The sequence below is a fragment of the Diadema antillarum genome, unplaced genomic scaffold, assembly GCF_040938485.1.
Source record: "Diadema antillarum isolate AM-2024a unplaced genomic scaffold, OU_Dant_1.0 scf00000132, whole genome shotgun sequence".
In the NCBI taxonomy this organism is placed as follows: Eukaryota; Metazoa; Echinodermata; class Echinoidea; order Diadematoida; family Diadematidae; genus Diadema; species Diadema antillarum.
In genome coordinates, this window is record NW_027271021.1 from 819,244 (window position 1) to 877,272 (window position 58,029).

A 58,029-nucleotide genomic window follows, 5' to 3' on the forward strand; every position below is an offset into this window, starting at 1 on the left:
TCACACAATAGTTATTGTCCTGGCACCTGAATGTACTCATTAAGATGCACACAATCATGTGTCGGTGACAATGATTACATCAAAGGAAGACTGCTGTGAACAGTCCAGGTATAGTAGGTCCATGTTTACAAAGACTTTCGCATTTGTAATACACTGATAGATGTATTTTGTAGTATAAAGACCGTAAATAAAATGTAACCAATTTAAACACACTTTAAAATATTGCTGTTGATTATCAGCTGAAATCTTTGATTCTATACGTTTATATACTTTAAAAAGATGCACAGGTGAAAAATTAATCAGGCAATAATCAGTCTCGGAAAGGTTTTGATAATGTCATGGCAATGTATATGTATGTGTTTATGCTGATGTAGATTTAATAAACTTAAAGATAATAAAAAGTTTTGGTATCTCAAAAGTTTCCCTGAATTTCCTTGTCTTGGTTTGTGTTTCACGTTAAAGTACGTTGTCTGTGAGAATTACTCGCCCCAAAGTGCTCTCATGTCTTAGTAATCATGCAATAATGGTTTCGTACCAGAGCCGTCGACGTACAGCGTCGATAGATATTGTACGAAACCACTGACTGCGACCAGCAGCGTGCAGCCCATTGTACGCATAGCGTAATGGGGCTTCGCATTGTAGCATTCAGGATCATGACAGAATTAGTATCGCGGGTAAATGTCAACTTGAAATCCAAAAATTTCTTCGATTTGAAGACTAACTAATTAAGTTGAAGTATTGAAAACAGGCTTCGAACAACGTTTGGTTCTGCCAATATTCCCTTTCTTTTCGAATTGATGACTGAATGTGACTCGGTCGAGAGGACCTTGGGAGAGCTGCATACACTCACTACTACGGCCAACGCATGCGCACACAAACATCTTATCCGTTGATGGCTTTGAAATTTGTGCGCATGTGGTGTGTTCGCATGCACTGGCTGTAGTATTCAGTGTATGTAGCTCTCCCAAGGTCCTCTCGGCCGAGTCACATTCAGTCATCAATTCGAACAGAAAGGGACTATAGGCAGAACCAAATGTTGCCCGAAGCCTGTTTTCAATACTTCACCTTAATTGGTAAGTCTTCAAATTGAAGAATTTTTGGGATTTTAAGTTAACATTTATACGCTATGCGTATGGGACTGCTGGTCCCTATGCGTATGGAGCTGCTGGTCGCAGTTAATTGCATGATACTACATGAGAGCACTTTGGGGCGAGTAAGTCTCACAGTGTTAGTAAATATGAAAGGTATTTTAACCTGAAAAACAAACTAAGACAAGGAAATTCAAGGAAACTTTTGAGGTACCAAAACTTTTTATTATCTTTAAAAGACGATTTAATCGCAATGGGGCTATCAAAATGATTTCAGCTATCATAACACAGACTACTGCAACTTGAAAGTAACAGACTGAATACGTTTTCAAAATGTTTCTGTTTATTTTGATAACAGTCTGGAATATGACATTTTGACGCAAAAGTAATGTTTAGTATGCAAAATACGTAATAAAATGACTTAATCATGGCATTCAAACGCAAAGAGAAACAAAAGAAGTAATCAGCATTTTTTTCCTAGGTCTGCACTATATACATATTATATCAGGAACCGGAGAGAAACAGTTGCACAAACATACATTACAAATGGTATGTATATGAATATATATAATTTCATTAAGTATTTTGAATAACCAAATCATGGCGCTCAGAGTAAAAAGTCAGGTCTTGTTTCCTCTTAAAATATTCTTGGTGATGTGGCTTTATTATTGGTTAGTGTAAAAAAATAAACATGCGTGCGGCTGATTGCCATCATTGCTATAACCATCTCCTCCTCGATGACATAATATAACACAACGATCTTGTAAAGATAATACCACTAAAGATATTGCTGTGTATAATACGGAAAAACCAACAACATGTGAATGAGTACAACAATGATATCCTGTGTTTCTACTTTACGTTATAGCACGAAGAATGTCTTTTGCCTAGTTTGCACAGCGTTGCATGTCCAGAAAAATTATGGCATTCTCATCATATTGGGTCTAATGTACAGTATGTACTCAAAAGTATGATTTGTAAATGCAAGATGGGAGGGGCAGTTCGTTTTGCCAAGGTAACAATACCTTTAAGGGAACATAAATTGTGTTGAAGAACTTGTTGATACCTATCAAAGCAATAAAGTTATCAACCAATTAGAATGAACGTTGGCATCTCTTCCGCTTTCGTGTACTAAGGCAATACAAAATAAAAATGTCATTCAAAACAATGTCGAACCTTTCTCGGATTTGCTTTTCCATAAGGATTAAAGCAGTTGATATAGCAAATGTAATTAATACGGTGGGAACACAGGACTGATCCTTATAGGACAAACCGACCTATACAACGGCGAGTTAGTTAGTTTTTCATATTATGTATTGGATATGATTGACATTGACATAGAGTTGTTATTCTTATTCCCCATCAAAACAATGATGGTTTCGCAGTTTATTTCTCCATAGTCATTATAGACAAGATTACAGAACAAACAATGATCATACAACAGTGGTCGAGAGGTGATTGCAAATACCCTCTAGACTGCATAGGAAAGGCACAAACATGTCAATAAAGAAAAGCAATATACATGTAGTACACATTATTTTACAGTTCACTAGAAGGCCTCACGGAAATGATATATCACCTCTGTTACTTTGAATGTGCACTTGCAAATGATATGACTAATTTGTAAAAACTTTAAAAAAAATTAAATTTCATAACCCTCTAATTAGTCAAGTCCCATGTGATAAGATCTCTGTCCTTCTGTTTATCTGTTTTATATACTGGGTTAAGACATTGGGGTCTATTAGTCGGCACAGGTGTGAAATACGAACATTATGCTTGCAAAATCTCGAAGCAAACATTTGTGCAAGTTATCCGTTTGCATTATAGATGATGACTGGCGGGGGAGGGAACATACCGAATGTTCCACCCGAAGGGTTTGAAATGCTGTTGAGGGAGGTTAAAAGTCCCGAGACGAAGTCAAGGGACTTAAAGCCTCCCGAAATAGCATTTCAAACCCTGAGGGTGGAACGTCTGTTACAAGTCATCATCTGTTATATATATTATTATATGGCTTAGTCAAATACTTCAAATACGTCAACGTCAACCACCAGCAAAACGCACTCGATCGCTCGCTCGCGTGTTGCATGCCCCATGCAGCATGCCCCATGCAGAGCCAAATTCACTGTGCGCGCGCGGTCATAGGCCTTCTGTACTTTGTTACGTGAAAATGTTTTCCCATGGAAGAACATTACAAACATGTTCGCCCATGAGCGAACATAACGAATGTATCTCCATCACGTGACTGTGTTTAGCCAATCACTAACCGGTATTTGGCTAACCCATTTAATATAACATGATATATAGATCATACATAAAATAGTAAGACGACACAGTATTCAAGACCAGCAATCGAGTAGTACTCTCAAACAAATGTGTGCAATGGTAACAATTTAACTAAAAAGCACATCGAGAAAAAAAAAAACATCATTAGCAGTGTAGTACGACATATATCGCATTGTTAATATTTCTTAAATCGACAAGTCTCACCTTTTTATGTACAAAAGATAACAGCATGCTAAACATCTTAACTGAACGACGTTGTATTCCCGACTGATTTTATTCATGAAGAATTGACCACTTAAAGACAAAACGAAATCTTAGCTTTTCGAGCAGTCACCACCGGGTATTCTCAAATTTAATATCAAGTATCCTCCCAAGACACTTGTAGCAAGGGGAAATAAAGCCGATCAGTAACAGACTCATCTCTGCTGATATACCTAGCAAATTTAACTTAAAGTATATCTTAAATTGCCTATAACATAACCATAATCTAAAGCACGTAAAACATTTTTTATGCCATGATTTACAGGGCTGCCCAACCTGCAAAGTTTGACAACCTCAGAAATGAAAAACAAAACAAAACAAAACGCATAACCTTGTAGTATATGCATATTCTCAATCTTCTCAAATCTCAATTCAATAAGAAGGAAAAAGTAAGTTAAATGGACTAGTAGCACGGCTCTTGAATTTCACTGAATTCCGATGGTAGAATGCTTAATAGCAGGTAACTGCAATTATCAAAAGTGAAGGACACCTTTCGTAAACATTAGTAAAGCTCGACAACATTTCATCTAGACTCATTATCGTGCTGTCTCGGAACAGCATTCAAAGAAAAGCGGTCTATTCTTAAATTTGCTGGCCATGACAAGTTAGAACGATACAATTATTTTAGCACTGTTAAGAGTTGGCTGGAAAGATCACACCACATAGTTATAAGGGGTTCTTTATAAGAAAGGAACTCTCTCTCTCTCTCTCTCTCTCTCTCTCTCTCTCTCTCTGTGTGTATGTGTGTGTGTGTGTGTGTGTGTGTGTGTGTGTGTGTGTGTGTGTGAATGGGTGTGTGTACATCATTGTACATCGTCACTCGATGTACGTGTACCACGCACGTTCACCCAACCGGGATTGCTTACTGTAGAATACGCCCTCTATAAGCTTCAGACACTGTGATCACAAGGAGTCTTCCTTCAATTCCTTTTGCTCACTTTCATGAGGATTTGGCTTTCCGCTGGGTTGAGGATCATGAGACCTGCTGGCTTCACTTCTTCCACCGTCTGCAGTGATTTGAATGAGAACCGCCGCAGGAGATTGGCCAGGGTGACCTTTATTTCCATCATGGCAAATCTCTGTCCTGTATATGATGATCAAACAGAGTGTTGATGTCGTGTGATATTCCGACATCTTGAACACGACTGAAACAGTAATGGTTGAATGCAAGTTGCACGATATACAATAAATGTAGGCTATGTCGGCAGAACGCGCATATAGTGTACACATTAATATCCTCGGCATTCAGGAAATCCAGCATAGACTTCATCTTATGGCGTGTTGTTTTAGCCTTAAATTCCAGCAAAAAATGAGACGCATCTTTAGGGATCAGAATATGATCCGAACATACACCTCATGTACCTATTCGAACCGTGACGTTAATTCCATATCAAAACTGTTATTCAATCCTGTAGATCACTTTCGTTCAATTTGAAAGCGTTTGCAGGTAAAAGATCAAATTAATTTATCATTGAAGGCTCGCTTCCGATATTCTACATATTCTTGATGATATTTTTTTTTTCACACGAACTGCGCGAACTATACTGTAATCTTAAAAAAAAAAAAGTTTTGTGTATCAGACAACGAAAATCAAAGAAAGCAAAGATTACTTGGAATTGTGCGAAATGTATAGCTACCAATGCAGTTTCTTGGTCCAGCTGAAAATGGGACGTAGGCGTAGGGATGTCGCTTCAAAGTGTGGTCCGCAAGAAACCGATCAGGGTCAAACTGATCGGGATCAGGAAATTGTCCGGGGTCGCGATGGAGGGCGTAGATGCCCAAAACAATATTCGTTTCCTTCGGTACGAGCTTCCCATCTGTAAGTGGGAGTGAGATGTCAATATCCACAACAGCTACTGTTTTGCGAGTAAGATGAGTGAAACGATAAAGATCACAAAAATCTAAGGAGCACACTCTCCCTCCTCGAAGAACGATTTCGTTGAAAAATCGGATGAGAAAAAAAAAATTGGACCGATTTTTTTTTTTTTTTGTAAATTGCCATTAATATTTAGGGGACCCTACGTCATCTCTGTCGTAACAACAACGCTATTTTTCCGAGAAAAATAGTGGAAAAATAAAGGCAAAGCAAATCACCAAATCTCTTTCCACTCACCAAGTATAATGTCACTATCAAGGCTCCTGCCAATGGATGGTACCGCCGGTAGGATTCGAAGAGCTTCCTTCACCACGCAGGTCAAATACGAGAACTTGGCCAGGTCATCTGTCGTCACGTGACGGTCTGTGTCCCCTATAGAAACACAGCATGTGCATGCCATTTTGGTCATTGATACACACGCACATAAACGCACACTTACACTACACATACTAATGCACACTGATGTAATACGTACTTCATATTTTTGAGCACAGGAAATACATTGCTCGTACATTCTCATCGCTTGAAATATGCACCTGCATATGGGTTTCATTGGCCGACTGTTAAAAAAGTCCACTTAGGTGTTTTTGTTTTGTATTGATGTGTTTGGGGGTTTTTTGTGTGTGTGTGCCGCGCACGATATCATACTCATTTAAAACTCATGTTGTGCATTGAAACAGATGCCAGGCCTGCCAGTGCTGTGTATACAATACGCTGAAACCAATGGACTTACCAACTGGGAACCGGTGAAGAAGATTACGCTTTTGACTAAAGTAAGGTCACCTTAATCATGAATATAAATATTTTCATCTTACCCAAAGCCTAAATCGTACCTAGAACTGAAGCAATCTCCTCCTGAAGACGCACCTGAACATCTTGGTGAAGACCCAATAGGTAAAGGCTCCAAGAGATAGCTGAGGCTGTCGTATCGTGGCCCTGTGTTACATAATGGAATATCCGTCAATCATCTATTCAGATGTGATTTGTGGGTATCTGGTAAAGTATGATGTGAGTACTTGTATTAGTAACATTCATATCAAATTCACCTCCATTTGTGTGTGTGTGTGTGTGTGTGTGTCCCTGTTTCATGCTTATAACCAAAATTATTTTCCGTCTTATTTCTGCATCAGCTCTTTTATCATCATGCCACTATGTCATCATCATAAGTTATATTACTTACTTAAATAGAAAAGCTGTGAAGAATTTGAAACAAAAATATATTTTTCTTTCCATCAGATCATAGACTCGGGTGATTTCGTTCATCTTATTCAAGTTTTAAGTACAAGTAACTCCTTCGGCCGTGAAGGAGAATGTGGTTGTAAAAGTAAATGGGGGACACATTTTTAGGAATGGTTAAAAAAAAATTACAGTATGAGAGATCTGCATGGAGCACATGCTGCCGATCACACATCAGGGGGCATTATTTTATTCAAGCATTTTCTCATATATTTTTTCTGACAAACTGTTTTAAGCTAATGAAATCCTTCTGTCTGGTTTTCTGAGAGGAAATTTGGCCAAAGAAAAAAAAAACTGTCAAAAGACTTGATTAAATGCCGCCGAGGTCTACCTAATGGCCTAAACTCATGCTCAACGGGATGAAGGCAGGGGCAAATATTAATGGTCCTGTCAACCTCGTCATTGCCGATATTGTAGAAAAAGTCGATTTGATAACTGGGGATTTAATGATCACTGAAACACACGTGAGAAAACTCTTCTTCACTTCACACCTCGAACATGAAGGTATCCACTTCTTCCTGGATGTCCGCCAGAGTGAAGCTGGGGTCCTCTCTGTGCATCTGGATGAGGAGATCCAAGAAAGCCACTCTCTTTCGTTTCCCTGCAATAGCGCCATCGTCACTGCTGCTGATGTCGACAAGCTTTTTTGGTTCATGCAGTCTTTGTTGAATCATCTAAGGGTACAAAGAAAAAGTTTACAATGATAACTACACACACACACACACACACACACACAAACACAAACACAAACATACACACTCACGCATGTATGAGAGGGAGATTGTGCTTGTGTGTTTGCATACAGCATGGACGTACATAATTGTGTAAGTCGGCAAATATGAAGTATGTGTATAATGATACACTAAATTATGTAAAGGGTTTACTTATTTTTTGTTTAGTCATTCACATGTAGCGAGAGCTGCTTTTGAAAGTGTAAAATGTTTGACGATAGTGAGATGACACGGATTACTAGTGTCATCTTATTATCTACATTTCTAGCAAAATACACTGTTAGACATACAACATTGTGGGATTCGTTACCCATTTAACTAACCGTATAGTACATTAGTGTGAGAAGGGGTCCCGACCCTATACCCAGAACAAGTGTAGCTCCGTCATTATTTATTCATGTGCGAGAAGATGAAACGTTCAACAGACTTATAGTTGGTTCAACGTGGTTTATTGTCAAGCTTTCGGTCTTCCCTTTAGACCTTTATCAGGGCCATACAGAAGTAATACATAAGATAACTCTCTGATATACGTATAGCAACATGGCTGCACCCGGTAGCAGCATAAGTCTAAGTATTATAATAGCGTCAGTCCATGAGGGCTAATGGGTTCGTAGTTGCTGTGTAGCAAAAAACGTAATAATGTAAAAATCAATCATGTAGCAAGTAGTTTTATTGGTCACATTTCATAAGGTATAATAATAATAGTAATAATATATATATGTATATATATATATATACATATATATATATATATATATATATATATATATATACATATATGTAATATATATTAAAAACTTGAATACTCACCGATTTGGTAAAGCCGTGAAGAACTTCAAGGTATTTCTTCTGTTGAGAACCAACTTTGGTCCGGCTGAATATTTCGTCCATCCACAGATGTGGGTGTTTACGTCTGAAGACGATCAAGGCAGCAATGCTGGATTCATAGATAGTTTATGCATGATTGTAAATGGAGAGATAGATAGGCAAAAAAAAACAATGAATGAGTAAATACAAGGTAAATTTCAAAAATCTAATTATTCAGCCGTTAACATGCCCCATGGATCCAGTTACAATAATATGATCAGTATTTAAGCATCATCGAATGCCTCCTTTTACCATTCTTTTTCAAAAAAAAAATGTAAATACATTTTCGAAAAGAATGTATATAACTGTAGCATTTTGTTGGAACATAAATTGTGTACACTTCTATCCTTGACACTAACAGATACTTGATGATTTGAAGAAATCTGACATTATTTGAAGAATTCTGATATCATTAGTCCATATCTTGAAACTTTAAAAAGACATTGTTCGCTTACATTGTAACCATATATACCGGTTGTACGAATGATACAGGAGGTGTTTAATTACCCTTTCAATGCACGCACGTATTCGCTATCACCTTCACCTTGGGCATTGGTGTGTTTCCCCATAGCGGTGTCTGTGTGAGGAAGAACAGACATTTTATAGTCTCTCTCTCTCTCTCTCTCCTTATCTTTTGTTGAAAACACAAGAATGCTTGATATTGTGCACAACAAGGTATTAGGGTAACACCCATGATAAAATTAACAATTCTTCGAGATATTCAACATGGCCGCAAAAATGGCCAACAAATCTTGAATATTTTTAAAACCCTTAAGAAAACATGTGTAAGTGTTGCATCAGCCATATTTGGATTGAGCACTCTCGAAATACAGTAGGGCAAAACTATCTTTTTATTTTATAATGAAACGCTTATATTAGAATTTAAAGTTTTGGCGACTATTTTAGATAGGCCTATCGGCAAAGCAGAGGGAAAGGGTTACTTCTCCCAGATTCGGATTCAGCAACCTAGAAAAAGGGTGAAAATCAACAATTCATTTTCAACTTTTTTCATGTAAACGGAAACACTTATGTCAAAGTTTCGTTTTTTTCTTCTCTCTCTCTCTCTCTCTCTCCCTCTCTCTCTATGTAATTTTGGATATCATACAAAGCGTATATAGGAGCGAAAGGGTTGCATCAACACAGATTCGGATTCAACTCCCTAGAAATATGATAAAAACCATTTTTTGACACTTTTTTCCGTACAGTAGGAAATTATGTGAATTTCGATTTTTTTTTTGCGGCCATCTTTCATCTCAAAAAGTCCTCAAGGATGCAAGTGTTGCATCATACAGATTCGGTTTCATTACACTCGATAAAGGTTCAAACCATCTCTCTCTCTCTCTCTCTCTCTCTCTCTCTCTCTATCTATCTATGTATCTATGTATGTATGTATGTATGTATCTATCTATCTATCTATCTATCTATGTATCTATCTATCTATCTATCTATCTTTCTCCATCTTTCAGTCTTCAAGGTCCCATATCGTACAAGCTTTGATTTTTAGTGTGACCCTCCATTTCCATCCCCATCCTTATTCAATTTGCACTATGCATAGTTATGTATCAATTTTTCAATTTTTTTTTATTTATGTCTTCTTCATTTTGTTACTCATTGTCACAAGTATTTCACTAATTTATGTTTTTTTGGCAATTAATACAAATATGTTCTGCTTATTCATTGTATATAATTTTCGCTGTCTATTAGATGGAAATGAAAATAAATTTGCATTTGAATATTCAACCATTTATCAGGTGTCTCTCTCTTTCTGTATACATCCTTCTATTCCAAGAGTATCATGTTGGACCCCCTTGTTTTATTATATTAATGATATGTATCATCGGTTGAAAACGTCCTGTTTGGTAATGTATAGCCCATGATTCGTGTCACGGATGTATGTTTTATGAACATGGGCGAAATTGTTGTTACAGGGTTAGGCCAAAAATCCGACTTTGGTGCCCGCTCTAAAATTAGTTTAAGCGGTGGTTTACATTCTGCCAATACTCTTTATTATTAAAAAAAACACAAACAACACACACACACACACAAAAAAAAACGTTCTTGTACGCATTGAACGCGATACGCGTTACACTTGCAAGTCGGATATAAAGGTATTCTTTGAACATTGTACGGAAACGCAGAAAGTCTGTGGTCGAATATTTGTAGATAAAAATGCATACATTTTAAATCAAGGATTTCTCGAACAGTTTTTTAAAGGTATTCGTGTGAGATAGAACACGATTCTATCAGCGCGATTTGGAATAAAAAAAAAGAAGGTCAGGTATACGAATTAAAGCGAAGAATCCCCACACTAATAACTGGGGAAATGAAGTTGGGTACATTGTCTGCACAATCACGTTAGGTTTTCACAGTTAGTCAGTTTTGTGGCTGGTAAATTATGCGGAACTGAAGCCACTTGATAATCAATGAAGTATAGGCTATCAACTAAAACGCTTCACGAGACAGTTTGTCTCCTGATTATAGTCACAAGGACCTGATAATTTGTCTGTTTTGTCATTTTTTTTCTTTTTGCTTATGGAATCAGACATCGATAGTCATCTCCAAACTTTTGGAAGACAGGACTAGCAAAAGAAGACGGCTTGGAGAAGCACCTGAATTCGTGGGCACATATTTATCATTATCAGGCGCCTATTTATTGCAGTATTCTGTAATGCGATGGGAGAAGTCTCGTGTATCTTCTCTAGACTTATGTTACCCTTCGTATCCATTCAGGTTGGTAAATTGATTTCATCATCCATCCAGTGCTTGGTAGCTTTCATGTGACATGTAAATTTCCTATCTCTTTCGTGTGATAAATGTATTTCCCCTGTTTCATTCGATGTCATTCCAAACGTGATATGAAATTATCACATGGACAGTTTGAAGTTAACGGGGGAGCAATTTTTGAAGTATCTGCTGTGAAGAAACAGGATATATAAAAGCAGTTTATGGATATTGGAAAGTACAGGTATCTATAAGGCTAGTTTTGTTTTGTTTTGTTTTTTGTTCATTGATGTTGTTTTGTTGTTGTTTTTGTGTTGTTGTTGTTGTTGCTGTTGTTATTGTTTTGTTCTGTTTTTTTTTTGGGGGGGGGGGTTGAGCGGAAGGTGTTGTTTCATTCTGCAGCCTGGAAATTACCGCATATGATGTCGAGAGTGCAGTGTGTCACAAGCGGTAAAATATTGACGGGGACATGTTGGTCTTTCACAGCGTCCAACTTCTTTGTCAAGATTTTGCTCTGCTCGTTGAAGACATCCATGAAGTTTTGGAGGATGGAGAAGTGGAAGGTTGGCGTCAGCATCTTGCGGCGTTGGAACCACTTCTTACCGTCACTGAGGATTGAAATTTCAAATAACGAATGTTCGAAATGACTACGGACTAAAAACTATCATTGTTATCACTATCATTATCATTATTATTATTATTATTATTATTATCATCATCATCATCATCATTAGCATATTATTATTATCATTAACATTATCATCATCATCATTATTAAACATTTATTTGGCATTACAACGCTAGAAATAAACAGAAAATCATATTACATGATATAAAGAATGTCGTGATTCTAGGTGCATCCCGCTGGTTGCCAGGGGATATGATGTATTGGTAAAGATGAGTGTGACTCCTCCACAAACACCATTCGGAAATACAAGTTAACACCATGGGCATTGTTTCGTGAAAGTTGTCAGCCCTGGCAAGTTGTCACTTTTTGACAGTCACCATGGTAACAGTCGGACACCAGAACGTCTCAGCCAATCAAAACTAAGGATTTTACTGAAGTTGTCAGAGACTGACTTGTCAGGGCTAATAACTTTCATGATACGGTGCCCAGGTTGTCAATTCATAATGTTTATGTTCATGATGATTTAGGGCCTACTATGGTTATTGTAGCTAATCAGTGACAATATAGGCTCACGATCTTAAAAATCCATTCAATAAAGACAAAAATACCCTATGCCAATATGCTTGCACTACACACACAAACACACACACAAACACAAGTGAACGTAAAAAGGTCATTTCTTGGCGGGAATGATAGTTAAGCACTGAAAGAAATTGGCAAACTGTATAAACGAAGAGTACTGTGGCTTCTAATCTTTAGACAGAATTTTCCCAGTTTGTGTCCTCAAAGTTTATATCCATCATGTACAAAATATTCTACCTACTAAAAATTGACTGAGGCGTATCAAAGAAACTGGCAAAAATTAGCAAAAATTCCGCCACCGCCCCTCCCTTCTCCTCTTGAGTGCAACCTCGCTCTTATATTGAATATCAACTCATTGTCACTACTATACCTGAGCAAGAGTCCAAGACCTAGCCATGGTTCACTGAAGGAATAGTCGAATGCTTTCCTGATGTTCCGACTGTTGTTTAGTAGAGCCTGTTGTCACGAAAACCTCTGAGATTAGTTTGATATATATTGACATAATATTGTTCAGGTAGTGCCAGATAGCTGCTCGCAATAAAAAAAAACCCGAATATAATCACACACTGAAGGTAAAGGTTAAAATTCAGGTTGTTAAACGTGTTGTAAACATCCATGTGTTTGCTTACTAGTATTACTACCGATCATCTACATTACGTGAAATATCATACACACACACGACACACACACACACACGCACACACACATACACAGACACACACATACATTTGTTTACACGTACATTGGTGGATACGCAGGTCAGTGCAATATCAGCTCTTACCTCCCCTTCCCTTTCCTGTTTGCACATAATTGTCTTTACATCTGCGCTATAGAATGTGTGTAATAGATAAAATTTTACACAATTCATGATTTTACACAATTCATCAATTCATGACACTTGAGCAGTGTGTTTTGTGCTGTAGCCCACTGTTGTCTTATTACCAAGGCAGTCGTTGTAACCGGATAATTGTCATTTATTTTACCCTTATCAAATTATGTTCAACGACTCGCCTAATGCTGTGAAATAATGTAATATTTGTTTTTTCTACACAATTTCACGGATTGTGCATTGGTATGTACGTAAATGGCTTGACATGAATCTTGTTGCATTCAACTGCAGGTTATATTAAACCCAATATGAATGATTTTAATACATTACCTCCAACTTTATTGCTGTTGTTGTTTTTTTCTCCAACAGCAACCAAAAAGTAATGACATTGGGTACATTGTACCAGTAATATGTAATTCAGAACCTGTATCATAATGATACTTTTTTTCCTTGTTTACAATAGAAAAGGGTTGACAAGAGGAAAAAAGAAAATGTCATCTCTGCTCGTCATTCTGTTCACATGTATAGGAGGGAGGGGTGACCACAAATTGTCTCTATTGGAATCGGTTAAAGAAATGTATAATTCCGTTCTCGTGTTAATGGTATTCCTGCTTCTGTTCTCAGAGGTTGAGACAGTTGCGTTTACCTTGTTTGATATAGTAAGTTTTGATCTATGCACATTATGTTCAACGTCATTTATTCCTTCTGTTTTTTATAGAAGGCATATCTATGTTGAAATGCCAAACGCAAGCTCCACAAAGATTTTTAATTTCTTTTATATGTGTGCCAAGCGTGCACTTTTAAATGCCTATGATAATAGCACAAAATGTATCGACACAATTCTTATTTGTGACCACATGAACTTGTCCCTTCTTCTTCTGGTATGCAGATACTCCAGTAGCCAAATTCACACCCCCTGTCATTATTCCACACCCAGTGAACACAAGCTGTTAACATGTTTCAAGTGTTTCTTATTTTCTGGTTGTAACCGTACAACCGACATTTTTGCTGTCAATGTCTGTACGTACGTAGCTACTCAAATGTGTCACATTTCTTCAAAGGGGAAAATAGTCATTCCAGTGTCTCTCCCTGCTTTTTATACAGTTTTCTTGCTGCTTGTACTGACAAACACAGGTATTTTTCTTTGTAAATCGTCCCGTGAAATCCCTACCTCAAGACAAAAATCGTACTCGCACTTCAAGCTTGGTTTACGCATAATGCTTGCTCATGTTTTGTTTAAAGACATTCCTTTGCCAGCTACTCAAGCATCTTATATAACTCAGACAGGTGAATGTCGTCTTCTCCCTAAACAGCAAGCAGCAAACAAGTTCAAAAGCAGAGTTTTGTGTCAACAAGTTTATGTAATACCCACTGTTCTGAAACTTTTTCACAATGGCTGAGTCAAATAGTGTGAATGATATGAATAATGGAATCGTTGTTATGTCTGCTTATGCACAAGACAAAGAGGATGTACCCGTACATGCCACAAATAGCGAAGAGGGTAAGAACCCTGATATAATTAGTTTTTTGAACTCACAAGCTCACGAACTGATACTTGATTCTGATGTAAACGACACCAGTCGTCAAACACCACCTACAGAATACCACATTGAAGACGACATAATTTCATTATCTCATTCTAATCCAAACCAATTTTTTTATTTCGCACTTTAACATAAGGAGTATAAACAAAAACTTTGATCAATTCAATATGTTCGTGAATCAAGTTAAATTTTATAGTCAGGTTATCGGAATCAGTGAAACCTGGTTAAATGAAACATCACCTTCTTCGCTATTTACCATTGATGGCTTCACACTTTTGACAAAAAACAGGGCAGGTAAAAAAGGCGGCGGAGTTGGGCTTTACGTCACTCAGAATTTGAATTATGAACTCTTAGACGAATTCAGTTTAATGTCTGAAGTTATTGAGAGTATTTTCATTGAAATTAGGGTTCCAAATAGAAAAAGTATTGTTGTCGGTGAAATATACAGACCTCCAAATACAAGCCCCACTGAATTTATTGAATCTTTATCCGTACTTTTAGCTGATAAATATTTGGAGAATAAAAGTTGTTTCATCATGGGTGACTTCAATTTCAACCTTTTAGACTGTCATACCAACTCCGCATGCCAAGATTTCCTCAATGTGATGTTATCCGAGTCCTTTTCACCTCTTATAAAGAAGCCCACTCGAATTTCAGATGTCACAGCAACTCTAATTGACAACATTTTTGTTAATAGTTCTCTTTCCAATATCACGTTTGGTGTAATAGTGTCTGATGTATCCGATCATTTTCCGATTTTCGCTGTTCTGCCCAATGTTAACATAAGTAATGCCTCTTTGTATTCGCCCAATTCTGGTTTTCGAGAAATGTCAGAAACTAATCTTAATAGACTTAGGGAGAGACTAGGATCCGTTAATTGGTCAATTGTTAATAACCAAAGTGATGCAAATTTAGCTTTTGAACACTTTTCACAAATATTATCATCCGCATTCAATTCCATTATACCCGTTAAGCCATTTACTCGTTTAAGCCGTAAAAAGGTTCCAAAGAAACCATGGATTACGAAATCTCTCCTGAGGTCTATTAACCGTAAAAATGCTCTTTTCTACAAATACCGAAGTGATCCTAACAGTCGAACTCGGTCTCGGTATGTGCACTATCGCAACGTTCTTACATCATCCATACGTTTAGCCAAACGAATGCATTTTTCAAAGCAATTTATCAAGCATAAAAATGACATCAAGAGTACGTGGAAGGTGATAAATGAAGCGCTGAACACTAAAAATAACATCGAACCACCTAGGCATATTATTAATAATGATAAGTACATTGAAGATGAAGCTGATGTGGCAGAAGTATTCAATGAATACTTTGTAAGCATAGGACCTAATCTTGCCAGCAGTATTCCGCATTCAAATACTGATTTTTATTACTTTCTAAAAGACCAGAATCAGCAGTCTCTTTTTTTTGAACCTGTCATTGAAGAAGAAATCAAAGATATCGTGCAAAACTTGAACACTAAGAAAAGCTCTGGATGTGATGGAATCACCAATTTTCTCCTTAAAAACATCATTAATGAAATAGTTATACCATTAACACACATTTTTAATTTATCGTTATCTACTGGCATAGTTCCACAAATATGAAAATAGCCAAAGTAGTACCAATTTTTAAAAAAGGACAAAAAGAATCTGTGACAAATTATCGCCCTATATCTTTGTTAACTTCATTTTCAAAACTTCTTGAAAGGTTGGTATATACGCGCACACACAAATTTCTCGAAAAGTGTGAAGTTTTTTGTAACTCCCAGTTTGGTTTTAGGAAATACCACAGTACGACCCATGCCTTACTCACTTTTATCCATAAGGTTGCTCATGCTATAGATGATGTCTCCCACACTATTGGAGTTTTTCTTGATTTTTCGAAGGCCTTCGACACAATTGACCACGATATTTTGATTTACAAGCTACGACATTATGGTATACGTGGGAAGGCTTTGGACTGGTTTCGAGATTATTTATCAAACAGAAAACAATTTGTGAGTATAAATGGCCGTGATTCTCAGTTAAAGTTAATTTCATGTGGTGTTCCACAGGGCTCCTTACTAGGCCCACTATTGTTCATTTTGTACATTAACGATCTTCCTAGTTCCTCGCCAATTCTTTCCTTTATATGTTTTGCTGACGACTCCAATCTGTTTTTTACACACAGAGATCCTTATACTCTTGTTAACACAGTGAATAAAGAACTTAAATCTGTGCAATCTTGGATATACGCCAACAAATTGTCACTTAATATTGATAAAACTTATTGTATGCTTTTTAGCAATAGTCTTAAAACCCTTCCTTTTCATATTAAGTTTAATGAAACTGAATTAAATCAAGTCAGTAGTATAAAATTTTTTAGGGCTTTTTATTGATAGTGATTTATCTTGGAAATCCCACGTTAGTTATTTAAGTAATATTCTTTCTAAAAATACGGGTGTTCTTAATAAACTTAAGAGTGTTTTTCCAAGTCAAATTCTGCTTAATCTTTATTCTACTTTGATTACTCCGTACCTTAATTATGGTATTCTTGTGTGGGGGAATGCAACCAGAAATCTTCTTGATATACTGTTCCGTATTCAAAAACGTGCCATCAGAAATATCAACCATGTCGGATATTTGTCCCACACGAATGATTTATTTTTGAAAAATAAAATACTGAAAATATCAGATCTGTTCAGTTACAACGTCGGCATATTTATGTACAAATTTTCTGCCAACGAGTTACCGGATGTTTTTACTAGCATGTTCAGAAAAAACTATTTGATTCATAATTATCCTACCCGCCAAAGTGACGCATTTCACCTTCCACGTACTCGAACAGTTTTCGCTAAAAGAACGATAATGTATACGGGCCCTAGATACTGGAATGACCTCTCCCCCGAAATAACAAGCTGCTCGTCTTTATATTCCTTTAAACGTAAATTAAAAGAGTTTTTATTGAGTGCATATTTTGCAGACACTGAACAGTCGTAATGTCTTATGTAATACTGTGGTATGTTATTGTCCAATCAAACATTTTGTCAACACGTTACAGATTCCATTTAGGGTCTTGCCATGGGGCTCTCTGAATTCATCATTAGCAATTCCACACTCTACTTCGTTTCCCTCTCTTCCTCTTTCCCTCTGCCCCTCTCTAACCTTCTATGCAGAGCTTGACGGCAGGCACCAAATGGCTTAATAGTTGTACATGTTACTTTTTGTGTCTTACTGATCATATCCTGGTGAAAGTTTTAATGCAACAATAGTTTATAGTATATACACCAAAGTAGGCTGTATAATAATGATGGCTCGGTCACAGTAAGTTCATATTAATGTATAGTTTGTTTGTTTTTCTTCTACTTCTTTTTCTTCTTCTTTTTTATTACATAAAATTTGGCAACCTTACATCATCATTCTGGTCTTCTATCCGTTCTCCGTTTCTTTTTCACAAACACTGATTACTCGGGGCTTACAGCCAAACAAGCTAGCTTTCATGTAGGTCCCGTCATACTTCTCTTTGATCAACCCCTTTTCGATTTCGATTTTGACCAGTTATCATTACATGTAATTACTGTGTTATCACCATGTATATTGTTTGTTTTCTGCACATTGTTCACAAGGTAAAAGAACTTGTCTGGTTTCTGTTGTAATGTTCATAAATGAGAAGTATGAAAAAAAAATGAATTGAATGATTACAAGTGTAACGTTTGTAAAATGCTATGTATTTCCAGGTTTTGTCTCTTTGTCGTTGTATCATTTCTGTCAGACAATATCATCGTGGGTACTTGTACTACTTGACAGCACTAATCACAGATGTATTCAGATTGCTTCATTCTTATCGCAATTTGTGAATTTAGCGTTATATATTGTGTCTAGTTGGTTTGCATAATCCTGCTTAAGCCATTTCTGTAACGGTATCAAAATGTTAGCCCCTATCACTCAAAAGCGATGATAATAAATAATGACATTATACTACCGCTGTATTCGCAACATTAGCAACGAAATGGATGACGGAAAATTCTTAGGAACAGGTTCTTTGGAATACTTGCCTCCATGTGTTTGGCTCCGTAGATGTACAGAGATGGTCTTGGTCCTAACCACAATCTCATAATTCCGCCTGATTTTTCTCGATATTCATCGAGAACGCCAGTAATGTACAGGAAATGTTCTATCGAGAAGACAAAGTAATAACACTTACGTATTGTATCCGTGTGTATACAAGCCTATGATATAGTTATGGGCAATTCCATGACAAAGGGAAACATTTTTAAAGGCGTTTTTGCATCTTGAGCTAAGTGAGTGAACGGTGAACGCCTCGCGTTTTTTGTGGTCCATCAATTCCAGATGACAGCAGAGAGATAGGAAAGACAACTTCACAACTGTTGAACCATACAAACACCAGTAACTTGGGAATTGTCCTTAATTTTCAACCTGTTTTAAAGGCTTTTTGTGACATGAAATGCAGTGCTCATTTTTAGAGACCACAGGAATTCTATGAACTCTCTTTCAAGTAATTTTCCGTCATTTCGAATTCTCTGACATAAGGTAGGTTATTCAATGGAAAATAACATGTTTAGGAGTGGAAATTGATAATTAATCATTTTTGATAGCCCGATTAATATTTCAAGAAAATTCCATCAGAATCTATTGACAATTTTTTTTTATTGGTACATGATATTGGTTGTAATGAAATTTTGCAATTTGCTTACTTGAAGGCACCAAACTAGAAATGACATCACCTTTACTGATCATTCATTACACAATACGACCAAGCAATATGAACAATACGGTTCACGTTCAAACATTCCGTCCACACATTGTCAAGTTTGTAACTATCTTTTGAAAAGCTCCATAGCTTACAATTTTTACAGAAACAATTTACTATTGCATCAGCCTGTCCATGAACATAGTCCTATATAGCTGTCACACACTTTTTCATCTAGTCTTGATAAGAATTAAAGATTTTAGAGGCTAGAGTGTATTTTATTCTCATCCCGACAACACGTGACCATACAAGTAAAGTCCATGTTCTCATTCAAAACAGAGACATCACAGCTGAACGTAAACTTCCCTGCATCATATACTAGGTGTTACAAAAAACATTTCCCACTTTTGATCCTAAAGGGGTATCTCACCGGGTTTGAAACTAGTTCGCGGCTAGTTCGCGACTCCAGATTTCGCTAGTTCCAGAGACGTCACCGCGACGTCTCCGCGACGTCTCCGAGACGTCTCCTGAAAGTTACAGAGTCTCCGAGGAGTCGCAAGAAATTTAAAACATGTTCGATTTTTTGGAGACTTTTTCCAGTCTCCGCGAAGTCTCCGCGACGTCTCCGAGACGTCTCCATCAGTTGCAGAGACGTCGCGGAAACTAATCATATCCCCGACTGCTGAGACGTCTCCGCGATGTCTCCGCGATGTCTCCGAAACGTCTCCGAGACGTCACCGAGACCTGCTGGAGACCAGGAAAAACTGGTGAGAGGTCGCGGAGACGTCTCCGCGACTCTATTTGACGCTGTTTGACCTAATTTAGAAACCACGTGACCCATCTGCGTGCTGACATCCTGCCTAGATCAAGTCAGGTGATCCTGCAACGGTCCCATCATATTTGAAACTTTTGACACCTGCCATTACTCGTCTCAGAGACGTTTCCTTGGTGAGACCGCAAGCCATTTTTATGCGACTGCTGCGACTGATAATTTGGAGACGTTGCGGAGACGTCTCCGTTGGTGATATACAGCCTTTAGTAGTTCAAAAACTATACGTGTATATGAGATAACATTGACATTGATGAATTGCTGAATAGTGTACAATTTTGTTGGAGGAAATTGAAAAATGAAAGCATAAGGCACTTTCATTGAATTCAAGATTTATTTTTAAGTTAGGGTTCACATTTTGCTCTATTTTCAACCTTCTGTACAAAACTTTAACTTTCCACAGGGGTCAATTGGTCAATTGGGAGTGTGTGGTTAACACCAAGACAATGATCCTGAACAACGGCCAGGATTTGAATGCGCTATTCCATATTCATGAGAAATTCTACTCTCACAGCTAGTCTTTATTCATCCTGAATGTAGTGTATGCAAGCACATGACAACGAGTGATTACTTTTTTCATGTGCATGCATTTTACCCTTTACCATGAATTCAGGCTAGCAGTCCCCAGGGCAATCCATCATGAATTATCAATAAAGCATTAATGTTCCTTGGAGCAGCCTTTAGTCAGCAGAGCACTGAGAAGGTGGTATTCGTGGTATTCATGTCTATTATTCTAAGTCATTAGGCGTTTTCACATCAGCCCGATGTTTCGAAATAGCCCGCTATTTGATAATGTGAATACAAATTAGCGCGCTAATTGTATCGCTCTGATCGAGAAAATTTCTCGAGTCCAACTCGGGAAATTTCTGAAATAGCGGGATAGTAGCGCGCTATTTGATATTAGGCGTTTTCACATCAGCCCGATGTTTCGAAATAGCGCGCTATTTTCTGACTTGGGAAAAAGGAAAATGTCTCGAGCTTGGATTTTTATCGGGCTGATGTGAAAACGCCTAATGTAAGCACACACATACACATCATTACTACAATCACATAAACGAATTAATATAATAATAATAATAATAATAACTGCATTTATATGGCGCTTCATACTGACGTTTCTAAGCGCACTTTGCTACTCATACAAACAGATTAGAAAACACAATAACATTAACAAAAATAACGTTAACAGTAACAAAAGAAGAAGAAAGAAAAGAAAAGAAAATCATTGCTATCAACTTTAATACTGGAATTCTACTCAACGATGACTGACCTCTGGGATCATCACTGAACTTATGAAGATTGCCGACAATCGGGAGTGCAGGGGGCCCGTGGAACTTGCTGATGAGAACAAATATACGGATACACCTTGCCAAGTAGTACATCATGATTGATGTCACGACAAAGATGATCGCTGTTGTCCCCAGTCCAAAATCAATTGCCATGGTTACTTTTGAATGAAAAAAAGAACAAAAACAAAGAGGAAACATTCACAAATCCGGGACACACGCACCGCAGAAGAACGCCAACAAATCAAATCATACGAGGTCGACCTCTTTCAGCAGTACTACGCGTCAAACAATGATGAGTCCATTTGTGCTCAATAACTGCACAGTGACCATATGGTGACCATCACATATTACAACTCCAAATTGAATCAGAGGCAAAAACAAAGTGTAAATAGTTCAGAGGTATGAAGTTCGCCTGTTATAAATACATAATCGTGGAAGTTGGAGTTTAATGATGTACATTGATGAACAATTTTGCGACTATTCGACATGTTGGTGATGATCTACAGGTAAGTCAAATGTGGCTTGATCTGTATCATAGTGTATAGCCGTATTCACATATTTTCCTAATTTACCTAAAAGGGGATAGGTAATAATTATGATATTGACTGGCCTTGAGGGAGATACCAGAAAATATTGCCCGCACTGAAAGAATATTTTCTGGTATCTCCCTCAAGGCCAGTCAATATTATAATAATTACAATGAAGGTATACTGAAAAGCAGTCGTCTGCGTCACAGTGAAAACGTCATCGAAACTATATGTTGTTAGAGCAGGGAGAAAATCCAGCAATATATTCAGTAACAATGGAATGCTCTCTATAATTATCGTACCAGCAGCATTTCTAGTTTATGGCAATCATTATACACGCATGCAAGTAGCATTACGTGTTGCGATCTTTTGTGAGGAAATGAATTAGAGAACGCAATAAATGTAAGTATAGGTGCAGACGGACGAGAACATGAAGCGAAAGGAAATTACACGGAAACCAGTAGTGATTTTTGCACCCATATCAATAACATTGGTAGTAATGTTTAGCGGTCACACACATAATACTATGTTGACTTTGTTGTTCAAGGTTTGGTCAGGGTTTTTTTCCCCTCTAATTCTCTATCAAAGATTCAAACCCTAGATCCGAAAAGGCAAAAATTGGTAGCACTAGTGTAATAGGCCTACACTAAATCCTAAATAATTCATTTTTAATGAACGTTGACAACAATAAAAGCCACGTAATGATTTCATCTTGGTACTTACATATGAAAGAAGGATATCCTTTTTTTTTCTCGCAGTGAGTAAAGAAATAAAGTGTTGTATTCAATATTAAACACATCTTCGTTATAATTCTTTGTGCAGCAATAACTTACCTCTTAACGCTCTTGCTTGAATGAAAATAATGTCTGTATGGGAGATATTCTGAAGAGAATGTGAAGTCACCAAAATGTGGAAGCGAATTACGTAGAGATCGCAAAATCGTTAGTGCACGATGAATTCTGTGTAAAGCTGCTGCCCTCAACGAAGATGGAGCATATCGCAATATGAAACAAATACAGATAACATTAATATTACCTCACTGAAATCTTAGACTTTATCATCAATTGTAAAGATAACTCCTGCTGGTGGACCATATTTGAAATAAATACAAACAACATTTATATCTCACTGATGTCATAAATTTGGGAGGGGAGCCCTTGATGTCAATCAAAAGAAACCCTTTCGGCTCCGTTAGGTTTTTTTAGGACCAACAAGATAACGGAATATGACACTGAACGCAAAGATATTATGCAGGGCATTAAATCGGTAGCAATGACTGAAATATTCATAAATCTAAAACAAAAAAAGTACAAATGATTTTCAAGTAACTTTAACGTTGAATAATCACAACGGGTGTGTATAGACGTGTATGCAAGAGAAATCCCAAAGCAAATGCATCGAACTCATAAAAGTACTAGTATATTGCTAGAAGATCAATATTTATCTGCTTATTTTATGAGACTTACAAAATGACTTTGTGATGATGGGTAGTGTTATTCAAGGGCAATGAAGAGTGTAACGTACTTTATTTTCTTTTTCCCAATGTGGCGCAAGGTAAATATACAACAACTCCAAAATCAAACTTTATCTTGTCGATGAGAACACCCCCACCCCTCGCAGACATACACACGCACTACAGCTACTTGGTGAATCTTACATTGAATCGTGTAGTGTTTATATATATATATATATATATATATATATATATATATATATATATAATTATATATATATATATGATATAATTTTCATGTTTACATGTTAGTGTGTGTAGGTGTGTGATGTGACGAAAGAAAAACGGTTGATAGCTTTGAATTATAAATCCTCTTACTGTTTGTCCTCTTTGGAAAAAGTGCACGAGTTAAAAAACATTAGTCTCCGCCGGGAAACGAACTCGAGTCCTTTGGCGTGGAAAGCCTTACCGATTGGCCACAGTTCAGGCAGACCCTAGCTGTTTTATATATATATATATATATATATATATATATATATTATATATATATAACGAAGAATAAACCGGTAATGCAATATTTCGCCAATATAGAGTTTATTGAGCAACTCGAATTTTCGGTGGCTTCCATCCACCTTCTTCAGGAGTCTCGACGTCTAGACGAGACAATGAATGGATTACCAGATTAAGCTTAGATTAGACATGCTTTAATTAACACATTTTGTCCATGATTAATAACAACTTCAAGCAGTAGCGTTATCTTTTCAAAAGTTATTAGAGTTGAAGAGTGAAGAGTGTGTACAGGATTTTTAAGAAATAAAACGTGGACTCTATCAGAAACATCTAATCACACTGTTCTACAATAAAGTGTTTGAGAAAAACTGCTGAAAACACAGTTTCCTGTTTGTTTTATGATTCCCAAATCTTAACATAGTGTAGAAGAAGACTTGTTCTTTCATAAATATGGAAAACTCAAGATTGGCTAGGTTGACCCATTTCACCTATTTTCAGTCCTCACACAAACTCAATGCCACTTTTGTTCGTTTTGTGATGCACAGTCACACACACACACACACACACATATATATATATATATATATATATATATATAATACATATATATATATATATATATATATATATATATCAAATAGGTTTCATTCTCCGTCAAGCGTATTTTTGTTACTATTATGACTATAGTGCACTCCTGTTATAATGAACAAGGTTATACCGAAATTCCGGTTACAACAAAGTAAAAATTCAGGCGCGAATATTATTTTTCATTGTTTATTTGTTCGGGTATAACGAAATTTCAATATAACGAAAGAAAACTCCCGGTCCGAGGACTTTGTTTTAACGGGAGACGACTGTATGTTATCATTGTATTTATATTATTTGACATGCAGCCTATTATTGTGAAATGTAATTGAATTGAATTGGGAGTGCCAATTCATAGAGCGTGTTTATATTTTTATCGCTCTTCTCATCGTGGTGTTCATCATCATTATCGATTGCCGATCGTATGGTGATATGCTTGCCATTATCATAAATTTGATTCGCGAGTTTAACTTTAGAACTGTTTAAATTCACGAGGGCAGCGAGATGGTTTTAGACTGTTCCAAAGTTAAATGAGGGCATCCAGTTCTCACCGATCCACGAAATAGGCCTGTGCATCATCGTGTTGAATATAAAATGGGCCCGTATATTCATGAAACGCAACCCTTTTCCATATCATGTGTCCGGTACACCTGCAACACTATAAGGCTTGATCGATGCGTTCGGATTTTGAAATGGACGCTACAATTTTCTTTCTACAGTGCACTCCGTTTAAAACGAACACGGTTATAACGAAATTCCGGTTACAACGAAGTGAAAATTCAGACCGCAACATTATCAGCTCTATGTTTTTATTGTTTATTCGTTCGGTTATAAACAAAATTTAGATATAACGAGAGATAACTGCCGGTCACGGGGACTTCGTTATAACGGGAGTCCACTGTATATCATTCATTCTTTCAGGAAAGGTCCAATCAAGTAAAAAGAGGAATTAAACTTAAAGACACAAGCAAATTCCAAAAAGAAACACTTTATTACGGTACTCCACAACAACTGTCAGGAAATAAAGCTGCAAGTAAATAATCTGAATACAAAAGGATGGGATAAATAGTACTAGACACTATTCATCAAATTGACTAAACAATATATGGCAATAAGTGTTAAAAGGTTTCCACGTTCAAATAAAGAATCCCTTTCTGGCCTTTGACCTCCACGCGTATATGTAAGAGAGCTGCTTTATTTCTGTCTGTGTGTGCGTTTGTGTGCGTATACTCATGTTATGTCCTGCTTCCCAAAGAATATGTATAATTGTCTCGTTGCATTATTACTATAATTTTCACTTCTCACGAGGGGACTGCATTCTACAAGCTTGGCTTTTAGCAGTCCCCTCCATTTTCGACCTTTTCTTTGTTATGATTCAGTCACATTTTGTCCATGTATCTCTTTAACTAAAGTATGTTTATTGTTTCATGTAAACAAATGACGTGTATTTAAATTTCATTTGGATGTGCACAAGTTACATTGTAGTTAATTTGTTTACATGCAATTGTCATATTATATGCTTTGGCCGGAAATGAAATAAAATGAAATGAAATGAATGAAATGAAATAAATCCATTCAGCACAATTTTTCTTTCACGAAGAAAACAGTTATAAATTCATGATAGATTATGTATATTTGAAGATTTAAGATCAAAGATTAGTTGAATCAAGAAACTGGAAATAAACTCACTGTTGCGACGTTTCGCCAATTATCAATTGGCTTCTTCGGGCGAATGAAGCTCCGATGATGGAATGGCCCTTAAATAGTGCGAGATTGTGCAGAGCGCACTGGACCTTGTCCAGCGCGCGAAAGACGGCTTGGGATTTTGCGAACGGCCCGGTCCCACGCGTGCGATAAATTGAAGCGGAGACCTCCTCTCTTGTTAAGTGTAGGTCTCTCCACACGTTCCCAGATGGCTTCCTTGACGTCCCCTCTCAAACCACTTGGATTCTCTATCCAGAATAATCACTTGATTGGTGTTAAACGAATGTTTGCTGGCATTGATGTGTGTGTATACTGCTGAATCCGGGATGCTTTCTGAGTTGCTGGGTCTTCTGTGTTGGTTCATGCGAGCTTTTAGTGATTGTTGTGTCTCCCCTATGTAGAAATCATGGCAATCCTCCTGGGAACATCGGATGCCATAGACTACGTTTCTCTGTTTTTCTTTGGCGGCTCGGTCCTTGACGTGAACTAATCTCTGCCTTAATGTGTTGTGGGGCTTGAAGGCAGTAGTGATGCCTTGTTTCTGAAACAGCCTTTTGATCTTGTCCGACAGATCATGCACGTACGGGATAGTGATGGTGACTTTCCGTCCCTGTGTACCGTGGGTTCTCTGTGTGTTCTTGCTTTGTCGTTTCGGGGTGTCTGCTTTAGAGAATGCCCAGTCTGGGTATCCACATCCAGCCAGGGCGTTTTTGATGTTGGTCTTTTCTTTTTAAACCTCAGGTGGACTGTGAACTATGGTGTCTGCTCTATGGAAGAGGGTCCTGATGACTGCAAGTTTGTGAACCAAGGGGTGATGTGACTGGAAATTAAGATACTGGTCCGTATGGGTCGGTTTCCTGTACACTGAAGTGGAGAGGGTACCATTTGAATCGACGTGGACCTCAACATCTAGGAATGCCAGATGTCCATCCTTGCATGTTTCTTGTGTAAAGGAAATGTGCGTGTCCAAGGAGTTGATATGACCAAAGAAAGACGAACTCTCTTCGTCATGGAGGATGACAAAAGTGTCATCCACGTAGCGGAGCCAGATACGTGGTTTGTGTCCAGAGTAGGTACTCAGTGCTGTGGCCTCAAACTCTTGCATGTAGATGTTGGCCACTATGGGAGAAACTGGTGAACCCATAGCACATCCATGTTGTTGTATGTAGTGCTTGCCGTTGAAAGAAAAATAGGTTGTACTCAAACAAACCCCTAGCGCTTCAACAATCTGATCTATGGAAAGTGAAGTACGATCCTTCCAGCTGTCATCCCGACTAAGACAAGTCCTAACCGCATTAACTGCTTCAGATGAGGGAATCGATGTAAATAAGGCACTTACATCATATGATACTAATGTTTCATATTCCGCTAGTTTGATGTGTGAAATCTTCTCAACGAAGTCTTGGCTGTTTTTCACGTGGTGAGGGGACTTTCCTACTAAGGGACTTAGAATGTTGGCAAGGTGTTTGGCAAGGCTGTAAGTCACAGAGCCAATGCAGCTTACAAAAAAAAAATCCCAAGCCGTCTTTCGCGCGCTGGACAAGGTCCAGTGCGCTCTGCACAATCTCGCACTATTTAAGGGCCATTCCATCATCGGGAGCTTCATTCGCCAGAAGAAGCCAATTGATAATTGGCGAAACGTCGCAACAGTGAGTTTATTTCCAGTTTCTTGATTCAACTAATCTTTGATCTTGTACTTCGACTGGATGAATGAGAAGAATTTATATTTGAAGATTTAGTTGCCGATGTAACAAATCCTTAATTGATAAGTAAAACTCTCAAAAAGCATCTCCTAATAATCGCTGACATAGATGAAGATGCACATACATGACATGATAAAGGGATATTAATAAATCAACCAGGAATATACTACAAAAGTTTCACTGGGTATACAAGTCAAGAAACAATGAAAATTGTGAATGTTATGGTAAGATAGAGCAAGGGAATTGTTTTCTGTCTTTTTGAATGATAGGGAGAAACCACTTATGAAATATGAAAGGGTATTTTTCTTATGAAAATGGCTGATATAAAAAACAACAAAATAACAGGACCACTTCGCTCTTGATTGTTTTTTTTTTATTTTTACTATGTTTGCATTTCTTCACCATACATTAATGTAACACAAGTCCTATGTGTTTCCATGTGCTTTCTAGAATGCAGAAAAGAAGAATAACTCGTAGCTCAGTGCTTGATAGCTACACGAATTTCAGTTAGCTGTCGCAACCAGGGTTGCAAGATTGGAACAATGCTGTGCATAGTCGATCTTTATACCCGAACTCAGTCGGCCTTCACATTTTGTTTTCCTAGCCCAAATTTCACTGCAAAGTTGTATCTATGAAATCATTGAAAACCAGGTATACGGCCATAGACATGTTAATTTCATGATTATATAATGCCATGGAAATTTATATGTATGCCTTAATTCAACAGTGAATTGGTAAGACTTTGTAAACTTTGTTACAATGAATAACTTTAGAAGGCCTTTATACGTATTCCCAGTTTTTACATAATAATCAGGGTTTAAAATCATTTTCATGCTTTGATAATGATAATAGGGGGCCCACTCACCATGGGTGTTTTTTAAACTTTAGATTTGATGATTTGCCCTGCCCCCCCCCCCCCCCCCCCCCCAGTGTTACTGTTCGTGTCAAGCCTTGCATAATGTCGAGCCTGGCATCTATATGAATTAAAGTTATTTAGACACTTAGAAGAACAGACGCAGTTGACTGCAGCAGCAGTAATCATTGAAGTCATGGTAGAAAAATCATTCTATATACCATAGAAGAATAGAATTTCGATCATGAGAACAATATCTTGTTCAAATCCGATGTGATTTTATGGGTAGTGTAGGTAGTATTCAATGATGGGGCAGGTTTATTAACAAGGCCGTTAGGATCTAATTTCTTCCATGAGCAAAGCCTTTTTTTGCAGAATCAGATTTCTATAACAGTTTTAAAATCTATCTCCATCAATACCAACTGAGGACTGTGATTGCAAAATGAGTTAACTACATTCTTGTATGAAAATTTGAGATATTTGTGTTTAAAACTGATAAACACAACAAAAGAAAATTACAAGAATTTTTTTTTTTTTTTGCTAATGATAACTTTAATAAAGAATATTCCTCGTTTTGTAACAAATGAGGTGTCAACGGAAAGGCTTTATTCTGCGGTGCTATCAAATGATGGACTTCTTTGAATTGTTTAAACATGGCCGCAACATTAACTCACGATCAAATTCTTCAAGTACATGCATAGGCCTATCAGATCTGTTTGGTTGAATGGTTCCACTGCGTTTCCGATACAGTGCACTCCTGTTATAACGAACACGGTCATAACGAAATTCCAGTTACAACGAAGTAAAATTGCAGGCCGCAACATTACTCGCTCTTTGTTTTTGTTATTGTTTATTTGTTCAGTTATAACGAAATATCGATATAACGACAGAATACCGCCTGTCCCGAGGACTTCGTTTTAAGGGTGTCCACTGTATATACACGAAGCAGCTCTCAGTCATGTCGATGTTGGCTACTCCCTTCTGCTGATTTCCATGAGGATCTTTCCCTCTGCTGGTCTCGTGACAAACTCTACAGACGGCTTTGCCTCGTCAATTGTCTGGAGCGAGCGAAAGGAAAACCGCCTCAGAAGGTTAGACAAGACAACCTTCTCTTCCATCGTCGCGAATCGCTGGCCTGAAAGCGCAAAGAGAAAAGGTACAAAATGTTTCATCTTACTATCCTTTTCCATTGATCTATCTTGATTTGCCCTCTCGTATTTCCTCTCAAAGAATGCCCTCTGAAACACCTAAAATCATTTAACCAACTTAATAAAAAAAAAACCGGAAAGCTTTTAATAGTCATATGGAAGCTAACGAAAACTTTAATAATCCCTGGACATGCCGTAAGTCATCATTTTGACATCTGAATGATATTCCTGATTTAAGATTTTGCTACAAAACTGAATTACAAAAAATAAACATGTCATCTTGCCGTGACATCAGTCACAAGGTACGCCCAAAAAAGGTGGTTTTTTTTAAATTATTTTTTAAGGGGGTGCAGGGCTAACTGTCATATATGTCATGTTAAAATTGATTACCGATGCAATTCCTTGGTCCGGCCGAGAAAGGGACGTAGGCAAAGGGGTGTCGCTTGGCGCTATTTTCCGGAAGGAAGCGATCGGGGTCAAAAACCTCCGGATCGGGGAAGTGTTCTGGGTCATGGTGAAGGCTGTGCATCCACAGTTGGATGTCGGTTTCCTTTGGCACGACTTTGCCGTCTGTATGAAAAGACGTTATGATAATAGAGAATACCTATCAGATTCCCTCGCATTTCTCTACTCATTATCTTGTCAACCGAAAGCAACTATTGTGAGATCATACGTGAAGTCATTCTCAAGGTATATGTTCTTTCATATTTTCAAACTCTTTTATAGAGAAAGACAAATGAATAGGAATCGTTGATCCAACGTTTCAACAGACGAATTCAGCGCGTGAGCTTATATGGATGGTATAGTTTTGGTTGAGATGGCCGGCTTCAGGTTTCAAGTTTTTAGTGAGATAATGAGAAACCTCTTAGGAAATTTGAAAGAGCATACAATTCCAAGATGAATTCAAAGTCTTTCTGATGAAAATTGGTATTGAAATGGCCGAAATATAAAAAAAAGCAATCCATTCAATTCAAAGTTTATTTTCATTTTTCGACAAAACATATATGTTTCACTTCCTTTACAGAATAAGGTAAACAGAACATTGTGTAATGAAAAGATTGTACAATAATTGAGGACCTTATAGTAATTATACATTGTAGTAAAAAAAGAAACAGAAGTAGTCGAAATGAAATACATGTAAAACCTTGCTTAAAGTGCGAAAAATGGAGAGATCCACTAAAAAGACAGAGCTTGTAGAATGTGGGCTCCTCTGGAAAAGAACATCGATGGAAAGAGAAATTGAAGCATCGTAAACACACAAAAAAAGAAGAGGAAGAAGTCTGGATTTTTTTTTATATTTTGAACAACATTCTTTTCCTTCGTTTCCTTATCTCAGCCATCTCAAAAACAATGTTTATAAACTTTGAATTCATCTTGGAATTTTATGCCCTGTAATATTTCATAAGCTATTTTGTAATTATCTCGTGAAAAGGGAAAAGCTGAATCCTCATCTCAACCAAAACTATACAATCTCTTTACGGTCGCTAATTCACTTTCTTCTCTCTTTCAGAGGAATGACTGTGATCACCAATCATCGATCCTTTTGAAAATTGTGAGGGAAGCTCCCTTAAAAACAATAAAGTATACAATCACATGGCCTTAAGTTATTAAAGTTCAGTTCAGTTTATTTCTACATTCCGTTTTCAATGAAATACGTATATGAAATATTCAAATAATTATGTCGTAAATTACAGTGTATGTGAATTGTTTCAACCAATGAATACAAATTATGGAGGACGATCGTATTAGAAAATGATAAAAGGAGAAAAAAATATCAAATAATGTCCAGTTGAAGTAACGCTGTGCGATAAAGAGCACTTCGAGTTTAGTTTAAAGAGATTCCTATTCACATTTATTCTCTTGTTTGTTTTTTTGTTTGTCTGTATGTTTCATTTCCATCTGAGAAGATTGCTGGATAGCCGATATTCATCTGCAATAGCTGGTATTCCATGGGGTCCGGTTGGATGTATTACCAAGCGGGATCACTTCACCGGGTTAAACACCCTGCTCTTTGCGATGAATAAATGAAGCGGGATCTTTAACGTGCATGAGTTGTGACTCTCTCACACACGGGACTTCCATTTTATGTCCTCTTACTAGAGGGGATGGCATGATTACACAGAAGATTTTTATGCATGTATACAAAAATATCATATACATTTATATGATTTTTTTTTCTGACGAGGAAGATAGCCCCAAACTGATAACATAAGACGTTACAACCTACAAGAATAAATGAAAAAAATACAAATTAAATCGAAAATCGTTTCATATATCCAAGACGATATCCTCGTCAATGGTCCTGGTAACCATAGGAACTGGTGGAATAAGACGATGTGATTCTTTCAGGACTCGAGCCATATATGGCAGGTTAGCCAGGTCGTCTGAGGTCACAGAACGGTCCGTGTTCCCTACAAATATGTCGAAAAGCATCATTACATGCATATGTGTACACACTTCAACCCACACTTACATACACTCAGCAAAAAAAAAAAAGAAGGTAAACACTTTTTCAAGTTCATATTTTTCATAAAATATTCGGATAGATATGAATGTTTTATATACCATGTTAACGGTAGTTTAATTGGCTATGAACCTGGTAGGTCAATAGTATAAATGAGTGAACATTCATTCATTTATCTCCTCCAAAGCACAAAAATAAAAATTGCAAAAATGGACAAGTTGTCATTCATGCGTATGCGATGTGCTCTTCCATGCCATCACAATAACAACAAATGACAATTTAAAACCAAAAAAAAAATCAAATTGAGTTTTAAAAATCATCCTATGATCTCTATAATGACTTTGTAGCCCGCAAAGATAAAGAAAGACGAAAAAATAGTAGAGAAAATTAAGAATCTTCTGTCTAACCATCCAAATACAAATGGCATGAAAGAGGCAATATTCACAAAAATGGCAGACATTCCAAACGTTATTTCAAATTAAGAAATTTGAAAAAAAATGATATTTGGTTCTTGAATTTGCCTCATGAATTATTGAATTCCTAAATCAAAGAATGAAATAAGAAAGTATGTCCATTTTATCACCTTTGCGGCTTACTCCCTGTGTCATTTGAAGTTAGATTCGACAGAAAACTCTTTTACCTCTTTAGTTTCCCACTTTGTTTTGTGTTTGAGGATATGAAGAGATACAAGGGGACGAAAACTTATTTTTTGCTATTTAATTCATGTCTCTCATTGTGTTAAATTGGTATTTTGCTATCATTGCTATCCTTAAGGGCGTTTGCAAATGAATGACAAAATGTCAACTTTTGCCATTTTTACTTTTGTATCTTGAAGGACAAAAATCAATGTGTTCACTCATGCATGACATTTCCCTTTGTATCAACCTACCAGGTTGATAGCCAATTAAATAATCTTTAATGATAACACAATGATTTTGATGAAAATCTTCTATGAAAAATATGTGCCGGAAAAAGTGTTTACTTTCTTTTTTCTGAGTGCATGTGTACACTCGGCAAAAAAGAAGGCGGACAGTTTTTCAAGTTCAAATTTTCATGGATTATTTGCCTGATACTAGTGTTTTACATACCATATTAAAGGTTATTTAATTGGTTGTCAACCTAGTAGATTAATACAAAGGGAAATTGTACGCATGAGTGAACACATTAATTTTGATTTGATTTGATTTGATTTATTTCCGCATTCAATTAAATACAAATTGAATACAAATTTCAAAAGCACAAAGACAGAGAATAACAAGTGCACTGAAATAAAACGATAACAGCACACAAATAGATACACGTAGGTAATTGCATTGAGAAGCATACATTCACAGAAACATAAATTAAATACACAGGTTTTTTCAGTATATAAAGTAACAGATATAATTGAATGCAAGAGACCGCCATCGTGAGCGACTATGCTTGAAATGGATGGGGCCTTATTCATGTGTTTTCGCTCTTCCATACAAAAAAAAAATGACATCAAAGACAAATTTAACACAACAAGAAATGCAAATAAATAAGTATAATTAAATCTGTGATCTCTACATCTTCGTAGCCCCCCAAAAATAAAGCAAGGCAAAAAATAATAATAACCAAGACGAAAACGAAAAAGAACAATCTAGTCCCCCTTCCATTATATTATCTCCCATCCTTCTCCCCTGGATCGGGGGGGGGGGGGGGGCACCTGATTCCGCCATGAACAAACTTGAAACTAGTCACCAATGTACAAACTCATAGTATTAACTTAGCTCTGCCACTTTTGGTTCACACATGGAACTATCGATTTATGTACCACATGATGTGAAATTATGAAAATCGTCTGGAATGCCCCTTTAATGTTCGTGCTCAAAACATCAAAAAGAACTACCCAGTAGTCGCGTGTGACCCGAGTACTGAGGACAATACAATGTATAATTTTTTTTTCATCTTTTCCTGGGCAAAAACGTATACAGCCTCAATCTTTACATGTCTGCAAAGTAGAAGGAAAAGATCAGACAAGTTTGATTAATAAAAGCAAACCGAGTATATTTTACCAGCCACGTCATTATCTCCAGTGTTTTAGTCTACAAATTCCATACAAAATGAAGAAATAAGCTATTTTACGCTCAGGTCTAAGATATACCAGAATCCTCACAGAATCGCATAAAGCCCATAAGATCCTATAAAGTTACATCCCTAGCTGCATAATACTTAAAAGTACCAAACTTTAATACCAAGGACAGTGTCCAACTCGTCATGCAGGCGCGCCTGAACATCGGGGTGCCGGCCAAGAAGAAGCAGGGTCCAGGACGTTCCAGCCGCTGTTGTGTCATGACCCTATCGCAAAGGTTACCAATTCGATGGCAACAATGAAATAACCATAATGATGGAAGTAATAGTAACAGCGACAACGATAATAATCAAATGATGATGATTATGATGATGACGTGTAATTCTAATGCTTACGATACTGATTACGAGAACAAATGGTTTATTTACGTCATTAGATTACCGTGGATCACGTGGAGCTGATGTGCTTTAAAATATGTTATCACCCCCGTGACTGAGGCGAAATTAGCAACTACATTATCATACTGAACTCACTCCCCTCTCTGGGCAGTCTCTTACACAAGACTGTCGCTTTATGGCCTTTATTTATTTTTTTTTAATTCAAACCAAGTTCTGTTTCCAACATGATATCCACGTATATTTCTGATGGTTACACAGGATTGTTTCAAGCACTTTACTTTGATTCATCAAGACTTTGGGAAACAACATTCGCTCACAAAAGGCTTCCACCACAAGGTTGAGCTACATCATCTTTTCTCATGTTGTTCTTGTCTAATTTCAAATATTATTGTTTAAAAGCCGGTACGCTCCCAGCTGAAGATTGTGGCAAAATCGGATGGGTGACTTTGAACGAATTGTGGGGGTTCCCTTTCAGTACGAGCCTGTAGAAGCAAGTCTACAACTGTTAAAGACAAAAAAAAAAAGATAATCCGTCTTGATTTACTATAGTCGATATGAATACTCGGGGAGCAATTACTACAGACCTAAAAACAAAAAAAAAAAAAAAAAAACGGACTGGCAAAAATGAAAGATTCAGGACCTTGGCGCAATATGATTAGAAAATCATAGCGACAGGTGTTGTTGCCAGTTCAAATTCATATTATGCACTACCAAATACAATCATGAACGCTTTGCAGCCCTTGACAAAACGCAACGCCATATATCAGACCCTGGAGTGGCGGGAAAAAAAAAAACCGGTCTCGTCACTGCCCATAGAAATCGGAAGGAGTCTTACACACACATAGAGAGAGAGACACACATACACACACACACAAAGCAAAGCAAAGCAAACAAAAATAGTCGATTCACAACTACAGGTTACGAACAATGCATTCCTACCTCAAACATGAAGGTATCCACCTCATCCTGTATGTCTTTAATTGTGAAGTTTGGGTCCTCTCTGTGAATCTGGACAAGGAGATCCAAGAATGCGATACGCTTCCGTGTTCCAACACTTATAGCGCCATTGCCCACGTAACTGGCGCCAAGAGGTGTGGAAGTATGGTGCAGTTTTTCGCGAATCACCTGAAAATAAAATATGAAATTACAGACGTGTGTAGGATGGACTTACACCCGCAAAGAGCGACTCTCTTCTTTACTGGATCATACTCCCACGGAGAGTTGGCTAAACTTCATCTTTAAAGACCCGGTCATTTGGGGATGTACATGTCTCATTGAGCTAAAAGGCTGGCCCATCTTGGATATATTCGGGAACCAAGGTAAACGAATTGTTTATAGCTTTATCACTGATCTCTGTGAAAATGGACACACAACCCCTCCCATCCGCCCCCCCCCCCCCGCAAAAAAAAAAGGAGAGAAGAGAAATGGAAAGTAGACCATCGTTACTAGTCATTGTACGCTTTGATGCACACATCGCTGACCTTAGTTTCGAATGTACCCTGTTGGTTAGAAATTGAATCGGATCACCCATGAATTCCACGTTCCTAGGTCTTTTAGCTCGATTGAACCGTAAGGCAGCAGGAATGGCTTCCACATTATTGGTCAGATAATAGGTGGATCTTAATGGCATAGTCGTGACAGCCGAGTCTAGGTATCATAGTCAGCAAAATGTCCTTTAGAGGAGAAATCCATCCCAAAAGTAAATTAACTTCAAAAGAAGTAGACAAAATACTCCATACAGAGCAATACAAAAATGACCAAAATTGGATGAGAAATAAGGAAGATATGACATACCTCAATTTCACATTTTGGGGGAAAACATTTCTTGACCAGTCCTTATGAATATTCTAATGAGCAAGTTGGCGATGTCATGCTCTCACAATTTATTATTCAATTCATATACAGTACTGAGAAAAATCTCTTATTTCAGCTGTATAAATAAAAGATTGTGAGGTTATGACGTCATCAACTTGCTTTGGAATATTCATAAGGACTGGTTAAAATAAATGAAATTTCAAAATTTTATATGTTACTAATTTCTTATCCAATTTTCTCATTTTTGCATCATTCTGTAGGGAATAGTTTTCTCTTTCTTTTGCAGTTCATTTATTATATGGGTGGATTTCTTCTTCAGATAAATATGATATTCCAAACACATCAAATATCCACCTGTTTGGTCGTACTGTGCAGAGTTTCCAGGAATAAAGCGTGCTGTGCACCAATTTCAGTCCGCTCAAAAACAGCATTCGGCCACATCAGGGGATTTTTGAACCTCCTCATGATCAGGTAACCCATTCTTGAGCATGTGATGCAAATGAGAAATTGAAGTCGGGTTTCACGAGAAGGAATATATAGGCACATACAGGCACTGTATAGGCCTGCAGACGAACATAATTAGGGAGGTTGATTGACACCTTTTGGGAATTTTTTTTTTACTACATTGAAACTGACAACATGAACATTGTAGACGACTTCTTTGTTGTTTATTGCTATCTGATTGGTTTACTTCTGCGGGACTATGTGAGATCACTGTGCGTCAGTTTGTCTTTAAATTGATACATTTTAGTTGTGTGGTTAGTGTTGGGGTGTTGTCAGCGTGCAATATCATCAAGAAATGTGATTAGGTTGTCGTTGTGTTGTTTAGATGCACTGCTGATTGGACCTTACAATTTGAAATTTATTGAGAGGAAAAACGAAGAATACATAAACACAGAACAATGTAGAACCTTGAAACAATCATAATAATACTATATGCCATCCAGCCTTCATGGGTTGTGTATGCCCTTTCTCCTTTCTTTAAAAAGTATACTCCATTTTCCTCGTTTAATAGATCGACTGCACGAAGTAGGAACTTGATCGCCTGAAAATTAAATTGAACGCTCCAAACAAGCTCATCGGGATCACATGACTATCGCGTGAATTTCAATGCACGAGTAGGAAATGCAATGCTCGCATTTGGAAATTGAACAGGCAAAACGTGAATTTGATTTGACGAAAACGAAATAGAACTCCTATAAATGAAATTGATGGCTCGGATTCTGAATTTGAATGTCCGAATACTTTCGCGCGCGTGGGCGGTGCGAATTTGAAAGCACATTTATGAATTGGAATGACAGAAGAATGAAATTGACCGGGAAAACCTATTTCAATATTCATTTAATTTTTGAATAAGGTGGCGTAGTTTATGCAGTAGACAATAAGACATTCGCGATGTCACAATTTTTGTAGTGGTTTCAGGACAAAGCGAAAATTGTGCGTGAGCGATAGATCACTATTTTCAAGAAGTTGGCCTATATATTGTGTCCATAATGAAGCAAGGCAATGAACTCTACGCTATGATATGATAGGATCACCTCCCTGGTTATGATTGTGATGTGAGGTTCTTTCCACTTCAGACCAACCCCTTCCCCACTCTCACCTTAGTCTTAGGCAAATGCGCGTGATTCACGTCAAAGATAAGGCCTTGATATAAGTTACTGCATGTATACATCAGGCACATGACACCTCATGACGTTTACGAGGACAGTTTCTACAACAGAGGGGAAGATTATTACCTTTGGACGGCACGCACATAGTCGCTTTCGCCTCCACCTTGCGCGTTGACATATTTCCCCATGGCTGTGTCTACACCGTAAACAAACAAATAAGAAAGTCGTCACAATGACATTTTGTACTCCTACTGCCGCCATGATCACACTATCTTACGCGCACGATTCATTTTCATTGTTACGGGAAATGTTAAAGTGTCAACGGCCGGTTGTTTGTCCTGATCTGTAACATCTATAGTCAGACAATCACAGAATTCATCATTATCCTTTGTCGGTTATTCAATCTCTCTTTCTCGAAAGTTACATAATATGATGTGGTTCAGTTGAGTAAATTCTAATCTTTGAATGAGTAGTGAATTGTATTATATTCGTCGAGTACCACATATGATATCCAGGGCGCAGGCAGTAATGAGAGGATAGATGTTGACAGGATCACGTTTGTCTGCAAAACGCGTCCAGCTTCTCCGCCAGGATGATGCTCTGCTCATTGAACACATCGATGAAGTTTTGGAGAATGGAGAAGTGGAAAGTCGGTGTCAGCATCTTGCGGCGTTGGAACCACTTCTTGCCGGTGCTGTGTAAGGAATTGAGAAGGGCATTAGGGCATTTACGGTCTTGAAAAAGAACTATACACGGTAGAGGTAGAGGTGTTTGGTATTATAGTGATGATAATAAAGATATCAGCAAGAGAGCATGAAATTTTTATTTGTTCAGTTCAAGCCACCCCCCCCCCCTCCCGTCAGACTAATCAATATCGGTACCAAAAGCAAGGGTGCCCTCAGCTGCAGAAATCAGGTCGCTGTAACTCTGTTAATACTTAACGCATGTCAATAAATTGCGATACACATAGATGCAAAACAATCAGCGTCTTCCATACCTGAGCAACAGACCCGGGCCGAGCCATGGTTCCACGAACTTATAGCCAAATCCTTTCTTGATATGTCGACTGCTACTGAGTATAGCCTGTATGTAAGAACACGACACAAGTGTTTCAACAGATTACGAGGACGACTAGACAGAAATACAAGTGATAAAATAATTCCATCTGTACTTGTTCCCCTTAACTGGGAAACCGTTACAAAAGGCCGTCGCTGCAATCTTTGCAGCTAAAGCAAGCCGAGGGTCTTCATTTGAGTCGAGTGACTCTGACGAGGTCATCAACGGCTACCTTCGCGCACACACACACTGGTGCCGACAACAGCGCTACAGCTTCTGGGACTGAAATAATATGTGAGCTAGTGAACTGTTACAATTTTTTTTTTTAATTGATAGAGGCCAGTTTAGGTCATTTATTCGGCAAAATAAAACACAAAAACATATAATAGTGGCGTTTACAATGAGAGCCAGGCAGCCTTGAAAGCATCTTGTGCTTGTGTTAGGTTGCCTACACATGAAAATACAACTTTACAATAGCAACATATATTACAACTGATTCTGTGTGAAAACGAGTAAATAAACAAAACATCATCACATTAATACGTACATATTATATACACACTCAAACACACACACACACACACACACACACACACACACACATGCAGTATACATACTGCTATACTACTCAGTCATGTCTAACTGGTCAAAGAAAGAACGCTTCAGTAAGCACTCAAATAAGAATTGTGCTGCATTTCAAAGCAGTACTTATTGAATTCCATTCACTTACGCCGGTGAACCTAATAGAGTGGGATCGTACAGTCAAACGAGTGAAAGGATACCGTAAATTTCTTCGAGAACGAGTGGAATACATGTGAAAATAAGAGCTTGTTAGAAACATATTATCAAACTTGAACTTGAAGTGACATTAGTTGGAGTATGTTTATAAGGAAACAAATAAACAACCGAAGAATTGTTCTAGGTTTCAGAGACGTCACTATAGAGACAATAGTCTATAAATTGTTTGGGTTTTTTCACATATAGAACATAATGCTGGAAATGATTTGCCTGAATATGACGACTTTATTATTAACCCTAAGCAATGAAAGATTTGACATAATATGTTTTATAGCACGTATACAGCGGACAAATATTTGTACAGCTGCGCCTGCTACGGCACATTGGCGGGAAAACAAAAGAGTTAAATAGCGCTGAAACCAACTAACGACACGTCATGTTTGGTCCCTGTTGAAGAGAGATTTTGTTGCAAGTCATGATGGCTTGAACGTAGCAATTTATTTTATTGTCAAGCTCACCTCTATGTGCTTAGCTCCATATACATATAAGCTCGGCTTCGGCCCAAACCATAACCTCACTAGGCCGCCAGTCTTCTTACGATACTGTTCCATCACACCAATGTTGTAGAGAAAAAACCCTGAGAGTCAAAAATTAAACAGAACAAAATCCAAGGAAAAATTCACAAACAAAGTAAAAACAATGATATTGATATACAATTGATCTACCTGCTGATGTCAGACATAATAATTGAGTTCAATTATGCTTTTTATTTCCATCCGACAAAAAGGATCTACAGAGTATGCATTAACGACTCATATTGTTTTACAATTTGTAAGCAACGCAGATGATAACACGTTTCTACAATATTATGAACGAATGAATTAACAATGCAAACTTCGCAATTTTATCGAAAATAGTTACATCGAAGGAAAGGAGTGATTTATATTGAAAGTACAGCTTGTAAAAGTCATCCACTAGAAAAGCAGAATTCGAAAATTATGTTATAAATCCTCCGGGTAGTAAAAATTGTTCTTTGCAAGTCGCACGCAAGGCTTGCCCGGAAAGGTGTGACACGGCGTTAAGAACGCGTGATGAACTCATTCATCTCAACACCTGCAAACTCAACTAAAACTGCTGGGGTGAACATTTTCCTTCATTCATTCCTTTTTCATGACTTCATTTCAGGTACAGAAGAGTGTGTTAGTGGACCCAAGTCGCTGGTTGTGGTGTGAGATCACATTCGCTCCATAAACACTAATAAACGAAAAATTTTCTCATAGGACAAAGATGCTTTATCAATCAGTTTTCCTTTCCCTTCTCCTTCCACGATTCCAATCCAGATACGCGAGAGGATCTTGGCATACTTGGCGAGAGGTCCCTGATGTGATGATAGTAATTGTTAGTACAAGAAATACGTAGGCCTACTAGCAGCAAGATGCCTCACCAATATGAATAGCTTTTTCCATTCCATCTTTCGGCGACAGGTACAGAGCAGTATGTCGATTCCAGGCTTAATCAGACACAGCACCATCCATCTCGACGGGATGTTCATGCAATGCACCAAAAACTTTCATTTTCCTGTCATGTAACTCAAGGGCTAAAACATACCCTTTATCTTTTGTGTCTAGGTTTACAGTATCCCATTTCATCTTGTGTATGAAATAATTCTCAATGGTCGTGACCCTGCTGGAGCTGTCAGAGTCAGCCACAGATGATTCTAAGTTTGATAAATTAGTGCGACTATCTGACACCTCACTACGAATAGCAGTAAAATTGATATTGATATTGATATCGATATTCTTTTAACTTTTTTGAATTCGGACTGTTGTTATTGTATGTAGATGTATGTAGATTGCGGTAGAAGGGTGAGTTCACAGAAAAGTCGTGTGTAGGGCCAGGTCCCCGGCGTGTCACCAGAATCGGGGTGTAGTTTTGCACGTACGTCTACGTCTGCGCCAAGGTGGTGGTAAAAGTATTTGTAGTTTTTCCTTATTTCACTGAGCCGCGAAGGTTTGCGAACGTAGCGAATTTGGAATTTCGCCAGGGTTCTTAAAGGGTTCTAAAAGTTCGTTAACATTTGCAAGAAAGTTCGCGGACGGTTTTTATTGTCGCAAGCAGTTTTTTTTTTTGTCGCAAAGAAGTGTTGAACATGTTCAAAATTTCTTTGCGAATTTGAATTTTCCCTAACAGTTGCAAAAATTCACAAAACACTCGTAAGAATTCGTAAACGGTCGTAATACGGTGTCGCTAACATTCTTTATTGATTCGCCACTGCTAGCGAACAAGTTACCAATACATATGGTTCCTGTATAAAAGCTCCTGAAACAGGCCAGATTCCACTCTAAGAAAGTTCTTGAAGCTCTTGACATCTCCATCATGTAATTGCTGCAAAAGCTTTTCATATTGACAAAAGTTTGCCCTCTGCAACAATCGCTCTCTGACCCAAACAGTCTTTCTTGTCTTCTTCCTTTCTTGTTTTTCTTCGTCTTCTTTCTTTCTCTTGAGCTGCACGATAGCTGTAGCAGCACCCAGGCAAAGCAGTTCTTCAAGGATAGTAGCACGTTGAGCCTCCTCTGGGCAGAAATTCATTTCCATAATTATTTTGGAAATCCATCTTGAACGGTGGTCACAAGTGATCTGATTGCAGTGGAAGGTTGTACGTTGGTTTTATGGGTCTGACTATACATAATCGCCTGGTACTTTTCAAGGTCCCAAAACATTCACAAATTGTCGCAAGGGATTGGCAAACAGTTTCTAATATTTGCAAAACTGTCGCTAACATTTGCTAACAGTCTCTAATAGTCGCCACCTGTGTTTCGCAAGCACTTTCGCAAACATTCCTCAAGTGTTGCTAATTGTCGCTAAACATCGCTAAAAGTCGCTTGCTGTCGCTAATGGCAGAAGTGACCCCTAATTTTTTCGCAAACATTGGTCAGAAAAGTTGGCGAATCTCAAATTCGATACGTTCGCAAACGTTCGCTACTCAGTGAGATACGTAAGGAATAATGTTCCCTTGGATGATTCACCCCTTTCGTATTCCATCTACTCGTAATAATAATAATACAATCTGGGAGATCAGTAAAAATATTTCGGATCCGAAAAAGATACACGTATCAAGAGCGTAGCAAGAACGTTCGACCGACGCCATGCTTGGTTGAATTGTTCGAATACAATTCGACCAGGGAGGTTATCTTACGAGTTTCTGAATATCATAACGGTTTTATTTTTTGTAAGTATAAACATAAACCCGGTTAATTAAGTGAATAAGTCATTATTGGAAATATCAAGAAGGGATTTTTTTGTTTTTTTAGCTTTTGTGAGAAAACAAGACAGTAGAAATGTAGGCGAATAACATAAAAGTTTTTAAGAAATGTTGGTGTGAGTGTGTTATGCCATTTATATGATAAGAAAACGGGGATACGTGTCCTAGTACGGATCCTTCATAGGGTACACCACATGAAATGTGTTTGGAAAAAGAGTCATAATTATTCAATTTATACATAGATCTACGGCTGCCTGCCCGACAGGTAAACTCTGTACCACTCCACTCCCCCCCCCCCCCCCCCGCGTATACCGCAATTGTTCAGTTTGCAAGGAAGAATTTCGTGGACTATTGTGTTGAAGGCCATGGAGAAGTCCAGAAGCTTACCCACGGTGTGCTCATGATGATCCATAGCAGAAGCATTTTTTTTTATGGAGTATTGCACGTAACTTTCAATGATTGTCATAAAAGTCACATTGCATTGTTAATAACACATTTCGCTTTTTTTTTTCTTATTTTAGATGAGCCGTCCTTATATATATACATAAATATACGTTTCTTAGAATAGGATGCAATCATAATATACAGGCCAATAACTACAGTAGGTTGAAGGATCTTTTTTTTTTCTTTTTGAAAATCGGTTTACCTGAGCCATTTCTATCTTTTTACGGTACAGTGCCAGATTTATCAATTAGAAGTATGAACTAAAGGATTAATTATTTGAGGAGCAATCTTTCAATGAATTATTTGAAATATCAAAAAGAAGTCTTCTTTTTTGTTGTTGTTGTTTTATATTCAGTACTTTCTGTTCATTCTTTGTGGTCAGACAGAAAGATTATAGGGAATAAGATTAAGACAAAAAAAACATGAAATGGATATGAAGATGAAGCAATTTGTTTTGTCAAAATATAACCTGTGATCACAAAATAGGCTTGACTATCGATTTTAATTTTATCTCCTGATTTCATTTCTAGAGTACTCTGATAATTTTCCTTTTAAGAACATTATTCATTGATCTTCGTGCTTCCTTTGTTTTTTTTATTACAATTGTTCAATTGGCAAGTGAAATGTTCTCTCTTTATAAACGCAAAGAAATTGATAGAATATTCTTACATTTGGCATGTAAATGGGTCTTTTTTTGCTAATCCAATTACATATTTTTCTTATATACACATTTTCCTCGAATATTTTCCCTAAATAATTGCTGCTCTATATTACAAGATTACATTCGTAGTATGCCAATATGCATCTTTTTTTATAAATCCATTTGGTTTGTACAAAATCGTAAAGACTTGTATACACTGTGGGAGTCCGGTGAGATTATGTCCATAACCTTAGCTCACGTTGAATATATGCTTGCGACTACTTAGAATGTCAGACTTCGTTGTGCTCTATTTCAGGGTAAGTTGTTTTTGTTTTTGTTTTTGTATTTTTTTAAGCAAGCTTTTACAATTTTGCTCATTTGGTGGACTCAATTTATTGATGGCAATTCGGAAAAGATGTAAATAATATACATTTCAAAACGACCAACAGCTCCCTGATTTAGACATAATTCTAAAAATCGATATTTTTTGTTTTATCTGTACCGTTGCGTTATTCACCATGAAGTAAATAGTTATATAGAATGACACAAGCATAAGGGTATTACAAAATGTCATATGAATTCATGAACGATTATGTAATAGTCATGGGTGCGATATCTCGTGGATCGTTGCTGAATTGGTGGGCATTTCCAACGATCGGAAGGGCTGGAGGACCATCGAATTTGCTAATGAGAATGAAAATCCGGAGGAATTTCACCAGAAGGTACGTCAAGGCAGACGTCGCGAGGATGATCGTCGCCAAAACTCCAACTCCAAGCACGGTTAACATGATGGATGAAAAACACCGACTTGATGATTCTAGAAAAGTGGTAGTGAGAGAACTGACTGATGGGCGTCAGGACCTAACGAACCTGAATGACACACTGCGAGTACGTCCGCTCTCACACGCGAAAACGAATGTTTAAAATGCGATGCAAAAACCAATAATTCTGGTGTTTGCACATATGTTTGCACACACACACACACACACACACACACACACACATACACACACATACACGCACGCACGAAAATCGCAATCATCAGCACGAGTAGGTCTTTACCTTTTCTGGCCTTCCGACGATATGACTAGGGGGTTTCATATTGGGCCTGCGTGGAGTTGAGTAGTTTTGCATACCGACCTCCTTGGGGTACAGACTACGCTGAGCTTGTGCCTACCCTGGCCTTCTTACCAATACGCTGAGCGTATAAGGGTGTACGCGAGATGAATGCAAAATCAATGAGTGAAAAAATAATAGATAGATAGATAGATACATAGATACATAAATAAATAAATAAATAAATAAATAAATAAATAAATAAATAAATAAATAGAATTAAATTGACAAACATGTTTAATTTTTCCCGTACTTTCGGGTGGACCATAAAACACAAAAATACGCAGGTTATGGGCAAGTCTACGCAACACTACGATACTACCCGTCATGCTTACGCAAAAGCACGCAAAACTACGCTACCAGAGCCAAGAGAAAGACTGTGTCACGACGTTATCCGTTCTTACTGTGAAAAAGATTCATCAAAGTTCGGATTTTTCACGGAATTGCTCCAAGTGCTTGCCCTTCAAACATGAGGAATGTGCTGTGGTGACTATTGATACTGTCTGTGATCAATTTGTGGACATGTTGAGATCAGGAAGTAGGACAGCAGGACAGAGAAAAACGGGCAGAGGTAGCTCATCAAAAAATGTCGGCAGGTACGAGCCTCTAGCGTCCGACGATGGGGAACCCTCCGGCTGCCGAGACGAGGATGAAGAGGGTACCAAATTGGGTGCTCAATCTACCATGGAAACGTACAAGGGTGCAAGCAACACAATAGATGATGCGACTCCGGAATGCGCGTCATTCAAGTTCGACGAGAGTGACACAGTGAAACTCAAAGACCAGATAAAAGAAGTGATTTGTGCCGAGCCAATCCTTTCAAAGTTGGTTGACCTCCTCGCAGCGGCCCTGATAGACCGGGTATCTCAAAGTGTGTATGCGGCAGTCAACCTGGACGTCGAGAAAAAGCAACAAGAAGTGAATGAACTTGAGAAAAAAGTCAAACAACTGGAGAAAAAGCTCTCTGACAGCGAAAACTACCAGGAGGAACAAGAGCAGTACTCAAGGCGAAACTGCCTTCGAATATACGGCGTGCCGGAGAAGAAGGACGAAATCAGCAATGACGTTGTGCTCGATCTTCTCAACTCCAAACTCGACCTCGGTTTCAACGTGGGGGAAGGCGACCTGGACAGAACACACCGGATTCAACCGAAAAGACCTCAGACAGGAAGAGCTGATCAACCACGGCCACTGATTGTCAAGTTTGCGCGGTACAATGTTCGTCAAAAAGTCTATGCCGCCAGAATGAAGCTGAAGAGAACCCCGATATACATTCGCGAAGACCTGACATCATCTAGGCAAGAACTCGTCCGTGAGGCTCTGAGATGCGACTCGATCACCAGGGTGTGGACCAATGACGGCAGAATTCGTGCACTGACAAGGGATAGCAAGATAGTGAACATTCGACATCGGGCAGATCTTGAAAAGCTGTGAGGTATCAGAACACTTGTGCATATCATTTTTGTATATTGTTATATAGATGGCTGTTAAATTTCCGTGTTTATCATGTGACAAGTCAGTCAGGTCTAACCAGAAAGGTATACTTTGCGTCTCTTGTTTAAAATGGGCACACTTTCGCTGCTCAGGCGCTTCTCATGAACTTTTCAATTCTGATGTAGATTGGATGTGCAATGCATGTTTAATGAATGAACTGCCTCAAAACATAGATAAGTTGAATGATAATGACGATGAACATGTAAGTATCAGTCAGGAAAGTTTTGATAAACTGTCTCCAGATACATATATCAGTCATCAAAAACCTGAAGTTATATTTCAGCACGTAAACTCGCATCCTGGTTTTAATATTGCACATTTGAATGTATGCTCTCTTTTGAAAAATTTTGATGAATTAATAGCACATGTAGTAAAAACAAATAAAATTCATGTTTTGTGTCTTTCTGAAACAAGATTAGACCAATCTATTACTGATAATGAAATTTTTATTGAAGGATATGCAAGCGTCAGAATGGACAGAAACAGAAATGGTGGAGGTATTTTGATATATATTCACGAGTCTGTAATATACAAAAAGAGACAGGATATATTTGATGATAAACTGGAGTTATTGTGTATCGAAATTTGTCTACCAAAACAAAAGCCATTTCTTGTGCTTTACTACTATAGACCCCCAGATTCTTATATCGATATGTTTGATAAAATAGAAAATCTCTTAGAGAACATTGAAACCCAGAGCATTGATTATGTTTTTTTGGGTGACATGAATTGTGATCTTAGCAAAGTGCCATCAGCACATCACACCAAACGTTTATTGCAAATAGCGGAAGAACATGAGCTGAAACAATTCGTTGAATTGCCTACTCGGATTACATCTAAAACCTCAACTCTAATTGATGTTCTGTTTTCCTCAAATCATGAGAAAATATCGTTTTGTGATGTAATACCCCTGAGTTTAAGCGATCACTTTATGGTCATGGCTACTTGGGTGTCACGATGTGACTGAGAGTGCGAGTGTGGAATGTGTGAGATTCCTTTGTTCAGGCAAGCCATCAGGTGGGAAATGGGGACAGCAGGCGTAAACAGCATAGAAATTTAGAATCGGGCAAGCCAGGTGGAGAGAAGTGGTTAGGGAGAAAGGACAGTGTGGAAGAAAGAGGGAGGCTCAGTGGAGTCAGGGTAGAATGGCTAATGTAGAAAGGGAGAGTTGGTAGGAGAGAATAGGTATTTAGTTAGGGGGAGATAGTTGGGATAGATAGGTTTAAAGCCAAAAGGAGGAATTAGTTGGAAAGAAAAGGGACATGTAATAAAAAGGGGAAAGCTAGTTGGAACCAGTTTAAGCACAGTAGAGGGTGGAGTTATATTAGAGGCGACAAGGAAAGTAAATTTGGAGGGAAAAGCAGTTGGATCTGAACATCTGTCAGAGCAAGACATGCTCTTCTAACTCACTGGTGATAGGAGTAGAGAGGTAGCTGATCGGCCTACAACGCAGCGCTGCATTTCAGGCAGGAGAGTCATGGCACAGCAGCCCCACGCATTAGGGCAGGGTACGCGCAAGACATGCTGCAGGCACTGACAACAGCTGAAGTCTCCTCCTCACCATTACTTCAGGGTCTGAACACCAAATCAGACGTAAGTAGTTTTGTAGCTGTATTAATTTGTTTTTGCAATATTCTGAGTTCGTCATTATTGTTATATATATATATATATACTTTTTTGTATATAGAGATTTATGTTATGTTCGCTGGTTCACTATAATATGTGGATTAATGATGTTAAAGTAAAGATTATGTTGTATGTCAGATTGGATAATAAGGTTGTATAAGAGTGCAATAGGATTTGTTGTAGTTTGGCAGGAAGACAGGCCAAGTCAGCAGGTGAATGTTTCAGGTGGAATGGTTAAATTTACAGCGATAGCTGTGGATACAATGTATTTTGGTTTTCTATGGTTGTATCAGGAAAATACAATCCAGGTTTTGTTGTTCATAACTAAAGTGAATGAAGTTAGAAGTTTAAGTGATAAGTTAGAATGTAAGTTTGGTTGCTAAAGGATTTAAAGGTTAGTTATAATGAGAAAGGGATATATGTTAAGAGAATACAGTTTAGCTGGTTTTTGATTGAGATTTCATGTCATGTTTATATGTTAAGTGAGTTATGAGTATATACATGGCGATGGTTTATTTCTGTAGTATGTATATATAGGTCTGTTTGTCATGGTGGAAGTATACAGGAGCATTATTGGTTAAGTATAAGGAAGTATTGAACTGTGGTTCATGTTTGAGATTACCCTGTGAATATATAATGTTATGAGAGGTGGTTATAATATGCCCTTATAGATCGACACTGACGAGCTGGGCTCGACGTCATCGCTAATACGCTCGACGTCATCGCTAATACGCTCGACGGCATAGCAAATACGCTCGACGGAATCATCACTACATCGACGGAATCATCGTTATCTCGACGGAAGCATCGTTATCTCGACGGCATAGCAAATACGCTCGGCGGAATCATCGCTAGTAGCTCAACGGCATCGCGGTTAGCGTGAGGGCAATTCCCGCTACCCGGACAGAATTCCCGTACCTTGGTAGTCCTCCGGTGCAAGCGGTAGCATCTCGGTCGACACGACGACAATTCCCGCCAGCCGGACGACATCCTCGACATCGCGATTATCCAGGCAACTTCTGCATTTCCGCACAGACTAGTTCACACCCCCCCCCCCCCCCCAATTCCCGTCGGACAGTATACATTGAAACCACACGTGCGCACAGTAAAGTATTGGACCACAGGTATTTTATTCAACCCGGGTCTAGGATGTGTTTACATGAGGAGAGGATTTATTAGCATATTATATTATCTCATTGGATTGCTCCTGAACGTTTCTATAATTTCTTTGGTGTAAATATGAACGCAATTGTAATAGGGTTTTTTGTGGGAAAGTATTGTAAAAATATATTTTTTTTGAAGTCTTGTTGGAAAAATAAATAGCATAAGAGCTGCATTTTTTGTTCAGTAAACTCACGAAGTGTTGAAGTGTATTAATTACAGTGTATCTCATAGCAGAACCAGACTTATCGTCAGTCGTAGATAAATACAGATCTTAGAGCTGACATTGGGGTAATACCAAACCACCGCCAGGTAACCATAGATATGTAGTCAGCCGAAGTGTTAAGAAGGTATGTGAAGACGAATTCATTGAAGACTTACAGCAGGTGTCTTGGAGTGACGTGCTGGCGGAAAGTGATGTAGAAAAAGCTTATGAATTATGGGTCTCTAAATTCAATTCCATTCTCGACAAACATGTTCCACTTCGGAAAAGGCGAGTCAAACAAAAAGAGACACCATGGATGAATAATGATGTATTAAGTAAGATTCGAGAAAGGGACCAAATGAAAAAGCAAGCTAAAAAGTCTGGATCTGAGCTTCATTGGGACATATATAAAAAACTACGAAATAGAGTTACATCCATGATAAGAACGGCCAAACGATTATACGTCTCTAAAATGATCGGAGACAACAGGGGTAATCCCTCCGCTATGTGGAAATCTTTGCGTTGTGTTTTGCCGAACAAAAAGAAGAATACTTCTATTAATAAGTTGGCTGTCTCGGGTAAAGATGTCAGTGGATATAGAAATATTGCAACTCATTTGAATGACCATTTCACAAGTATTGCAAACAAACGTAAAGAAACACAACTGTTTGGTAATAACATGGAACAATTTATGGAAAAAGCATCGTCTGTGTTTACTTTTCAGGAGATCTCAGAACAAGACATTCTAAAGCATGTCAATACAATACCTTTAAACAAGGCAACTGGTCTTGATCATATTCCTGCAAGCATACTTAAGATATCAGTAAGTCATATGTTACGGCCTTTAGCACATTTGATCAATTTATCTCTGGTGAAAGGTGTAGTACCAAGCGCATGGAAATTAGCACGTATCACGCCACTTTATAAAGATGGTGACCCAACCAATGTAACCAATTACAGGCCAATTTCTGTTTTACCTGTGCTTTCTAAGGTATAGTTTATGGAAAAAATAGTTTTTCAGCAGGTCACTGCGTATCTAACGGAAAATCGTCTTTTATGTTCACAACAACACGGTTTTCGACCAAAACATTCCACTTCGACTGCTGTAATCAATGTCATTGAAGACCTTGTGTGTGCCATAGACAAAGGTAATGTTGTTGGTTTAATCTCATTGGATCTTGAAAAAGCGTTTGATCTAATTTCGCATGACATTCTATTAAAGAAATTAGTTTACTATGGTTTTGATGAGAATGTGACCAGATGGTTTAGACATTACCTTAGTCAAAGGAGACAGATAACTGTAGTCAATGGAAATGAATCATCCTGTTCTTTTGTGCAATGTGGTGTACCGCAAAGGCAGTATATTGGGTCCCCTCTTATTTATATTGTTCTTAAATGATCTCGCAAAAGCTGCTGAAAAGTGTCGCCTGTCTTTGTATGCGGATGACACCTGTGTGTATTTTGCATCCAAACCCCCCCCCCCCCCAAGAATTACAACACGTTTTGAACAATGATCTTTCGCTGATGGCTAACTGGTTTTCGCATAACCATCTGATATTAAATGTACAGAAATGTAATTACATGATCTTAGGATCTAAAGCAAAATTAAGACCCTTTACCGACTTTAATGTTTGTATTGGTAATACAGAACTCGAAAGAGTTTATCAATGTAAATACCTCGGTGTTATTATTGATTGTAATCTAACCTGGTCTCAGCAAATTGAAAGTGTAAGAGTTAAGGCCATACGAAATCTTTATTTACTCAGAAGGGCAAGGGGTTTTATTGACAAAGCAACAGCTCATACGCTGTACCACACTTTAATCCAAAGTCACTTTGACTACTGTTGTACTCTGTGGATGAATGGTAATTCAGTGCACTTAAGGCGATTGCAGATAATACAAAACAGGGCGCTGAGAATCGTGTTGCAAGTTGATAATCGTTTTAACCGCCAAACATTATATAGTACACTTAAAGTTGACTGTTTAATTGATCGTTGGAAAAAGCAAGCATTGATTTTCATCTTTAAACTGCTGAATAATTTTCTACCAGAAAGTTTATGTGAATGTCTCGAGAAAAGAGTAAGCCACTACAATCTACGTAATCATGAAAATATTCTTAACCTCCCTAAGCCCAAATCAACTATTCTTAAAAATAGCACTTTATATTCGGCATCGAGATTATTCAATACATTACCAACAGAAACAAGATCCTTAACTTCAATTACTGCATTTTCAAGAGCAATTTCGCACATCTCCTTTGCTAATCATTCTACCTGATTATATCAAATTTATCAAAGTACACAATGCTTTGGTAATTACTATCTCCCAATAACTTGTCACATGTTTGATTTTTCCTTTTTTGTGTGTGTCTGTACTTACACAATGTATACTCTGTGACTTTTTTTTTTCTTTCATTTTTTTTTTCTGGCGTTCGTTTGTAATGATTACTTTGTGTCTTTTATGTGAATTCTCTTCATTGTATGATTTCTATGTTTTGTTATCATTTCACGGCCTTGCTGAAAAACAGCTTATAGCTGATAGCAGGCTTTTTACCGTGGTTAAATAAATAAATTCAATTCAATTCAATTCAACCGTATGCCAATGCCCACACGGGGTTACGCAAAAATACGCTACGTTGTGACAGACCGATGAAAATTCTCTGGGGCTGGATCCATGGATTTTTACATCCAAAGACTTCTTCTCCTTCATGAATCATTCATTTTTCATCTATTTGTTTATTCATTTTCATGTTTTGTTTTTGTCCTTTTTTTTTGGGGGGGGGAGGGGGGGGGGGGAGTCAAGAGTGCAACTCTACGCAGGCCCGATGTAATCACCCAAATAAGGCTGATTCTCATTGATTGCTTGTTTCCTTCAATATTTTCTCCTCTTTTTCATGAGTAATCAGCTTACTGAGGTTCTGATCCAGTCATTTTTTAGCCATACTTAGTTCAGAGATGTTCCACTTTAGACAGCCAAGTCTTCTCTCTCTCTCTCTCTCTCTCTCTCTCTGTGCGTGTGTTTGTGTTTAGGCGGGGTTAGCATCAACTACCACATATGCACACAGATTCCACACATATTATCATACTCCAAACACACACACACAGCTATGCGTACACGCATACACACGTCACATTATACGCACCTACACACCATACATAACACATACCCACCCCACCCAATCATAACTCAGGAACAACCACCCCAACCACACAATTCGTATACTAGTAGTGCATCTTAGCATTCTCTTCTGTAGCTTGAAGACAATGACCGACGACAATTTGTGCAGCTACGTTTCATTTTACCTGCACAACTTGTCGCCGTTGAGGTCAAAAATGTTGAACTGCACGAGCAGCATAATTTGTCGCCAGGCGACAAATTGTACATTCAATATTTGTTTGTTTATTCATTTTCATGTTGTTGTTTTGTTGTTGTTGTTGTTGTTTTTTTTTTTAAGGGGGGGAGTCAAGAGTGCAACTCTACGCAGGCTCGGTGTAATCACCCAAATAAAGCTGATTCTCATTCTTGTGATTGCTTGTTTCCTTCAATATTTTCTCCTTTTTTTCATTAGTAATCAGCTTACTGAGGTTCTGATCCGGTAATTGTTTAGCCATACTTAGTTCAGAGATGTTCCACTTTGGGAGTTGGGGTGTTTTGCTAGTATTAGAACGGTGGTGTTTGATATCAATATTTATATCGCGATCTGATCATTGTTGTAGTGACTGAGCTTTGTGTCATAGCTGTTCCATTATGTTTATAGCGTTTTCCCCACATTGTAAGTGAATAATAGGTCAAACTCACTTAATCGGTGTCCTCCTCGCCGAATTTGAATAGAGGCCTCAATATTTAGTCCCTTCATTCCATTTTTTCAGTGCAGATTTTTGCTTGGATCCTGCGCAAATGTTGTGTGAATGTGGCATCAAAAGTTCAGTACTTGCCAATAAAATGACAAGTGTAGTTTCCAGTTCTCTGTGAATGTATGAAGTTTGCTTCTTTTTGTTGTCGGTGTCTTTGACTGATTTACGCTCTTTCATACAAGGTTTAGTTTCCCGTTCTCTGTGAATGTATGAAGTTTGCTTCCTTTTGTTGTCGGTGCCTTTGACCATTTTATGTTTTTTCATTACGTACTTGGTCCCTTCAATAAAGATTTGATTGAAGAGATATATAGAGGGCGAGGTATAAACTAATGATGAACGTAATACGCTCATTTGAAGATCACTTGATAAAAAGGTTCAGAAATCAATGGAGAGACAGATATCGTGAAATAGTCAGTTGATATATTCATATCGGTTGGAAACAAGCAAGAGTTGCGCAATCTCTATTTCAAAGACAAATAGAATAAAGTAACTATTGAATGTCAAACTGGAAAACAAAACAACCATTAATGATTCACAAAACTACTATTTGATCAATAAACTTTTTGATGTACTAGTTGTGTTCTAACGTATTTTCAATAATGCTACATTCGTACGACCTAAACTATTCCTTCTATATAGGCCTTGTATGAAATATATGGATAAACATTATCCGAAAGAATATTGACGCTTGCATGTCAAATAAGTGAAAAAGAGGAAAATCTGCAACCACAAAGATAGCTATGTTCTAAGAGCAATCTTGATTTTGATTATCATCAGTGGTCGAATGATAAAATGGTACATGATACTGTAGCCCAGTATTACTGTAAGGTACTATACAATTTGGTGTATATAATGCTTTGACGTGTTTGATAGCAATTAAAAGCCATTGCAAATATGCCTGGGCAACATTTAATGGTAAAGTATGATTCATTCTAGTACACTTGACAGTGTGGAACATAGCACTTGAACTCTGTGACTCGTGGTTTTCGTTGAACATATTTGCCAAAAGACAACTGCTTGAACCTCAGACCGAATCTAGTTCTGTTGCGACACGGATTGTCGCCCCTACACGGATTGTCGCCCCTGGTTCGGGGCGACAATCCGTGACGGAGTTGGCGGCACGGATTGTCGCCCCCGTCACGGATTGTCGCCTGGCGACAATCCGTGACGCTTGTGCAGTTCCCAGTTTTTGACCTCGAAGGCGACAATCCGTGATGGCAAAAAATTTGTTGCGACACGGATTGTCGCCCCGTCACGGATTGTCGCCCCGGGCTCGGGGTGGTTCTTCCGGTGTTAAGCTTTGGTGGGATGGGTAAGACTGGTAAGTTATGCGTATGTGTGTGTGTGTGTGTGTGTGTGTGTGTGTGTGTGCGTGTGTATGTGTGTGTGTGTATATATGTATATACATATGTGTGTGTGTGTGTCTGTGTGTGTGTCTGTGTCTGTGTATGTGTGTGTGTGTCTGTCTGTGTGTCCGTGTCTTTGTGTAGAACAGTTATTTTCATTCATCCATCATGATCATCATGATTACACAGTGTAATGAAAAATAGTGGAACGCCATAGTGACGTCACTATTAAAGGATTCAGATTCAGAAGTACTTATCGGATGTAAACTTCACAGCTAGATGCGCTTTGTCACAATTCCAGTATAAACCACATAAACAATTGAAGATGCAAGTGCATCCAGATGGGTATCATTTCCTGGAAATCCCCCCCCCCCTCCTCCTCCTCCTCCTGTTCTCCATTCCCCACCTGTTACTGCTTTCACTCAATCCACGTTGCTCTTTGGGTTTACTCTCCTTTTAAAAGCTAAATCCTCACCTCAACCAGAACTGTACAGTCCCTTTAAGCCTTGACGAGAAACATGTAAGCCCATAAGCTGGTGGTTCCTTCTGATGTATTGCGTGTGATTTCCGGACAGACTTCCAAATGTGCACGTACAAATGACTTTTAAGATTGTTTTCTCTTTGTTTGCTTCTGTCTTGTTACACAGTCGTATTTGTAATCCTAAAATAGAGCACATCATGTCAAACCCACCGTTATGTATGGATTATGCTTTCCAGTACCACCAAGGTGGTACTTGGTACCACATATGTACACTGTACCACACAAAATGTATTCACTTGAATACACTATGAAGCAGGTCGCGGGACTGGCCCGTCACTACATGCTAACATTTAAGTAGAATATTTTACCATGTGCATGAGACCATGAGACCCTCACCTCGAAATGTACCCATGCCACAGTTTCCATGTGAGAGAAAAGTTAGCCAATCCCTTGTATGTGAATGTGTCACAAACTGGTCACAACACACATGAACTGCTGAGTTCAAGACAATACTTAAAGAGATGAGTGCATTACTTTGGATGAATTTTAATAGACAAAGTAAACATGATAGACATGCATTGGAAAATGTAAAACATTACATCTTATGTATTGCAATTCAAAGTTCTCAATGAATACCTCATTTATACACAACAGCTTTGATAAAAACTATTTTCTTGTTGAGGTCCAAATAATGTAGACCATGATGAGTCATATCAAATCCCTGCACATGTATTCACCATCTTTCTCACAGGAAAATACAATTCATACATTAGTACATCTGTATTTAAGATAAAAGACCAGGCTAATATATACATACATATGTTTATAGTCTTGCCTTTTTCTACTTCATACAATACAAATTTTCATGTAAAACCACTCATTTAATGCAATAGATCTGGTTGGCCTTGGGCTCAAATAAAAACGACAAATTCAATTCTTGGGCAAGTACATCTGATATGTGTACAATGTATATAGTAAACACATAGTAATCTTACAGATTTCCATCAACAACTAGATGCAATGCTGATTCACCATATAAAATCTGTGGATGGAAGGCAAAGATATCTCCTGACAGTTTTTATCAGCACCTGATTGACAAATTTTCCTACACCAATTAAATAAACACTAAAAACTCAGAGTTAGTAGTATCCATGCTAAACGAAATCATGGGCATACATACTTAAGCAGGATTCAAACCTAGGACCTCTCTACGTGATCATCGGACAGGCGTCATCTCCACTAGACCACCGAGCTTCTGCCCGACAGCCAAGTGCTGGTTCTAATCCTTATAGCATGCAGCAGGTAGGACCCTACTGCATGATCATTCAATCTGAAGACATTTTTGCATCGAGTTGTTTTTATTGCAACTGATTAACAAACTGCCCTACATTTTATATTTCATATTGATGCATAGCACACAACCAAAACAACTCGATGCAAGAATGTCATCAATTCGAAGTACGGTACATGTATCTATCTGGATCAGAATTGTTAAACCACCATAATGTGAACAATCATCAGCATGTATTTTCTTTCTAGCATATCATGTGACTGGCTAAAATCTACATTTTCATAGGAGCCATGATATTTGAAATATGAAGAATCTTGGCACATGAAAGCTGAAGAGAACAGAAATGCCACATACTATTTAAAGGCACCAACTCTGGGTGGTTGTGTGTGTGTGTGTGTGTGTGTGTGTGTGTGTGTGTGTGTGTGTGTGTGCGCGCGCGCGTGCGAGTGTATGTGTGCTGTTTGGGTGTGTGTGTTTGTGTGTGACCCTTATAGCAAGTATGCCAGTGCCAAGGAGTCTCAGTAATATGACTTACAATGTTATTGTTAAAACAAAAAACAGCTTCTTTGTCACCACATCTAAACTCTATGGAAGAGCGGCTTGGAACATGGAACATCAAAGCCAGCAGAATGTCACGCATATGATTGTCATGCTAGAGGATGAAAATGTTCATAAATTGTGAAGAGATTCCACTTCTGTTAACACTTCCCTGAATAAAGACCAAAAATGGTCTTCTGAGCTTGAGAGTAAGCTACATTGTAGTTCACTATTACTAAATGTATTCAAATCTATGGATATTTTTCCTTAACCCTAAAAGGGCGGGGGGGGGGGGGGGGGGCGGATCGACGTTTCGCGTTATAATTCTGTAACGCGAGAAGGCCTCGTCACGAGGCTTCTCGACTTTGTTTGTTCAAGTCTCGTGCAACTTTTGAGACCAAATTTGCAACGTTCGCGCATACTTTTGTGAAGCCACGCCCATTTTTGTAACGGAATGTCGCCCCAAAACGGGCACAATTTTGTGATTTTGTGTACA

The 58,029-nt window shown here is 38.0% G+C and overlaps 2 protein-coding genes and 1 pseudogene across 2 annotated transcripts; all 3 read right to left on the reverse strand.

The window, feature by feature from the left end:
* Positions 1–4,552: 4,552 nt before the first annotated feature.
* Positions 4,553–21,609, reverse strand: LOC139720734 (cytochrome P450 4V2-like). Its single transcript, XM_071632089.1, has 11 exons — positions 21,438–21,609; positions 18,683–18,801; positions 12,644–12,729; positions 11,478–11,671; positions 8,850–8,919; positions 8,286–8,412; positions 7,236–7,418; positions 6,342–6,444; positions 5,746–5,880; positions 5,270–5,449; positions 4,553–4,716 (listed from the first exon to the last, which is right to left on the reverse strand). Exons 1-11 carry the CDS (start codon positions 21,607–21,609, stop codon positions 4,553–4,555), a joined length of 1,533 nt encoding a protein of 510 aa, XP_071488190.1.
* Positions 21,610–26,413: 4,804 nt separating this feature from the next.
* On the reverse strand, positions 26,414–27,379 carry LOC139720735 (uncharacterized). Its single transcript, XM_071632090.1, has 2 exons — positions 27,118–27,379; positions 26,414–26,916 (listed from the first exon to the last, which is right to left on the reverse strand). Exons 1-2 carry the CDS (start codon positions 27,377–27,379, stop codon positions 26,414–26,416), a joined length of 765 nt encoding a protein of 254 aa, XP_071488191.1.
* A 2,383-nt stretch (positions 27,380–29,762) lies between these two features.
* LOC139720720 (cytochrome P450 4V2-like) lies at positions 29,763–45,210 on the reverse strand (annotated as a pseudogene).
* Between the last annotated feature and the right edge of the window lie 12,819 nt (positions 45,211–58,029).

Excerpts from the sequence above, each read along its gene's own strand:
- LOC139720734 (XM_071632089.1), bottom strand. The coding sequence starts at position 21,609 with ATGGCAATTGATTTTGGACTGGGGACAACAGCGATCATCTTTGTCGTG. Across the intron at positions 8,920-11,477 it reads CACTCTCGACATCATATGCG|ACACCGCTATGGGGAAACAC; the intron begins GTAATTTCCAGG and ends TTCCTCACACAG. Across the intron at positions 7,419-8,285 it reads TTCACGGCTTTACCAAATCG|ATGATTCAACAAAGACTGCA; the intron begins GTGAGTATTCAA and ends TTGTACCCTTAG.
- LOC139720735 (XM_071632090.1), bottom strand. The coding sequence starts at position 27,379 with ATGGGTTCACCAGTTTCTCCCATAGTGGCCAACATCTACATGCAAGAG. Across the intron at positions 26,917-27,117 it reads GGTCCACGTCGATTCAAATG|ACTGGGCATTCTCTAAAGCA; the intron begins GTACCCTCTCCA and ends GTGGATACCCAG.